At 45.9% G+C, this 72,089-nt stretch overlaps 1 protein-coding gene across 1 annotated transcript; it reads left to right on the top strand.

The window, feature by feature from the left end:
- Positions 1–5,524: 5,524 nt before the first annotated feature.
- On the top strand, positions 5,525–53,063 carry LOC120850088. The gene is made up of 6 exons (XM_042293892.1): positions 5,525–5,719; positions 18,350–18,507; positions 26,995–27,074; positions 39,313–39,414; positions 39,506–39,667; positions 52,747–53,063. The coding sequence occupies exons 1-6, from the start codon at positions 5,525–5,527 to the stop codon at positions 53,061–53,063; spliced, it is 1,014 nt and encodes a 337-aa protein (XP_042149826.1).
- The last annotated feature ends 19,026 nt before the right edge of the window (positions 53,064–72,089 follow it).

The following is a 72,089-nucleotide window of genomic DNA, read 5'->3' on the forward strand; positions in this document are numbered from 1 at the left end:
TTAGAACAAAGATTTTAGGCTCCCGTTTCCAGCTTGAGTGGCGTTGGTGTCGGCGTCGCCATCGGCGTAACCACGCGGTGCATTATGGGAAACGTCCAAGAATGCAACGCGCGGGTTTCACTCGTGACCCGAGTGTTGCATTAGGGGACGTTCCCATAATGACTCAAGACATGACGTCATGATTGACGTAACGAGGGCCACGAGTGACGTCACGAGGGCTCCGCGGGTTACATTTTTCTGTTCCTTTCTATTCTATTATTATGGGAAACGAATCACGATGCAACGCGCGGGTCTCACTCGTGACCCGCGCGTTGCATTATGGGAAACGTCCAGTCGACAGGAGGGGGAGGAAGAGGAGAGATGAAGAGGAGGAGGATGAGGAGGGGAGGAGAAAGGAGGAGGGAGGAGGACAGAGGACGGGAGGAGGACGAATTAATGTGGCGATGCAAGCGAGTTGGTTCATGACTTAGGTAATTGGAAACGGCGCGTAAAAAGACGAAGACAACGAGAGAAGAGTAGAGGATAAGCGCTGACTATCAACTGAATTTTTATTAAAAAACAGCTCAAAACAAGACAACACCATACAGCGAACCAACGCCGAAACAACCAATGGCGTGTCGCTTACCATGCATCTATAAATTCGATCTCTTTTTTGTGCAGATAAACCAAAGGCTGGCTGACGCAGTGCCGCGCGCCAGCTTTTTCGATAGCATGCGCCTCCAGCACCTCTCTTTGCGCTTTTGTGCGCCCCCTGCCAATGATTAAGGTATCTTGGAAGACGGGGTGACACTGGCAGTCTCTGCAATGTACGTATAAGTGACTTCCTGTCATTGACCGCAGGGAATTCGCATGCTCACGCATTCTCTCGTTGACGCAGCGTCCCGATTATATAAACCCGTCCGCATGGCAATGGAATTTTGTAGATGACACCCACAACGCAATCCACGAACTTGTTGACATGCTTAACCATATATGACATCACGCGCGGGCAAAGTTGTGCTAATTACGGCGCGCAAAAATACGTCGTATTTTTTCGCGCTGTTTCTAATTACTTAGGAGGACGAAGGAGGAGGAAATAAGGAGGGAGAAGGAAGGAAGGGGGAAGAGGGGCATACCGCCCTCTCAGTTACAATTGAAAACGAGCATGTTGGTTAATAGACCTTCGGATAGACTGCGCTCGAGGGCAAAGGAACTTTGTTCCTCTTTGAACCTAACCTCTCTTAAGAACGTCATCGGCAGTCCTGCCAAACAGTATTTGCCTGTGTTCTTTACTGCAAAGACTCACAAGTATGCAGTTTCCTTCAAAAGCCTAATTTCAGAAATTGGCTGTTGGCAAAAACCTCTGGGTCGTTATCTACAAAAACATCTGTCTAATATCATCCTCCCTATGTATTACAGCCTAGAACCAAAACTCAGCTTATGTGACTAATGCGATCCATGAACACGGAATTTGCGACTTTCAAAATTCCTTCTGTGTTTCGGTTGAGGGCTCCACCGACCTGATAAATATTTACCTCCTGTCCAACTTACTAGAATACGAAGGAAATATTTACAGGCAGTAGAAGGGAGTTTGTATAGGCTCTTGCCGTGCACCTGTCCCTAGTGAAATATTTCTGTTTGTTGGCAGGGCTAACAACGGTCAGTTGGACAAGTCCTTCCAGGGTTGCCTAGTGTTTAGGTACGTTGATGATTACTTGGTCATTTATCCAGACGCTGTGTCCGCTTACAGCATTTCTGAAATTTTCTGACTGTGCGGCGGGGCTAACTTTTACCCGGGAAAGTCCTTCTACGGAAGGATTACAATTCTTGGATTTACAATTACATCTTCATTCCTCATGTGTTTGTTGGGCCTTGCAGCAGAAGTCGAAAAGCCAGTCTTCTCTTTCACCAATGCTCACTCCAAGTCAGTTAAGCATGCCATAGTGAGGTCACTTTTCAAGCACTCATTCACCAAGTCGTGCACTCATTTCTCTGAAAGTAGCACCAAGATGCAGCAGCAGAGGTTGGAAAAAGCAGGCTTTCCTGCTGACCTACCTTGTCCCCCCCTTGAGAGGTTCCTTCTCAAACCACAACTTCGGCAATCTGTTTCCAAAAAGAAAGGTCGTTCAGCTGTGATTCCCATACGCGCAATTCCGCGCACCGTTTAAGATCTATCGCGTTCAAGTTCGAAACAAGTGTTTTTCTTTCCTGTCGTATGCGCCTAACAGAGATGAGTAAAAACGTTAGTGGTAGCGACAGTCCCAGTGGGTGCAATGTAATGCATGCCAGAAAGTTCGTAAAATCCGAAAAAAAGAAAGGTTTATTCAATTCCACTAAGCTGTGGCAGTCAGTACATTGGACAGACCGTTAGATGCGTCAACCATCGACTGAGAGAACGCAACTTGGAAACATCAGAGGCTTCAAATGAGTCGTATCACCCAACTGTCGTTCACAGCAGGCTCTCCTTATTTTTCTGCTACTAGAATACTATGCGGGCACAACAACAGATTTGGAAGAGAAATCATTGATTCAGTTGCCATGGGGACTGTAAACAACAACATTTCTGCGCCTTCATTATCATTGGCAATGACAAAGGTCGAATTCTAAGTAATCAGAGATAACTAGATTTGTAATAACCCGTCGTGACGCCAGCGCTTTTTGCACTTTTATATTTACCTTAAATTCCCTTTCCTTTAAAAAATTATCTCCCTTTCCTCTTTCAGAACGTTGAAACCATAGGGGGGGGGGGGGGGGGGGGCGGTTTTATTGTTGTGCCATTCTATGTTGTTATTAAATGAAAGATGTCCTGTTCCCGTCCTCGTCCTCGCCTTTTTATACTTTCAAGTTTCGTATCAGTACCGTTCCCTCCTCCTCCTCAAGAGCAGCGCTCTCATTCGGTGTTACAGGAAGTTTTAAATGTCTTTCGTTTTTTGTTGTTGTTTTCACAATTCTTCTGATCCCTCAAGCAGGCTCTGAAAGGTGTTTTACAACAATATAATAAATGTAATCAGAAGGAACGATGAAAGGCCCAAACAACTGAACGGAACCAATAAAGTCAAATATATATTTAATTTAAACGAGAAGCGCAACAAATATCTGTTTTGACTTCGGCTTAACTGTATCATAACTCAGGAAAGTCCATTCCACGCCTCCACTATTTGTGGAATAAAGAAAATTTAAAACCAATATTACGATATGTACCAAAAATATGAAAGAAATCTTTGCCGTGGTCTCGTCGAATACCCTCGTGAAAATGGGACGTAATTATCGAGATTTATTATTAAACGAACACGTATATTTGGCCGCACAAATTTAAGTCTGCAAACTTCATTTCTTTTTGGTCAGTAATAGAATACCAGCTCTGTGGGCTAGATAAGCAACGAATCTCAGCTTTTACGTTCAAAACATAAACGGAAATCCGGGGTCACGCTGCTTGTACACCCCCCCCCCCCCCCCCAAAAAAAAAAAAAGAAAAAAAAACAGACAGCAGAAAAAATTTAAACGCGAGTCACCGCGAGATCCGTGCTTCGAATTCCGAGTGGCACTGAGTTCAGGGAGGAAACTTAAGCTCTCGGCATTCGAACCACGGACATTGCAGTGACTCGTGTTTGCAGACTGTCTTTACATGATGTATGAGCAGTGTGACCCCGGCTTTTCGGATTTCTTGTAGCCTTTTCTAAAATCGTTGGGTGTGATTTATACAAAAGTTCCAAGCTACGTTTTATTATTCTATTATTGACCTAAAAATTGTTTTATAAGTTATGTGTAGAATGTCCCAAGCCACGAGGCTCGATTTAAAATGGACGGTGGAAACCGGTGCCTGCACAAAGCAATCTAAACTTTTCGTCAAAGATGTATTTCAGAGGTCGGATTTTGCTTGTAAAATTACAAAGCGTACCCCCTTTCTGTTAAAAAGTAGGGCCAAGAAAGTTGCCCTGGTCAACGGAGGACGCCGACGCAGACGACCGAATCGAGGGCGTATTCGGCGCGCGTATTGATAGATGGAGTCGGGAGCAGCGTCAGAAAGTGTAGCCAAAGTTACTAGATTACCTCAGTTGAAAAACTTCCGCGAAACAGGCTGCCCCACCCCTCTTTCCCTTCACTCACTTTAGTCCGCCTCCCGTCGTTCGAAGCGCCATCTAAATTTTCTATTACGAACTGTGTGTTCCATAGAGTATGGTGGAACGCCATCTTGGCGCTGCGCTTCGAAACTTACGTATCCCATAGAATACACTGCAGTTACCGAAGCAGCCGTCCGGCGCGTCGAACGACGCGAGGCGAGTCGTGGTGTGAGAGGGTGGTACTGCTCGTGTATGCAGCGTAAATGACCAATTCCGTAGCTAAGCTAATCTAAAAACGTTGGGTGTACCGGACAAGAGAAAAAGAGCAGACGACACGCAGGCGAAGTCCGTTTGCAGCAAAAACGCCGTCGTTATGCAACACGTTTTTTTTTTCTTTTTTTACATTGTTTTGTTTTTATTGTTTGCATTAACTCTTAAATAAAAGGTACTTAAAAAAAACTATGCTCATTTTAATAAATCGCGGTGGTTGCGAGCAGTCTTGCGCCATCTATTAATGCAAGCGCCAAACGCGTCCATCAAATCGAATTCGTCGTCTGCGTCGCAGCCCGCCGTTCACCCTGGCAAGTTTCTTGGCCCTATATTTTACAGAGAGGGAGCTACGCTTTCTAATTTACCAAAATACAAATCTGACCTGTATAATACACCTTTGACGAAAAGTTTAGATTGCTACATGCAGGCGTCGATTTTTACTGTCTATTTTAGCTCGAGCCTGGTGACACGGGACATCCCATGTATATTCACTGACGGCTTAAAGAGCGCCAGACGTGTGACTTACTACAGTCACTATTCTCGCTTTGTGATTCCTTTTTGGGCGTTGTTATAAAAAAAATCCCGAAATCTAATCGGCTTCGGGGCTATAATAAGACTATTGGGTCCGGCCATGCATTGTGTTGCCTAGGACGTCAGTGTCTATAGTTGGCCACATCGTATCTCGTTTTCTTGTTTCTTATCATAAACGCCCCACACCACTGCAAGCCGGGTTATAATAAAAAGTGGGTGATTGTCTTGATCTGGAATACGCCCATCCGCCCACACAGGTACAGTTTTTCTTCTTAATCGCGTCAGTTAAAATTTGGGTTTACTTCCACGACGCGTACAGCGAAATGTGACTTGTCGTTTATGTCGCTTCACTGCTGTGACATGCGTTAGTGTCTGCAGCAACCGCAGAAACCAAAGCGACGAGGGCGTCGGTAAAAACGAAGTTCATAATTGCTTTACGAAGCTACTTCTGGTATATTTTTTTTATATTCTGTTGCGTATGGCGAACATCTGCTCCACTGATTTTGTGGAGCCGCTCATGACTCAACCAACGGTGCTGTCAAAAGAATGCTTTGCTCTTAACAAAGTCATGTCAAACACGTCAGCTATGATCCGGTACAGCTGTATATTAAAAAAGAAACAAAAACAATACAAACTTCTTATATAACTTAGGCAGTGTTCAGTCGATCTCGAAGCAGCAGCGAATGTGGATAGCCTCTTCTGCAATGGGCCCGCAGTACGCTGTGTTGTTGGCGTGCGTCGTCGCGACCATGGTGTGGCATACGACGGAAGGCTGGGGACCCAGCTTTCCCTGGACGAGAAATATGACCATAAAAAACCCAGAAAACCACCCTACATTCAACGACGCAGAACTTGGGCCCTTGCAAGATGCATGGCAGGTACGTGATTAAGAAATAGAGGCTGTTTTTTTTAAGGACTTAGAGATATGTGTTAAAAAAACACATGCAAGCTACACTAATGCGGTCTTTACATGTGAGTTATACGGTCGATGGGAAGTATTATATAGGTCAATAGTTATCACGATAAATCAGTTATTTAACAAAAATAGGTCGATACACGTTTTAATGATGGAAGATAAATATATGATTCCAATCGGAGATCCTCTGAATGTCATCGAACGACGAAAACCGCTAAATGAGTAAATATTAGAAATACTTGGAATGGGTAGGAAGCTCGGTAGTGCGCTAAAGTTTCAATCATTCGGGTCTTCTGGAGGCGACATGACACCACCAGAGGTGAATACGGGAGAAACTTCCGGTTTAGAAAGACGCGCCCCCAACGTTAACCGAAACTTAAAGAAGCTTTTGGGCGTAAAGGAGGACTGATTTGGGGCCAGCAGCGGCCTGGTGTGGCTTTGGTCCCCCTTTGGGGCGTTCCACCGACCGCGTCTTCAACTTCCGGCTTCACTTGGTATTATAGAGTTTTAGCAGATCGTTTTTTCGCCCCAATTAGGATACCTCCTCTCCCCTCCCGCGGCCTTGGGCATGCATCGCATGGTTATCGGGTGTCGTTATCGGGGCGAAAAAGCGATCTGCTAAAACTCTCTATTTTATCGTTTAGTTCAACCTCGATTCCGCCTCCTGTTCTTCCTAGCTCCATGGTTACAATAGACCGATCTCACTAATGGCGCAATCACACTGACGGTTAAGATGCGTTTGCGAAGCGGTTGCGAATAAGGTTCCCAGTGACCGCGTTCAGACACACCGAGACGCGGTTGGTGGTTTCTCGACGATCATACGTGATATTTTGAGACCTGCGTTGGGCAACCTGGTTTTCTAAACCAAAGTCCAAGGAAAATATAAGAAGGGTGCAGGCGAGCTGGTGATTATCAACCATGTTGAATTGACCTGGGGTAAAGAAGAAACATCAAAACGTAGAAGAGATAGAAAATGACGGACTTCAATGAGCTGAGTTGGAGACGTCGTCCTGTCTATTTTTGTCTCTTCTACGTTCTGACGTTTCTTCTCTACCCCAATCTCAGGTTAATTCAGCATGGCCAAAGTCCACTTTAATCCAAGATTCAAGGCCAAGCTAGAGCTATTTTGGCACTCTAAAGATTTTTCTTCGGGTTGTCGTTGTGCGACGCATTACGAGTTCCGGGCAGCGGAAAAAGAGACAGGGACCTCAAAACCCACCGGCGATTCTCCCGACTTCGTACACAAGCAAAGCCCAGCCAGACGTGGGCGCGCCCTGCTGACTCAGAAAAGAACGGCACGACCCTTTCTTCGAAGTGGCCCTTCCCGCATAAATAGCTGACCTTGTTTTTGAAATAGAGGGCCAGTTCTTCCACCGCATTTTTTGCTCTTATCATTTCGGGAGCTGTGAGCGGCACTGGTGAACCGTGCTGCGTGGGAATGTGTTTGGTGCAAGCCGGTCGTGGCGTCGTTGGAGGCGGTCTCTCCTCTCGTCACTCGCACGCCGATCGAGACTTCTTGTTTTACATTAAGCTCGAATAAATGCCGTATGGATTTCTTATACATTGTCATAGAAGCACATTTTATTTCTTGAGTAGGTCCCCTTATTAGTTTTGGTAGTAGTAAACGTTACAGGTCGAGCTTGCGCCGGTACCTTGCCAGGTCGTTTGTAATGCGTTGGCTACGCTAATGGCCTCACGACGTCTTCGCAAATGGGCTGACGACACCTTCGTGGTGGTCATGCACTGTGTCGAAAGCTTTCAGTAATTCACGCGACTGTCTTAGTGGTTACAAAAGCTGACATTTTGATCGATTGGGGGCGGGTTTTGATCTACGGGCAAAGACCTACGAGGCAGAGGGCAACGGGCTCTGACACCTTGAATAAAAAAATAAATAAAAAAAAAACTCTTACCCGAATTTAATTGCCGAAGCGAAGACCGTTAAGATTACGAGTCAATTCCTTTCGCGGCGGATTGAAGTGACGGACGTGAACATCGCGTTTCTTCGTTGGGGGGATCGGTGGCCGAGTGGGCTAAAGCGCACATTCAGCTCGACGCGCGTGGAGCGAATGCTCGCGCTGCTAGAACCCAGGGATCCTGGGTTCGAGCCCCACCCCTGCCCGTTTCGATCTGGATGAGCATCGTACCGGCGTGCGTTCGTGCATCACTACTGCGTGAGCACGTTAAAGACCCCAGGTTAGCAGTCGTACTGCACTGGCAAAATTGCTCATCTACAGTGTAAACCAGTGTCGCTCCTACTGGCAGACCAACCTTACGCTGTATAAATCACTAAAAAACGTCCAATTTGACTTTTGCTTCGCTGCCTGTGAGAACCGGCCTTAAAGATGCCCTTAAGAGGTTTCTGAGATCGCCTAAATATGGCGACAACTTACTCTGCGGTCTAGGCGCATCCAGAAATCCATTATTCGTACCGATTCGCGACCGATTTCCTTTAAAAAAAAAACAATTAAAGATTGAACACAACGAGTGCATCCCTGGCGATGGAGGGAGCATTGCTCCAGCAGCCAGGATGATATGTGACCAATGAAAACACGACGTTTTGTTGAGATTGCAGATGCTGTTACTAAGAAATATGTGTGCTTTTGTAGATGGTAAAAGCAACAATACGTAGATAAAAATCTTCCTTTCTTAGAGGAGAGGGAACATAATACTGAAATAATCATCCCAAAACAATGCGCTATGTTTTTTTCTTTCTTTTTTGCGAGTGATGTGTGTGCTCGCTAGCGCTCGAGCGGGCGCTCGCTGGGTTGAATCGTAGTCCGGGCAGTATGGGCAGCGAGCCGCGCGCATTCGAGATATCCCTCCGCAGTTCCACCGATCGGAGGCGCGAGGATCCTTCGCTTGCGATTGGCTGACAGTGGTCCTCGTTTCAGAGCATGCTCCTCCAATCACCAGAGATGACTTCGGCGTGATGCGATCTTTGCTTACTTTTTAACGCGAAAGTGTTTAGGAACTCTTGTGGCAGAAAATCCGGTGTCGGCGTCGGCGTCGGTGTCGGTGGGACGGAAAAATCCTTATGGTCGACAGGTCATGACATCACAGTCCCGTGAGACGTTACGTGTGACGTCACACGTGATGTCACAAGACGCCAGACAAGATACCAACTAGGCCACGCAGACGCGCTGCACGGTTTGGGAACGAGCGCGACTCTATATGTTCAGCTATCGCGTTCCACTTTTAAAGGCGAAGCTTAAGCTTGCCTCCTGCAATTTTTCTTTTTTAAATCGGGAAATCGGCTGCGCGTCGTCATAATATGGGGATTTTTGGGATGCTTCGAGACAGCAAAGGGAGTTATCACCATATTAAGGCAATCTCAGAGACATCACATTAACTGAAGAGCGTGTTATTAAAATTGACTGACACAGAAAGAATGAAACTAACTAGGGACAAAGGACAACGAGCATTTTTTTTTCTCAACGAGCAACGACATGAATGAGCTTAAAAGCAGTTTATGCAATTCAGGGGCGTCATGGAAAAGGAGAGAAAGGGTGTGGGGTGTATTATGTGCGTGTTCGCCACGTATAGCCAACACGACCTATTCAAGCCTCCTCGGGGCACATTTAAGCACGGAGTCGGCCGCACCATATACCTTCCATCCTCATTATCGAATATGCTAGGCTAAGAGTAAGAAGGAGATACTCTTCAGATGAATGTAATAATGCTCATATCAGACATCCCGCGGATGTCTATGCCTGGCAAAAATGCTTGCCACATGGTCTATTACTGCAGCAACACTAGTCTGTTACCTGAAATATTTCAGGGCAATTGGAGTAGGCGTCGTATATCACAAGGTACGACGATTCCCACCCTTTACTACGGACTTCTGTCATGATGAGTGGTTCAGGTGGTTGCTGGTGTTCAGATGTTCTACAAGCTGCACATTTTGATATGTATGGCTCCATGTCGGCATTCATTCTTCGCCAGAATTGGCTCACGCCTAAGTGTCCTTTGTGCAGTCTTGCCAGTATGTCTGTAAGGCAAGCCTTAGAAACAACTACTCTTGAGCTCATTACCAGGACACCGTGGACCAGAGTCAAATTTGATGTACACCCCTTGAGGTTTCCCTTTTGTTCTTGACCCTGGTAGATGCGTGCGGTTACTTTTTGTAGTTCGTCACCATTCTCCATGACCTCTTGCAGTTTCTGAAGTGTCGTTTGACTCAGTGTTACGGACACTATGCTGACAGCGTGTACTTCAATATCATTTAAATCTTTCACTTTCGTTTTCGCCTCTTTCACTGGTGCTTGAAGCAACGTGTCGACTAGCACCGAGTTCTTTTCAGGTAGATAGCGCAGGTCAAACACGAACTTCATCAGGCGAATAAAGCTGCAGCCGAGGTGGCATGTTTCCAATGCTTTTCTTTGCTATTGACATCAATGGTCGATGCTAGGTTTCCAGTGTAAATTTGCGACCATTAATAAAGTCATAGAACTTCTCACAGGCGGACTTGATGGAGAGCGTCTTTTTTATTTTTATTAGAGCATATCGCACTTCACAGTCGGTCATCACTCATGACGCATAGGCTACTGCATGCCACTCTGTATCATTCAGCTGTAGGAGTGCCGCCCCCAATCCATACTGTGATGCATCACCTGTCACTTTTGTCGTCTTTTTGGGGTCAAAAAATGCTAACACTGGCTTGTTAGCCAGTCTTCTCTTCAGGCTGTCCTATGGTTTTTTGTGCTCTTCCTTGGAGCAACCCCATACGTGTATATCATCAACTCCAGCCTTCAAGTCCATCAAAACCCTCGGTCCTGATTTGTTGAACTGAGACTTCCGGTGAACATGAGATAGCAAATGGCAGTCTCAGAAATCGGTAACGTTCAAATGGCGTACCAAACGTGCACACTGGAGACGATTTCTGATCTAGTAGTATTTCTTGGTACCCACTATTGGCATCCAGCCTTCAGAAGAACTTGACATTTGCCAGTTCTGCTTCAATTTCTTCACGGTGTGGCATTTGGTAGTGTCGCTGGTTGATGCATTCATTCACTTGCCTTGGATGTTAGATCAATGCAGATTCTAAGAGCACCTACTTTCTTCTTGACTATCACAATTGGGCTTACCCAATCAGTAGGTACAATGACACGGGTAACGACTTCAGTCTCTTCCATTATCTGGAGTTCTTTCTTGAGTGGTTCTTTCGGAGTTTGTGGCACTTTTCCCATCGGCTGAACCACTGGCTCTGCTCCTTCTTTAAGGACAATCTTACACTCCCGTCCCACGCACCGTAGTCCTTTAAGCAGCTTAGGAAACATCTCTTCCACTTCTTGGGCCATAGTTTCTTCCACCGTGTGCACTCGCTGAACCAGCCCCAGGAGTTCACTTGCTGCTAATTCCATTACGTCCTGGCGTCCTTTTTACACGATGAAGTACTCAATGCTTCCGCTGTTTCCTTTGAGTTCCACTTTTTTGTTTTCTGAAAGGGCCTTGACCAGCCCCTACACTCTTTTTTGAGTCTTGCATGTGCTGATTTGAAGAACGTCGAAGTTGCTGTCGTCGTGCTCTTTTACATCATCTAACAGAGCCTTGGTTTTGCAACGCACAGCGAAATGATTCATCCTGGCACTTGTTGAACTTTATCTTGTAGGCCGGACAATTCCGTATGTCGCGCTTGCGGTCGCACATAGGACAATTGTTTTCCCGTCGGCTGGACCTTCCGCTCAAGCATGTCCGCTCTCTTCTTTTTGTCTACCGCGTTGACACGTCGGGGACCGCCGAGAATTTCATTTTGTCCCTGAAAAACTTCATAGGCCTTTCCGAGCTGTATGGCCTTTTCCAACGTCAAATCTTTTTCACGCAACAAAAGCGCTCATAGTTTTTGTCCGTTACCCCACATACGATTTAATTTCGTATCATGGAGCCCGACAAAGTAGAGAAGTTGCACGATTTCACTTTCAGTTGTAGCTCTCGCACGAACTGTTCAAACGGCTTAGCGCTTTCTTGTTTTCGTGAACGAAAAACGTACCGTTCGTATGTTTCACTTTTTCCGGGGCATGCAGTTCTCTTCAAACTTCTCCAGTACTGTCTGGTAGTCGTGTGTTTCTTGAAGTGCGAAGGTAAAGGTGTTGTAGACTTTGACGGCATGGGGTCCCGCTACATGAAGCAAAATTGCTGGCCTTTGTTTGTTTCTTTGCTTGGTAATCTCTGTCGCTCTTAGATACAGTTCCACACGTTTTCTGAACCGTTGCCATTTCTCCGGTACGTTTTCTGTCGAGTTCAGGCCCTCGGGAGGCTTGAGCACGTCCATGGTTCGGCTTCCTTCTTAGTTTACCGCTCTCTTCGCGGAACACGTCACTTCTGGCACCATGTATTGAGTTTGTCTTCTAAAAAAACTGGTTTATTGAGGTTTCCAGATTGCTCTTTACATCTGGCTTAAACTGGACAATAACATAAGATGTAACACGCGTACCACGTATGGTCTGGGATGCGTCACAGAAACCACGAAAGTTCGCATCGTTCTCCCGTGTTTTATTATTTGAAATCATAAAATACTTGAGTTTCTTTTCTGTAATAAAGTAAGGATTATGTACGCCTTTCATATTAAAGAGATAGGGTTAAAAGAAATATAACTACAACAAAACAATAAACTTACCCCAGATCAATAAGGTATATCATACCGGTTACAGACGCTAGTCAGTACTGCACCCAGTAGCTGTGTTCATAAGCAGCAGGTTAACGATATGAAGTTTCAGAGCACTCGGTTAAACTGATTCGACGGCTAAGTTCTACAGAAAATAGTAAGGGTGACTAAAACCACAGGACTCAAAGGGGCATTTTCTTTGAACAAGATTTTGTGGCAGTGTTATTGAAAACCGACTTTTCGATTATAAGAATAAACTTGTTTTTCTCTGGTAAACGTCATTCACCAAGCCACGAACTACTTCCTTTTAAGGGATAAGTAAACATTTGACAAAAGCGCGTTTGTAATTTTTATGATTTTTGCGACATAACCACCCCATATGGCATATCGCTCTCCATAGGCTTGTTTCCAGTACACTGAGAACACGAAGCAACCCATCAGGTGATCTTCCCTAAGAAGTAGTGAATGGATTATGCCAGCGTTGCATTCTGTTGTATACCCCCGAACCTGGAATTTATTGCTAACGTCGTCTACAGCCAGACCGTACCAGTCCTGAGTCCTACAAAGGAATCACGTCGTCCCACTTAGTTGAGAGATTGACAGGCAGTTTGATGCCTTTTGTATAGAAAAAATTATCCGTTGGGTTTCTCGGGTTTGTCCAGTCTGTTAATAACAGCTATTTACACTGCTTATGATAGGAACAAAAATAACTACATGCTGCGTCTCACTTCATATTTAGCAATCGAGACCGCTCAAAAGAGGTTTAAGAGTAGCTCTGCGCAGAACGAATGTATTCAAACGTTCCGTTTGTGCAATTATTCATACTTAAACGACAATATTTTTCAAACTTTACGTCAAAAAGGAACAAAAAATTGGGAAGCTTGCTAACTTACGACGGCGTCCAATACGTTATACAAAAGCTACTTCTTTGTAAGATCGATTCATGACTGAATTTATCTACCAGAATACATCGTCAGAGGCACTTTGAATTCGGCGTTACCTACCTTTTTGTTATATTTCTAACTTCTCTAGAGTTATAATATGTCTTCTTATTTACATCTCGTTTGCAACATTTCTGTAAGTATAATATACTTAAAGGGCAACTCCACTCAAAAAGTCGACCCTATCGAAATGATTGATATCGGTTTAGGGGGGCAAAATACGGTCATACCCAAAATATCCCGTCAAACCGACGCCGCATGCCCGATTAAAACCAATATTAAAAATGTTCTCCCGGCCCGGTTAGCGGCCCGCAAGCGGGTGAGCAACGCTGGCACCGGGTGAGCTAGTGAAGCAACACTGGGCAATGACGTAGGTTTAGTCCTCCGCTCTCGTACGAACGCCGCGGACGCTTCGTTTCCCGTGAAATTCTGCGATTCTGCTGACGGCAAGAGGTGTTTACCGCGTTATCCTGCGTTCTCCTATTTTTATTGGCGTCCAGGCAGTTCATTTAACTCCAGCATTGCTTTCGCGACAGCGCGGAAGAGAGCGAAGCGGTGCTGCTCGCTCACGCGCGTGTCGTGGAGCCGGAGAGACTCGACGGACTCCCGTTGGGCAATGTCGAGCACGACTTGTAGTGCTGTGCGTTGCACCAACAATCCAGTGCGCAACCCGGAGCTGCGGTTCCACAAGTTCCCAAGAGACCGGAAGAGGCACAAGGTGTGAGTCGGTGCCGTTCGCCTGATATACTTTCGGGAGACCTTCGACTTCGAGCTCCAACGCGAAGCTCTGCTCCCAGCACTTTACGTCAGACACCTACACACGGTATCTGCGGCTGCTGACTGTTGCGTGTTTCTCCACGAAACACGCGTCTTTGAAGAACGATGCGATGCCGTCGCTGTTCCCGTACCGTCCGCCGGCTGCTCCAGCACGATCGGCCGGACGCAGGAGGTCCCGGCTGATGTAACTACCGTGCAAATAAAGGCACCTTAGCTTAGCAACTTAGACCGCTTGTGGATACATATGTCCCTATATCTCCCATTATTCCTTTTTCTCTCGGTCCGCGAGCAAGAAACAAATACAGTCACGCTGCGCCGGCACTGACCGCGTCATATTTATAGCAGTCGGATTCGCTTTTTGGCCGGAAAATTTATAAATGCAAACTAAAACTTACTACTTTAGATGCATATTAACAAAGTGAAGCGGTAAAAAAGAGAATGCGCACTTACCTTCTGTTTTGAAACTCCACGTGCGACTGAGTCGACATTGTCGGTGCGTCGGCTCGGGAGCGCGGGACCAAAACTAGGTCATGCCGACGACGCGCCACTAGTATCAGTGTTGCCAGGCTGCTTCAGCCGGTAGTTTCGGTTTCGCCGTGCCGCCGTAACGATACTTGGATTCGCGATATCTTCAAAACTATACGCACTACCGGAAAACAAATTATATCTCATGATTCAGGGTCGCCGACTTCGACTAAATAGATTATAACCCAATAATTGTAAAAATGCAGTGGAGTTGCCCTTTAAAGAAACTGTGCTTTGAAAAAATGTTTTCGTCTTTGTGTGAAAAACTGTATTGTTTAACGAACCCCACTGCAATGATGTCTAGGGTGACCACCCGTCCCGCGACTCGCGGGACTGTCCCGCATTGAGGGCTCGTGTCCCGCGACCCGCAAGAAATTCCCAAATCTTCAAAATGTCCCGCATTTCACATTGTCGTAACATTCACTGCGCAAATTATGGCGCTTCCGAACAACGGGCAATGGAGAACCGCGGAAGTCGCTCATAAATGTGTGAATCTCTATGGTATGTCATTTTCTTGCCAAGCACTGCGGGAAACAACCGTCGTTCTTGCGGGAGACTGACGCACATGCGCCGTTGTGCCTCTCCTCTTGGTGGCAAGATATTGCAAGCGAAAATTGCTCGCCAAAAGCTGAAAAATACACTATTGTAATTAGTTGGAAATCATACGTATCGTGCAAAGAAATGTTGTGGAAAACTTTTTTTTTTTAGTGAAGACGGTTACAGAAGGCAAAAAACTTGCAACTCACAACGGTCAAAAAAACAACAACATAAAGTTTCATTTTTGTGTAGGAGCATGTTGATATAAGAGTAAGTATCGACAGGAGACAATAAGCAGAAAAATATTTACTGTTTTTTATTTCCTATTGATGCATTGTCGAAATTTATGTTTTCAACTTGGATACTTTTAATAAAATATTTACCATTACAAATAAACAAAAGTATATCAATGTGAGTGAAATTTATCTTAATTTAATTGCCGCGTACAATTTCCAGGTGTATAACACGCTTTCGGGCAGCACAAAATTTCGGGGTGTGCGCATCGGTGAATTTCCCTTAATCCCCCCCCCCCCCCGTACCCCGGTCAGGGTGTCCCGCATTCCACCGGTAGGAAGGTGGTCACCCTAATGATGTCCCCTAGGCTATTCAAAACAAATAAAGTGTCAAAACTAATGCTTGATTTTACAAGACATTTCAAGTTAAGGAATATAGTGCATCTACTTTCCTGCAAAGCCCTTGGTAGAGGAAGTCTATATAATATGCGGAAAAAGAATGGCGAATGTCAAAGCTTACAATATCTCTTGATAAAAAAAAAAAAAACTGCATTCTAGATTTCGTTTTAAGGGATATTCACACGATGCATCTTGTTGGCGAATCATGTGTCGCGCAACTAGGTTTCGGGAAGCAGATCAACCGTGTTAACGTGACCGAAAAAGTGGCGCACCTCCGAGAAAGATTTGGTGTGCGCCTCGCTTCTGGAGCGATATTTTCCCGGAACCTCACCAAGGCCTGTCCATCACGCGTCAAACTCCCCATGTGAAAAGGCCGATTTCGCGAAATGTTGGATTTCTCTAAACCGTGGCGCGATGAAAAGATGCATCGTGAGATTAAGCCTTTAGTGTCATGGAGCAGACGGTCCTTGTACGCCCAGACATATCTTCCTCGTCATTCCCCGAGCGCCTCTCTAGAATGCAGCAATCGACTTTACCAAGTGCTTTGCGGGAAAGTACACGCATTGGATTTTGTGGAGTGTGTGACAGGGATAGGGTTAATCAGGCTTGTCTATAATGCGGGAGGGTGAAGTTTTCTCCCACCGCTGCTATACTGTCGGCATTCGCGGTAACTAATATAGCTACGTAGGGCGTCCTGCTAGCGCTCTGGGCTAGCATTGAAAGCCGGGAGCTGCTCACACGCTCTTTTAAAACGCCGAAAATGTAGATTGAAAGTAAAAATAAACACAGTCATTACGAGAAAACAAGAATAAATTACCACGAAATCGTTGCTGATTTTCGACAACATGATTTAGCATCCTGCTCAAGGGTTTCGACTGAGAGAAGGATGGGATTTCCAATCTCGCAACAGTCCGGACACTGCTGTGTTCAGAGAGCCAGTCTGCTCTTCCGGGCGTCGGCGGTTTCCGATGCAGCCGCCACAGCTTCTGTCGATCGCCACCTACGGTTCGCACGCTGATGTCTTCGAAGAGCCAATCTTTCCTCCCGGGTGCAGGCAGTTTAAAGTAAACGGCGTCGTCGCTGCCCCTGGCTTTTACGTTGTCGCGTACGTAGTGCCTACCGAGGGAACGATACTATGTGACGATTCGGTGCCATAGTACGATGAATGCACGTCAGCAGCTCCACCCAATTGGAAACCTGCGGGAAGACTTTCCATGGGCGTATCATCCCAGGGGGGGGGGGGCAACGCCGGCACCCCCAGTTCTCTGAAAGAAGGGGGGGGGGGGGCAAGGCATATGTGTTGCTCCACCCTCCCCCCCCCCTTTCTAAAACAGCCGCTAGTAGGCTCGGCAAACACTGGAAGGCGCCGCCCAAGGAATACAAGGAGCACCGCCCCCCCCCCCCCCCGGCCCTGGGGGGGGGGGGGGGGGGGGAGGGGGAGCGAAGGAGAGGGAGGGAGGGAGGGGAAAGGAGGGAAAAGGAGGGGGGGATTGGTTTTCCCCCCACTCAAAAGCAAGTTGGTATGCCACTGACTCTTTCCTTCTTACGTAAGAGGGAAAGTCGGCATAACGAGCGAAAGAGCACGAAGGGAACCGCGCATCGGCCTCAAGAGTCAGTCCAGTCCGGTCCAAACCACTCCGTCGAAACCAAAGACGGCCCCACGCATAAGGTCAATATATGCTGACGCAACTAAGAAAAAGTAAGACCCAGGAAAAAGAAAAAGCGAGTGGTCTTTCGCATCGCGGATGTGCGGACCAGAGCAGGCGCGACACGTGCGGGAAGTTTCCTGCGTTCGGCAGACCGTCCCATGTCGTCCCAGAGACAAGAATATTTGCTGAAAGTGCCACCAGCTTAGCGGTCACCACAGGAAGCCGCACGCCCCCCCCCCCCCCCCCCCCCCGTCACCGTTACATCCAAGACCGATAACCATTTCTGTTACACAAGACCTGCCATATAATTGTCATAGACAGCCGTAATAGACGCAAAATAAAAGAGTACGAAATAAAAAAAAACTTCCATTATCGCCCGAGCATTTTCTGAACTACCCTATTATTTTCTTACCCAAAAAGAACAAACAAACAACAAAAGTCTGAACTAGGAGTTAGCATAATCAACGGAGCGCTAGACACTCAGTAACTGTCATCGCTTAGAAACATGGATGGCTAAACGCCAAATAATTTTTGGGTTATACCTTTTAGTACTACGGAAAAATCGTGCCTTTTTTGTGCGTCCTGGAGATGTTTAAGATTCGCTGTGTCCGTGCAGAATTTATCTTTTTATATCCCATATTTATGTTGTGCGGCCAAACAAATACGCGCTTGTCAGTAATGCAATGACCCGTCCACATTTACGTTGTAATCATGTTGAAACCAATGAAAAATATACAGGTGTTCGATTTGCTCCTTACTTCGTGCATGAGCGTTACTTCGCTGTGATAAAAAGTGGAGAAACACCTGATTTGTACTCTCAACAGTGTACGAATGCTTAAATCTGAGTGGGTGCCTTTTTATTTGGCCCTACCATCCTTCTTGTCGTAATAATCGGAGAAATAATGACATGTTTTGTTTCGATGTTTGCAGGTCCTGGAAGAAACATCGAAAAATGCGTACTTCCTAATGTTTCGCACCCAAATTTATGTTTTTAAGAGATGTGTCTACGCAACAGCAAATATCACAGACAAAACAAACAAAACCGCCAATTACAGAATCACATTGTACGATCTAAACGAACAAAAATAGTAAGTACTTTATTAATCTTAATAATAATTAATCAAGCAATGTTTATTATAGTACTCATGAAGAACATGTCGGTGTTTGTACTGGCATAATAATAAAAAAATAATAATAATATTAATAATCAAGAATCGAGAAACAAAAATCGGCTTTATTTGGTGCCGAGGAACGAACTTTCGTTTTTAGTACTAGCAGACCCAAACACATTCTATACTTAACACACATGAAGTGGTAAATGCATAACCCAATAAAGAATTAGTACAAGACATAAACACTTTTATAATGAGGTAAAGTTGCACATCGGCAATACAATCAGTGAAGAGATATGTGCCTAAAAAAACAGGGACACCTTCATATTCAGCAGAATTAAGGAACACCATCAACGACAAACTTCCACGAAAGTATTATTTGGAGTCATGCAACAGGCACAAGTATTAAAAAAACCTTTACTTCCACAAGAGATATCCAGGTGACTGGCAACACTTTAAAAGAATGGGGCGTAGACATTACACCCCTTGTCACATATACGACACCCAAAAACTTCAGTTGGATGTACAGCGCACTGACGTTGAACGGACGCTACCAAATTTCACGAGCAGCTTGATAGCCTAGTTGTACAAATCTTTAAAATAGTTAATGTAAGTGTGACTGACTGCGAAAAATTTATCGGGGTTTCCTAGGCACAACTGCAAAATATCTGTGTTATTTTCCTGTAGACTATGATACATACTTTAGCTGTTTAATATGTTATATCGCACCGTCATCAACCCTCTCGAAAAGTTGAGGCAGTCAGTGCAACGTCAGCGCGCTGTACGTGGAACTGAAGTTTTGGGGTGTCGTATACGTGACAAGGGGTGTAACGTCTACACCCCCTTTTTTTAGAGTGAAGACCAGGATAGGCCTTTCGCACACGAAACACTGGACTGTGTACACTTGACGCGACTGGAACATAAAAAGGAATAGGCGCACGGGTCGCCGTCTGTGGAACCCTAAGGGGTATTTGAGCCAGCAAGTCAGGACAGTCAGTAAAGCCGTGAATGGCTTGAAGGAAAAATGAAGATCAGGTTTTTCACGGCGTTGGTGTTAGCTAAAAAAATGGAGGGCGCTTATTAAACACCCATTGCATAACAAGCATAAGTTATCGCGAAAGTACAGAAGGCGATACTGTTAGCGCGAACAAGCGATCGCCGGTTTTTCCAGCTTTCCTCGTTGAAACCAAGAGTTGTCATCCAAGTTATTATTGCTACGGAGAGAGATCATTTAGTTCTATAATGTAAGCGATATAATGTTGTGCTCGCTAATACTATTTAGAAGTAAAATGCGAAAATGCGTCGATGTCGTGTTCGTGCTAACAGTGTCGCGATGTGTACCTATGTCTATAGATTGACAGGGATTTATTTTGCACTCGCTCTAGCCTGAAGTAATTAGTGCTGGGACAGATGCTGTTCCAGACCACCGAGGTGTATTCCAGACGTGATCAAGCCAACGCGCAGTAGAGAACAAAGAACGTTTTCGGGTTCGAAAATACTCTATAGACATCCGACCGGCAACACCCAGAGTACGCAAGGCGAACATTTTCATGTGATCTATGTGTGCGTCAAGGCGGAGAGAAGAAACAAATATCACACCAAGGTCTCCAACTTCGCTAACACGACTTAGAACCTCTGAGTGAATACTGTAGGCAAAACATGTGCCGTGCGTTCTTCTCGTGTAGGACATTACTTTAGTTTTAGCCTTATCTAAGATGAGGTTATTAGTCATACACCAATTATAGAATGAACATGCATACTCCTGAAGCATCCTGCAATCACTGGCACTGCGAATTTCACGAAATATCTTAATATCATCTGCATATCGCAAATCTAAACAATTAGAGATAATCTTAGACACGTTATTGACCAAAAAAATAGAGGCCGCAGCACCGACCTCTGAGGGACCCTGGTCGTGATACCATATCTGAAAGAATATTCGCCGCTTATAATTAAAATTATTCTTACGATAAATAGTATTATTACAAACAAAATATTATAATTATATTATGATGATAACAAAAAATTATAATAATATTTATTGCCAGAGCAGTGGTTAAGGAGCGCTGACGGCTCCGGCAAATCCTATACTGGATCGTGGGATCCCACCCGGGAAATCACCAAAAAAACAAGCCAGCCATAAAACGATACAAATCAAATAAAACACGTTAAATTAAGAGCAATAGAAACAAATTCAACATCAGGAAAAACATTGAATTCAAGGCTGATTCAGAACCGGAAATCGAACGAACACTCTGTCCAACATACACCAGCGGAGCCATTTTTTAGTTTTGTCATGGAATCTAAAAGGAAGGCAGAAGCTAGGAGCTGATTGCAAATATCCACAACATAATAAGCTTCAGTTCCCATCCCATACCTCGTGAAACAGTGATGACGCTTAAAACGGGCGGCCTGTCTTAAAGTGCGGGACGGTTCATACGAAACGAGAGTTCTACGTTCAAAAATACTGGAGTAGGACTGCTTTCTGGAATGAGCGATACAAATTTGACATTTCGATATCGCTGAAAATATTCGTGCTGTTAGAGAAAACTGACTTATAGGCCACCCGTTTCAAAATGCATTTGAGAATATTGTTTACCTCGGCATGCCGCAGCCTTGCGCCGTGAGCAAACACTGACACCCCGTACCTGAGTACAGTGTACGCCAAGGCACGAACTAGAATCTTTGGGACGGCAAAGGAAACAAAAATTCATTATTATATAGGAGAAAGGACACGTTCCGCAAGGCACGACAGTTGTGGGCCATGTGCTCATTCCAGTATATGTGTTCATTCATAAGCCCTGCGTACTTTGTGCTAGCGACCCATTGAATACCATCACAAATACGGAGCATATTCTACACCGCGCAAGAGAAAGGGCGTGTCTATGAAACCGAATTTTAGAGGATTACGGAAGAGCGTCAACTTAGCTCTCCCCGAATTGACCTTCAAAAGATTACATGCCTATGCCTATGCTTAACCTTATTGACATTAGTTTCCAAACTATTAAGGGCGCTATCAAAATTTATATGCCAAAAAACTAGCAAAGTGTCATCAGCGTTTTGATTACACATACATCCAGAAGTGAGAGAAACAAGAACGTCGACATAAAAGTTATAGTTCGTTTTACATTATGTGCATACACAGCCGACGTTACCAGCTGATGGCACCATCCAGACAGCGTTAAAAGGATAGCATCCAGATGTTCGTCGTGTTCATGTACGTGTTCTATTGTTTCTGAAGCAATCACAAACAAAAACGGTTTCTTTTGGTCCCCTTAGCTCGTAGCGTCGGCTGCGCCCAAACTGAAGCTGAAACGAAGTATAAATAAAAGGGGCGAAGCGCAGAACACAGTGGAACCCCCGCTCGGAGAAAACAAAGGTTATTCACTTCCCGACGCACTTGTACACGCGGTGACAGTCCAGATAACATATATGACAGTAGTGAATAAAAGGTTCCCTAAACTCAAACTTATGATTCACGCAGTGGAATACAGTGATTAACGTTACCAAAGGATTTTGACACGCCCAAACACAGTAACCTTCGACGTCAACTAAGAACAGCAGCGTACCCTTCGCAGGTACAAAAACGCATTACGATTCTGATATCATGGGGTGGTTGTACACAAATCTTGTCATCACTGAAAATAGGTTGCCCTTCAGAAAGGCGCCCCAAAACAAGCAATATTGATACGGGGCGGCAATTCTCCTTCAAAGTTTGTCTACCGCCCTTAAAAATATGTCACTTTCAACTCGCTCGTATACTCACGTGTCCTTATAAAGCCGTTAAGTATAAAAAAATGGCTTAAAGACACAGTTTTTTTCCGACAAAACCAACGGTAATTTCATCGGCTTCATGTCATGTAGTCCACTTCATACTAAACAGAGCCGAGTGGAAACCTTGATCCCGATCATAAAGTTAGCAGAAGGGCAATTTGCACCTTTCACGGGTACTTTTTTGACTATCGCCACTTTGTAATTTGTCTGGAGAGGTAGCAAAGAAAAAAACAGCTAAAAAACGTTAAGCTTTTTGAGTTTTCTTACTATTGTCGGCAAAATTCTTGTATATGACGTCATCAATTGAGCGCTAACTGTGGTGGCCTGTGAGACCTTTGGCAAATGATAAAATTTGTGAAATAACGAAACGACTTTCTGATAACGTTTTTTTAAAATAAAGCAGTTTAGCGAAGCGTACGAGGACATTGACCTTGTTCCTCGCAGCACCAAGTTCGCCGAGCAATCTTAAGTTTTTAGAAGCTCGCATACAACGCACCCAAAACCTCTTTTTTTTATTTTTTATCAGCGATGGCAGCTAAAATATCTGCAATTGACCAAACACAATTTCACCTTCGTTTTCATATCTTATTTTTATTAAAACGTGGCGCAGTGCTTTTGCGTTCAAAGATTCGTGGACTGCAACAAGTGTTGGGTAAACATCAGAGTGGGATATTCTTTGGAGTGCGCACTTGACGGCAGTTCCAAAGTTGCTCATAAGCAGTGTTGGCGGTAACTCGTTATTTGTAGCGGTGTTACCGGTAAAGCGTTACTTTTATAGGTAACGTCGTAACGTACTCGTTAGTTATTCAAAACAGTACTTACGTTACTTATTCGGACTAACGGGTGACAGTAACCTTACTCGTTAAATATCTTCCCAAGACTTGAGCAAAATTATACTCTAGTATTTTCGTGTTTATAAGCGGCAAAGCGTCTTTATATTTGTTTTTGCGATTTTTTGCGTTTCTTTTTCTGAGTAACTAGGTGCAAATCTAGAAATATATGCGGTAATTATATTGAATTTCTGTATTGACCTCATGTTTTTTGAGAACACACATGCAAAGGCATACCTGTAACGTGAGGAGAGTAAGTCGCGTTAATTCATAATTAAAAAGGTTACGCCAAACTAACGTGCGTCAGTTCTTATCAATAACGGCAACGGTTACGCGTTATTTTTATTTTGACGTAACGTAGGTCGACAACGCGTTCATTTCATTCCAAGTAACGTATTTCGTTACTTGTTTTTTGGTAACGCCTACAACACTGCTCATAAGCCCGCTCTGCGGCCCCGGTGACTGCATATGGAGTGCCTCCGCATGGTGGTCCCCAGCGCTCCCGCGCAATAGCTTCAGGTTTCGGACGCCACAGTGCGGTGAAGGCAGGCCTGCGACTGATAGAGGGACGGTGTGGAGCGCGCTGTGAAGCTGTTCAAATGGGTGTCACACGGCTGCCGATGACTGCGATGCGACCCTCTTGAAAGTCCGCCTGCGCGCTCACAGGCGACGACCGTCACTGTCTTTGGCTCGCTCCTCGGTGGCTGGTCCGTCGTCCGGAATGTCAGCAAAACGAGCCTCTCTGAAGGCGCCAACAGACGGCGGCACCCTCGTAGAGTATATTTGGGGAAGCGGTGCGCTCTGACAGGCGACGAATCGTATTTGAAACGGCAAAAAGTTCTCGAATTTTAAGGCTTTTTCTTTATGATCGCTAAAGCGGCTGGTCCCTGGGTTCTGCAGAGCGATCTTTCGTGCAGAATTCACTCACAAGCAGCTTGTAAGCACACATCATAACTAGCACAAAGGACGAGGAAGCCGGCTGTGCTTCCGTCATACATGCACTCAAAGGAGCAAAATACCGTGACCAGATTTAGTGAACAGAGTGTGTCGTATGAGCTGCACATGTGCCTGCCATTGCTCTTTTTTATAGCATAGACAGAGTAAAATCTGGCAAGAGTGTGACTGTTACGAGAGCTGCTCTCTTGATCCTGCCGCGTCTAAAATGATATAAGCGTGGTTTCACTGCGGGAGCGCACGCTTCACGTGAGTATTCCTGCAAACGACACGCGGGCCCACGTGGAACGCCACTTGATATACAACATGAAAATAATCCAAATTAATAAGCAGCACACCCTATTTGGCTCGTGGAATTCGGAAGCACTCGAAGAAGACCCGGCCGTCGGGGTCTTTGTAGATATGTCTCAGGATGGTGGCATACTCGCCGAGCGTTTTTCGAGACTTCAGGAGCTCGCGGTCGGCGTTTCGCTTTTCTTTTTCCTCACGCTCCGCAGGTACTGCTCACACACAGCCGCGAATGTAGTCAGCCGACGTTAGTTGATAGTTCTTGCATTTGTGACGTACCTCATTACACAAAGCTCCATACGTGAGGCAATTCGAGCTTCGTAGCCGGGATCCTGCCGAGACGACGCCATCACGAACGAAAGCGACGCGCCAATGCCGATCTAAACGGAGCGCGCCCGCGCAAGCCGTGACGACCCCGTTTGACGACAGCCGTTGATTGGTTGCCTGGGGAGCCGCCGTGACGGCAGTTCCCGTATACGGGGGCCAGTGCCGCGCGCCGTTCAAATCAAACCGTAAAGTCAGCTCGGTCAGCTGCCGTAAACGGGGGCCGGAAGGGATTACGTCAGCACGGGTTCCGGCCCCCGGATTCCGTATTCCGAGTCTGTTTGAACCGCGCTTTATGGTACGTTTACACCTGAAAAGAAATCCGCTGCCGCGGGAGCGGATCCGCTCCCGGCGGCGGCGGCGACGAGCGGGTTGTGTTTACATCTATTTCCTTCGAGCAGTGGCGGCAGCGCCGGCTGCGGCAGCGGTTCCCGTAACGTCCCGTCAAATATGACGAGAAGGCGCGAGAGTTTCCGCCTCGGCTCTCTCTCTCCCGGGCGTTGCTGCTCCCGGAAGAACGCGTACTCGTGACGTAGGCAGCGTCGCGCTGCGCAAGAAAGTCACATCCGGTCAGCGAAACGCCTCGTTCGGCGGCAGAAATAGATCCCGGACCTATACGGCTCGCCGCCGCGTTTTCCGCCCAGCGTTTCGCCCCAGCGGCAAAAGTTGGGCGGATCCGCTGGCGGATCCGCAAGTGTAAACGTATCATTAAGCGGCGTCGCGTCGCCGTCGCCGTCGGCGTAACCGTGAGGTCACGTGACGTACACCCCCCCCCCCCCCCGAGGTCACGTCATATCACATGACCTCACGGGGGCCACGTGGCCTCAGGGGGGTCACGTGTCCTCAGGGGGGTCACGTAACCTCACGGTGGCCACGTGGCCTCAAGGGGTGTCACCTAACCTCAGAGGGGGTCACGTGACCATACGGGGGCCACGTGAGGCCACATGTCCCCCCTGGCGGAGTAGCAGGCAGGATGACGAGGTGAGGAGGAGGGGTATACCCTCCCCTCAGTTCCCTTCCATCCTCCTCCTCAAGTGCTGCGCTCCAATTCGGCGTTACAGGGAGTTGTGAACGGCTTCATTTTTTCTAGATAACCTAATGGCGAATTCCACTGGGCGTTTTGGAGCGCGCCGGGATCAGTTGACCAGATCCGGACTGGAGCACACAATCCGAACGTGGGTCGCGCCGCCTACGGATCCTCAGTTGAACATGACCACTGCTCCGGGATCGGCGGATGCCTTCCCGTCATTCAACTGCCCGGGAATCCCCTTTCCAAGGCCGCCGCGGTTGTTTCGAAGTCGTTTTCGCAATCGCGGCGCTAACACGTGTTCGCCGCACGAGCGGCAGGAATGACTCAGGCGCTTCTAGCAAAAGATTTCCGGAATCCCCGTAGCGCGGCAAATAACTTCTCTTCTCCTTCTTGGAAAACGAACTGGCTGTCGAGCCAAAGCGTAAGCAAGCGGCCATTATGAATTCTTCTGGTGTCGAGACAATCTAGGAGCCCAGCCCGCGACGTGCTTCTTCCTCTGAGGCGAGATGGGTGAGATCAGGCGAGATGCACCACGAGGAGGGAAATCACGGGTGCGGCAAGGGCTGGCCCGTCTGGCTTCCGGTTGAATCCGCCGAAATTGTGGGAGCGACTTTTCTCGGATCCAGATCGAGATCTGGAGCGGGAGCTAATCCAAAACGACCTGTGAAACACGTCGGTTTCGATCCCGATCGCCCAGATAAATGGCTCGCTCCAGAAAAGTCGATCCCGGCGAGCTCCAAAACGACCAGTGGAATTCGCCATAAGAGAAGCGGCGATGCGCTGAGTATATGCAAGCGCGTGCTCGACGTGCCGAAAGAGCAATGCCGCCTAGAACAAGAAGACAACACCGGCGCGTTACGCCATTACGGATCGCCGAACCGCCCTAGGCGGCAAATACGCTGACGCTCGACGTGAGTCGCCGCAGGGCGCCAGATGAATCCATCTTAGACCGTCGTCGCGTGCTAGGGTCACGCTGGTTGTGAGATACTGCAAGAGGCGCAGGCGGTGATGCTGACTCGAGGCAAGCGGCACTGCATGTAGCCACTAGTGATGACGTATGAGGGGAAAGATACAGGCCTTGTCATCTAGCTCGTATTGCAAAGAAACACTGGCTGAGAAAGAGAGAGGGGCGTTAGAACAGGCAGAAAACCAAGGTGGTCCTCGTCCTGCTGCGACCGTAATTCGTGCGATAAAACGAGGCGCCGACAATATATACATTTTAAAATTTAATTTGCTGGTAATTAATTTTTCTTTATATTTCAGCGTGAATCCCACAGTACAAGTGAGAGCTCTAAGTCAAACTGACTACCCGCTAGAAAACGTTATACGGGCAAGCTTGAACGGTAAGTAACACTCGGAGGGGAGGGGGGATACGCCTTGGAAGGGTCAACTTTTTAACCCTTGTTCCAAATTGATTCCAATTTCTAGGGCGATTTAAGCCCCCCATTAGAAATGATCAAATCCAAAGACTTAGCCTTCTACAATCATTCTACAGTATCCTGCGTTTCCTAAGTTAAAAAAAAAAGTGACTTCATTAGGAAATGTTTTAAAGAAAAATAATAATTGGATTCCACAAATGTTGTGTTTTAATGTGAAGTCGAAAGCCCATAGGGCAAGTTAAGCTAGATATAGAAGAGGCAATTCTATAGAAAATACAATTACAACATAAGCATTTCACAATTTTGTTTTTCTGTTTTAGACTTAAGTTTTAATCATAAAGGCGTGAGTTTTTTTTTATTTTTTATGATGAGTAATTTAACTGTTTTTTAAAGATATTCCAGTTCCGGTCACCCCTGATTGAAGGTTTTACGATACCAGAACGTTAAACGATACATTTTCTTATACAAAATTTCCTGCCAAAAAGAAAATGCATTCGATGCTTGAATCTTAGGTGTTTCTATTTTCTATGAGTGCCAAGCCTGCTAAATTCACCTGGAGCATAGGTAACAGCTTCCTCTTTAAGAATTCATTATCTCTTTAGCATTAAATACCAGCTTGCGTCGTTTGTGAGCACACTATCTCTGGTACCCCGCAATCCTCAACAGATAAACTGCCGAGAACTAAGACGCAAACGATACTAAAGGAGGGCAGCAGAGTAGCAGCCTGATTTGAAGTGTAAGATTCTGTCAAAAGGGCACTGCTGTAAATAACACAATACCACGTCACCGGGTAGGACCAATCGAAAGCCCAGTTTTGGGTCTCAACCAGTAACATTGCCCTTTGCCTGTGAAGCAGTTTATAAAGTCCATTTCAGTTGTGGTAGGCTGTATATGGCTCAAACCGAATGCTATCCTGATGACAGATTGCGAGAGCACGCGGCCTCACTTATCAATGGCTTAGGTTCACAGCTGCCAATTCATAACAAAGTTTGCGGATGTTCACCTCTTTTCAACGGCGTGCATGTGACGGGATGTAGTAAAGGAAGGTTGGAAAAGGGGATGGTAGAAGAGCCTCTATACCACTGTGAACAACGCTGGTGTATTAAATCGCATCTTTTCGTTTGATAAAAAATTAGTACGATATTATCGGTTGGGTGTAGGCCCTGTGTGTCTTTTGGTTGCGTAGGGAAACCAAAAATGTTTCCGTATTGCGGTTTGTTTTTCATACAATTTATGCGCCCTTCCCGTTACATCATGATGCTGTTTATTCTGTAGTGCGCGTGCATAAATCATGACATTATTTATATTGCCGCCTTTAATTATGAAGGTAACTTCGTCAGTTTTTTGTATGGACGCTGGGTAGTTTTACTCTTCAAGACAACTGTGACTTGTGTGCGATACGTTTGCTCGTTGCAATTTTTCAATAAACCTTTTAGTGGCAAGTTAGCGCTCGTTGTTGCCACTACCTTCTTGGCTCCGTCCTGGAGTTGGCCTTCACCTGTCGTCAACGGCAGCGAAGCTTCTAATCGCGTTCGACTTGGCACGGGCCAACGACGCTAGGCAGAATCACGCTCAGATCCCCGAGACCAGCCCTTGAGACACCGGGCCGGTGGTGGTCCTCGCTGAGGGCTCTTAAACACAAAAGGAAAGGCTTACGGAAGCCACGAGATGATCTGGGAACGCCAGCCCTCGCAAGGAGAAGCGCCGGTGTGCGTGTGTATGTCTGTGCGTTGGATGTGTGGGTCTTTCGGTGTTGTGTTTTAGTTCAAACGGCAAACGCGTCGACACCTTGGATCAGACACCGGAGCATGGCAAGAGCGGCTACGGTATACTTCATCTGTCCCTCGCTGAAAGAACTGAGCGCAATCGCAACAGCCGCGCCCGCAATTCGAACACCGCGTGAACACTCGAACTCCAGGGAAGGGTCCTCTCGCTCAGCGGGCCTTCCCGCCCTCGGAGGGCTATATCATATTGCCTCTGGAAGCCCGAAGACGTCGATTAACCAGCCGACCACGCTATCTGTATATTGAGTCGGTACATAAAAGTTATACTTGCAAATCCCACTCCAGGCCTGTTTCTTCGGGGCTATGCGGTCAGCGAGCCACAACTCCGACTCCTGGTTCCGCACCTGAGATAGTCACCTCCCAAACGGAACATCGTCTTGTTTTTGCTTCTTCTGTGTCTCGGCTTTTTTGTGCTACTCCTTTACCATTTAGGTCAACAGCCAATTAACCGCAAATTCACTATTATTAAACAAACAACATCGCAGTTATTTACACAACAAGCGTACTTGTGTTCGAAGCTAATACGAAGGTAAAATGGAGCCTCCGGTAAGCCTCAGCAGAGCGGCAGTAACCGTTTCACTTGGAAATTCAGTAGAACAACGGTGTCTGGGACATGTCTCAGAATGGTGTGTTTAAACCGCGCAAAAAAGTGGTCCCTCGATTTCCGCCTGATAACCTCATACAAGTGTCGTGCTGTTGTAGGCCGCGATCCTGGTAATGTCCCAGCAGCGGTGGCGGATGTGCCAGTCGCCTGTTCTACTGGAGATCGCTCTCCAGTGTGGCAGTCCATTTAAACTTCGGTAGCCAGAAGTTGGGAGGCCGCGACACAGCGGTGCTCGCGTTGGCTCGTGCTTTTTGCCAGCATTTCTACGATCAACCGCCAGGATCGCGACATCTGAGAGCAGGACACTCTGGCTTCTGTGACGTCATTTGTTTACCACTTCGATACCACTTCGTATGTATGTGCGAGATAAGACGCTAAATACACCAGTGGGAGGCGCCTTCCAGGTACCATATGTGAAATTAAAAGACCCTGAACGATCTAGGCCCCCAATAAAACGTCGGTTACCGCTCTGCTTAGGCTTACGGGAGAGTCTTTTTTACGTTGCGGCTCCTTGTAAGCAATCCCGTGACGTATGGCCAAAAGTGTTGTGATTGCCTACGCGTCGCTTTCTTCTCAAAAACATATATGTTCAGAGGTGACATTTTTAATCCTGCAGAGTGAGGAAATAAAAGGGGAGCCATTGCACTTTAGATTAAGTTGTCATTCAGTAAGGCGGGGAGTTGTCCCAGTCTGTGCTAACAAACTGACTCAAGTTTTCCTGTTCTCACCGCTTGGGCGCCGGTTTGAAAGAGCAGCTTCGCATATTGCCGCGCGAGCAGCTGACCAAGTAGGCAGCGCGCTCGTGGCCCTAGGATGCCCGACCCGTACGTATGTATTCCACAGAATCTATCTGAACACTAAAATCTGTATACGCCACTTTGGTTTGTGCGCCTGATTGGCTGCCAATTCTAGACGTACTTAAGACCTTGAAGGATTTTTGAATTTTACGATTGCGCATAAGTGATCTTCATGAAGTGAATTTAACAGTCTGATTCTTTTGTAATGTACATATCTACACCGACAAATAAAAAAAGCGCTTTCGGCCTAGCGGTTATCGCGCTTGCCTTCTACGCAAAAAGCCAGGGTTCGGTGCCTGGCCACGGGGTCACATTTGTGTTGACACCGTAATGTCGTGTTCCGGTGAGTTTGGAAGCTTAATTAATGATTCGAGGTTAGAATGTTCTGCGCGCCGAACCTTTTACACCGATTGTTCTAGAATCCCAAGCGCGTACAAAAGGGGCTCCGCGTGGCAAGCCGCAGTCAGTCTCCCACCATGCGTTTGATCCTGTTCTTACGCCAACTTCGACGCCCGCGACGCTCTGATGTTTTCTTCTGTTTCTTTTTTGTTTTGGGCAGAAGTTCGCCCCATTAAACAATTCAGTTTCCTCAGTTATCCTTTGTTTCGTCACCTCATCATTCGTCACAGTATTTTTCTTCGCAGACTACAGGAGGGAGTTCGTGTCTTCGGTCATCCATAGTTTGCTGACGAACACTGACTTACTGAAATACGTCCAGAGAAAAGTAGGGTTGTTTGTCCTATTTCCATGTCTCTCATAACCTAACCCAGGTAGCACCGAGTTATGGGCCAAAACTTGGCTTTTGTCTGGGAGTTTAGGGCATTGAAATGCCCGAAGAAGCCAAAGTAGAGCCAAACCTGACCTCCCTTGGCAACAGTCTGGGTATTTTGGCCCTAACTCGCCAAACAAGTGCCAAACTTAAGCTTCACTTTTTTATAGTTCGGCTGTCATTCGGCACCTTCGGGCCAAAATCACCACAGATGTGCCAGAGTTAGGCTTACTACCTTGTAGTTCGGTTGACATCTGGCATCTTTGGGCCCAAAGTCGCCAAACGAGTGCCAAAGTTAGGCTTAGCTTCCCTATAGTTCGGTTGTCATCTGGCAGCTACGGGCCAAAGTGCCAAACAAGTGCCAGAACTAGGCTTACTGCCTTGAAGTTCGGCTGATGAGGTATTTGATGTACGCGGGGGGTCTTCATCTTAATTAAATAGACATCAAGTTTTATTCGGCTGGCCAGTTTATCTTATTTTGGGTGTCTCTTGATTTCCCCAGTACAAAGGTTGGCTGAATGTTTGGACGCGGCTGGACCAGGCTTTGCAAACGCAAATTGTGCCGGATGTTGTACTCGCGCGTAAGTACACACGTCAATATGGGGACGCGCCGTGAGACTGGTTCAACATTAAGGCGCGTTCCCACCGGCGATGCGGTCTAGTCGCACGATAACTTTCATCGCAAAAGCGACCATCGCGGGCAAAGAGCGACGCGATTGGAGCAGTCGCTTGCTGAGCCGACTTTTTGCGATGCGCTCTAGTCGCGGAGAGGTTGAGCCAATCAATGGCGTTCGGAGCAAGAGTTTTTTGAGAAGCGACTCGCCAACGAAGGCGTTGGACTAGATCGTCGCGCACGCCAGAGTGACGATCTAATTACTTTTTCTTGCGATGCGATTTAGTCGCATCGCGCGATTGAAAGCAACCCCAGTGTGACTGCGCCTTTACAGAAAGTGCTGCCATCGTGCTAGCGGTGCATTGCAAAAGCGAGCGTTGCTCTGTGTGTGTCTTGCATTGTGATTGAGCACTGTCAAATCCTAGCAATAACAAAGAGCGGAAACGACCGGGGCTCCGTGTCGCGGCTTCCGCATCACACTTGGGGAATTAAAATGAAATCCCGGAACTTGTACTATTTTAGCGTGTTGGTACTTTTTAAAAATTTAGGAAGTGGAGGGAAAAAACGGAGGATACAAACGGGACAATCTTTCAATTTCAACAATATTTATTTTCGGCTTCAAGCTCAAAGCCCGCCCGCTCCGTTCAAGTACGGGAAAGAAAAATTTTCGGGGAAGGAGAGAAAGCGGAGGAAGTGTACGCGATCCCCCTGTCCTGCGGGGTTAGGTACATCGGGCAAACCTCAACGACCGACTCCGAGAACATCAAATGGACGCCGAAAGAGCTGCTTCGGATTCCCAGCACCCGATCGTCATTCACGGGAGAAAATGTCCCGGCTGCGCTCCTAATTTCGCCGGCACGACAGCCATGGGAGGCCACTGCGAGCGAGACGGGAGCGGATGGCGACAAGCCCGCAAGGCATAAGCACCCCTTCCATTTCGCTCGCAAGAAAGAAGATGATCTTTCTGAGGCCCACAATGGAAGCCGAACGCTGACAGACTAGGAGAGGCGGCAAAGTCACCGGCAGAAGCGGCCTTTCCTCTCATCCGTTGTTGATGCCCCTTCGACCTCGTCTTTTGCCATTTCTCCCCACTTACCTTTGTGTCTTCGTGTGGCTGTCAGCGAGCGCGACAGCTGCTTTAAGCAAATCAAAATGTTGGAACGAAACGCGTGACCCGGCGTGACCTCTCTACGTAGGGCGCGTAAGACAGAAACGTTTGGACGAAAATTTGTCACGTGACTCTCCGTGTCACGTTGATGGGATCTCTGGGGATGCCGTTTTCGCCGTTTGCCTAGTCATAGAAATAGGTGGGCCACGTAGGTCCGGTTTTCGAAATGCGCTCTTCTGTATTCTGTTGCTTTCGTGCGTTGCAGACGCGGCCGTGTCTTTTTCGTCGTAAACGGCCGGAATACGTCAATGCCAATTTTTCGGTAACAGCCATTTTTTTCACCCGAGTTCGTGGAATTCTTGTGATGTGTTTGTTCGACACGCTTTGACAAAAACTGCTCTTCGCCGACGACGAGACGTCAGTTGAATGTGCTCAACCTTCTTTCTCGAGTGTGTTGGTGGGGTGTACTGAGTTGGATCATACATCTATTAAGGATTACATGATATCGCTCTTTTATTAGTAAGCACACTGCAAGCATGCTTCTGATAGTAGTCCTGCTTTCCTCTCAATCTCCGCGGTTTTTTGTGTGATGAGTTTTGCTTGGCATGAGGACAACATGTTAATTCTATTTTATAATTTGCTTTTCGTTTTACAGAGAAGTGTGACCATTGTAAATATGTCGAGAATACACTGTGTGTAATGATAGTGGTTTAATAAACTCCTGGGAGCGATCGAAAAAAATGTGTTTGTCCGTATATGTGATTGGATATGCAACAAATTATATGCAACATACACATACTTGCATGACGTTCAGCCAATACGGAGCAGACGCATCGTAGAGTATTCACACAATATTGCGCGAACGCTACACTGCTAGCAAAAATAACACGCCCAGACGTGTAAACCGTTGTCCCATAGCGGACACGTCGAAACGTGTTCGTTTTACACGAGGCCATCTGTGTTTTTCGTCTACACATGAGGTGCTGTGTAAACTTAACACGCTACACCGTGTCTGCCTTCCGCAAAAACGTTTCGAGCGTGTTCCTTATGAAACATGGCGGCCAGCGGCCGAGAACAGGCGAGAGACGAGTCCAGCGAGCCGCGCGCGTTTCAGCCGAATCGAAAGCACACAGGGCGCGTTAGTTCTCGTTCGATGTCTTTTATACACAGTAAAGTCTCCAAGCGGCGGACGCAGCTACTTGCAAAGGTACGTACGTGCGTTGTCGGCGGTCGGCGGCGTCGGTAGCTTCAACATGCCTCCAAAAAAAAAAAAAAAAAAAAACCGAATGCCGAACTCACATGAATAAATAACTTGAGCAAACTATTTAGAATCGGGCGGTAACTTGCGCCACCTATCGAGATTTCTAGCAGCCTGTATTTCAAAAAATAGACGAGTCTGTTAACATTGCGAACGACCACGACTACACCGCAACCCTACATACAACGCAGGCAACACCAGTACCACGTACTACACAGCACCGACATGTACACAAACACGACAACGACACTATGCCCGACACTTCCTACTCGATAACCATTTCTCCCCGCGGCGCATATAAGCTTGAAATGTGTCTGTGAGCTCTTTGGTCGCTGACCTTTACAGATTTATAGAAGAATACACAAAAGACGGCGCAATGGACAGCCGTGTGTTAGAACTGTTTGCATTTAAAAAGTATGGAGGAAAAATCTATAATGTTAGTCCGTTGCAATAAATAACGATATGTTAACAATAAATCTTAAACCGGTCATGAAAAAGTTCAAATTTTTGTTATTTTCTTGCTTGACCAGTGTTATGAGCACTCCGACAGCTTGAATCAGATAGGAAAACAAATTATTGGGATTTTGTCATTACGTATACAATAATAAATGAAAATGATCCTTGCGCAAAACATTTTTCACATATTTCTGTGAAGGACATCCGGACATCCGCCCAACACTTCACTTCCGCTTGTTGCAGTACGGGAGCAGACGCCTTCACTTTTGGGGCGTTTTGATGCAGTTTGTTGTCGTATGTCGTGTCGGTGTCGAGTGGAGCGGTGGGGCTTGGGAATTCGTGACCGGTGTTATTCGTGAACACTGGTGTGGGGCGCTGATGCGTCTTTTTTTATACTGCCACCACCCCGAACTTTGAAGATACACGGGCCCGTAGCAGTGCATTACGCTGAATCGCGAGCTCCTTCTCTGTTGACGTCGCTTTCCTGGTACCACTCGTGGATACTGCAAGCGTTTAAACAGTGTGCACGGTCTCGCCTACATCCCCGGTGACGTACTCGACCTGTTGAAACTTATTGCTTCCGTGATTTTATAGTACGCAAGGCAGTTATCTCGTTGGTCTGGTTTCGGTTATAACAGCAAGGTAAAACGCTCGCAGTTCCCGCCCTCAGTAGACGTTGGACATCTTCCACACTTTAACACCGGATAACTGAATGAACTAGGATTTACATTCACTTCCGAGGTTACTCTCGCCGCTTTCTCACCGTTGAGCAGCAGGATGAGCTGGCGACAAGCCGCGGATGAAAGGCTTGAGCATCAACAGCCCAAGCGCACTCGGTGCCGATGCGGGCGACGCAGGTTTCTGTCAACCGGGAGGCCAGCACAAACCGTGACCGTTCCAGCTCTTTGTCATGACACGGTGTTGCAAAGAGCAGGGTAAAATACAGCTACACGGATCACCGAAGCAAACGCACTGCTATCTTAAATCTTGGCTTGTGATTGCGTCTTTGTAGTAGATCATCTTATTCGTTTTGCTGGAGAGACGCAAACGACGGGCATAAGAAAATCGCTTGCATATTCGGCATATCTCACAAAAGCATTTACCCTGTCACCTTGCGAAAAGCACGAAACACGGAGTCCGCACCGTCTTAAGCTTCCCGTTTTTTACCAGCTTTAGAGCAGTTTGTACCTGCTAGTAGATATGCCTACTGAAACTGAAACAGGGCAGTGCCAGAGAGAAAGAGACAAAGTTGGGAAAGCTTGCTCGCTCTCCAATTTCTTCACTCTCAAGTGATTGTATACCATAATAAATGCACCAACGCCTCTTCCGAAATAAAGAAAGAGCACCTTCACAACGTAAAAAATTGTCTCAGTACATGCATCTGTGGGCAGGTAGGAAACCTTGCCCTAATTTATTCACGCCGCATGATTGGCGCAACTAACTCGTTGCAGGACCGAATCATTCACTCGAGCGGTATGCGTCGCTGTGCAAACGCAGTCCAACACGAAGCATAAAAAACGACAGATTTAAGACAACAATCCGAAGTCCATTATTCAATTAAAACGACGTAATTTTGTTGAAAACGCCCGCTGCTTCTTACTGACGGTATGTGTCGGGATACTTCCACAGTTTGAAACGGAACGAAGGAAGATTTACTTTAAAAAACGCTCGCTGCGTTCTCCCGGCTGGACCGGATCAGCTGACGACGACGGGACTGTACCCGTTGAACCTCCACCCCGCAACAAACAATTTGCGCTCTGTGTTAAAAGCGTGGTTCAAACAGACCCGGAATACAAAGCACCGCACCACACACGACGAACGTTTCAGCTCTTTTTCGCATCGCCGGGTTGCACCAAACAAAACGAGATCGCCGAAGTCAACGCCGCGCTGTCGTGAACCTTGGCTTGTGGTTGCGAACTCGTCGACCCTGTGACTCCCTTCGCTTTCAAAGCACACACGACGATTACGAATGGTACTTTCCGTCTTCCAGGAACATCACAGGGGCACTTCTCCGGTCACGTCTTCACTATGTGCTCGCAAACTCCGAAGCTCTATGCGAAGCTTCTCGCGTCCCGTCAAACCAAAACAGTAGCGGCGCCAGGCGTACTTGACAGATTTTCTCCGGTCAAACAAAAACAGCGAAAGCCAACAGGCTCTTGCTTCCAGCGTACATCGGCGCTTGCGCCTTGGCCAGATCGTTTGCAGTTCAAGGTTGAAGCAAAAACGAAACCAACTGCAATGTCACGTGTTCACATCGAGGACACGCTTTTTATATCCATTTTAACTGTTTGGAACGAATAATTAGACCCATGACTTTATTTGTGGTGTGTAAGAAACTATTATCAAGACCCCTAACATGGGCGACATGAGGGAAGCCGCATTGCCATCGACCAGAAAATGGCGGTGAGCACGGTAAGCGCGGGTTTCGCCAACGTCCTGCGACATGGCGCAATTGCTTTTGGTGCATATCTGCCTCCGAGACATGTTTCTTTCCGCGGCATTTGTCTGGACGGTCCTTTCTAAGTGTGTCCCCAAGCATTCCGGTGCTTCGATAGCCGGCAATGCCGCGGTCGTCGCCGGGGGCGGTGCGTGTTATCGAGGTCGGCTACACGGTTATGCGTGTATGACCGAACCAAAACACGTTTTTTACAACCTCGCATGATTTCTGAACGAATTATCCGTTACTCATCGTGTAAATGTATGGTAATTTGTGTAAATAACGTGTTTTTCACCCCAAATATTCGCCAAATACACGGGACTTGCTAACAGTGTAGGCTGGGGCAAAACGGCTGTACGGCAATACCTGCCGGATATCAAACGGTGGTGCAAAACTGAACATTTCAGCGATATTGGAACCGACTTTCGGCCGGTACTGGCACGATACCGCAAAGTATTGTCGTGCTGCTTGGGAACGGAAGTGATGACATCTGACAATCGTGTTCCCAGCGCTTATTTAGTTTAATTCTCTTCTGGGGCGCGTGAAAGAGCACTTCTGGACACACCAGAGATATTCCAAACTTGGGCACGCCTCTCGGCTTTCTTTGCTACTTTTGGCACTTATTTTGCACTTCAGTGGGTGGCCAGAGAAAAGCCAAACTTCGGCATGGCCCGAATCGCCAAATTAAGATTTATTGCGGCAGTTATGGCTCAGGTCTGGCACTTACTTTGGCACACCTGTGGCGGGCTAGAGAAAAGCCAAACTTTGGCATGCCCTAGGATCGCCCAACTACGACTATAGTTAGGCACCGTACTTTGGCACTGACGATTGCCATGTTGTAAAATCATAACTGCGCCAAAGTTGGGCCCTTATGTTTGCCATACCTTTGCCCAAGTTGGGCATTCCTCTGGTGCGGGCACCAGCGCGGAAGGTTTGTGCCACAGCTGTTTTAAATGAGATTTTTGGCTCGACCGGCTTGCACCTGTATTGTCACTGAAGGCAGGTTGTAACAAAAATCAGGGACCCTATGGTGGATTGCGATCTGGGTGTAATTTGCAATATTCCTGTGAAGTGTGGTTGTTGCTATGTGGGGGCCAGAAGGCTAAGTGTCTTAATCACAACTTAATTTAACAGGAACGAACGGTGAAAAAAACAAATCCGAATGTTCCGAATTCGCGAATCCTATCTTTTCTGAAGCAATTGTGTCGTTGTTTGGAAAAAATAGTGAAGTGCTCCACAGGGAAAGGGACTGTTTCAAACGTTCATTGAAATAGTCGGTTTGGATTGATGGGTACGCTTATTGTGTTAGCGACATGTTGGTTTCTCTATACAACTGCGTGAAAGCGTCTCTTAAAACAGCCATTTCATTCTGGTTTTATTGGTAGTTGGTTTATCTCATTCCTTTTCTTGCTTGGTAATCATTAGGTTATTCACTTTTACTATGTCCTCAGTTTCTGTCTGTCGCACGGTGCAATCTATCATCTCTATGATGCGGAATCTGGTTTGGAGGTTGATGTGTACCCTCTTTGGATACGTGTATTCTGGTTAGTTACCCGTGACGTCATCGTTGTCCTCCGTGTCTCATTTTGGTCTCTTTGGTTTTCTTTCTCTTGGTTGTGAATTTATGGATGTGTTTCGTAAAATAAACTTCAGCTGTGTTTGCAGATTCGTGTTGTCCTGTCTTTCTGTATCCCAACTCTCTGGGGTTAAACATAGCAGCTCCTAAGCAGCTCGCTGGCACCTTTGCATTAAAACTTGTCATTTTGTTCTGCACTGTCGAACAGCTGCAGCGAAGAAGCTTGAGCGGGTTTCGTTCAACATCATAGTACTTGCTGTATTTACTACACTACGGTTACATTTTAGCCTATTTCAGACAATCGTCTCATGAGTCAACTTTCTGAAAGTGGCAACCGTTTGCTTCAATTGGAAGAATGCTTGACCAGCAGACTCCCCGATAATAATTTATTGTCATTTTGAGTCAAGCCAGGCTTTATATTTGTCACTAAAGATTAACAGAATTCGAGGGTCATATAATATGAATCTAGTAATATGTCAAGCATTCTCACCAACAGGTGCTTCTGCAGATATAAAGTGTTCGGTGATGATGCTCAAAAGTGAAAATTCGGAAGTTAAATGTAACTCTGCCAAGTTACAAGTTATAACCAAGTTACAGTTATAGTTACGAGCATTTTATTCTAGCGTACTTAGTTTCAAAAATGTTACTAATTACAGTAACATACATAGTTGTACTTAGTTACTTTGCCGCTTTGCTTCACTGCTAGGTCAGTATAAGTGTGCAGACAGGGAACATTTAGCTGCGTAATCGTCTAAACTCGTTTGAAAGTCCAATACATTATTTTTGTACCCCAAAACTAGGAACACTCCCAAGTGCTACTCCAGTTCCCCCGGGAAGCTACACGTACGCTCAGTATGATAACTCCACCTGCTATTCCAGAGGTACTCCCTTTCCCGATAGAGGTAAGTTAAGGTTTCATGCTCGACAAAAGTGGAGCATTTTTGTTTTTCTGGTATTTATCAGTTTCATTGTAAAAAGAATTTTCCCACGCAGGTGTTGCTGCGAAGCCTCAGTCGAGTGCACCAGAATCTGGTTTAACCGAACATATCCTGGACGACTTGTTCAACTTTTCGGAAATTCCTCAGTATATGGACATGTATGTGGTATACAGCGAGCCGCAATGTTACATTCTTAGGAGTGCCGCAGCCGATGGAGGTAAGGGCTTTACAAGTTCAGCAAGGTTAATGTCACACTGTCTTGGTTTCCGCTAATTTAAGTGGTAAGGAAAGCAGTACAGTTCGATTTATAGCGGAAGAAGAAACAGACAAATCAAAGTTGCCTATTAGAGGAATTTAGAATTTAAAAAGCTGTGTAATAGGCATTTTTCGACAGATTTATTTTGCGTTGCTTCTTGCGCGTAGACACGTACTATATGTGTAAGATAAACTATACATTATGAGGCATGTTCAGTTTACGGAGGTCGTGCTCTAAACTCGCTGGTAATCGTCGGTGCCTCGAAGGCTTACATCAATTGGTACGTCCATGGAAACAGGGGCGCTCTTGGCATCAAAGTTTTGTTCCAACTTAAAAGGAGTGTTCCATGCAGTGCCCAGTGTCGTGCACAATCAACATTTGTTCAATTCTGAACAAAAAAGGTAACTTCACAGGACGGAAATGAAATGTCTTATGTTGACAGTATCGTGTGTGATTTTTAATACATTAAGAATTTTAGTGCAACGCAATCTGAACGTAAGTTAATGCTAAGTTGGAGACTTGCAAGTACAAAAGGCCCCTCCGAATGACCTAACCCTTACGAAAATGGCAGATCTGGACTTATATAAAAAAAAAAATATGTATATATAAAAAATTGGGCAGATCTGGCCATATCAAGCACATCAGTTTATATAAGCCCTATATAACCAGATCTGCCCAATGTTCTTTGTATATCCATATCTGTGTCTGCCAAATAGGGGTATATCTGCCTGCCATATCAGGTTGATTTTTTTTTTTTTTTTTACTTTATTCTTCTAGATTTGTTCTTAAAAAAAGTCATGAAAGTCACACTTATGCGGTTTCTGCGAGTGAGTTATACGCCCAGGGGGACCTTACGTGGGCGCTAAGCTTTGCGATTATTCGGCTAATTAATTAAAATTCACTAATGAACTTTTCAATTAGTGAAAATAGACATACGGTTCCAATAAGCAGCTAGCGGGGCGTCGTCCAAAATTCCTAAATCAGTCATTTTCAGAAAGTCTTTCAGCGCGTGAGATGCGCACTAAAGCCACCACTCGTGGAGCAGGTACAAGGCTAGCGGCTTCGGTAAGGCGCCCGCGCAATTTTTCTGTCTCTTATCTAGCCCCAGCCTTGTACCTGGCCCACGAGCGGTAACTTCAGTGCACTGCTGCGCTTCATACGCGCTCAGTCTTTCTAAAAATTACTGGTTTAGGGGTTTCGGACGACGCTCAGCAAGTTTCTAATTGAAACCATGTCTATTTTCACTAATTAAAAGTTAATTAATGAATTTCATTTAATTAGCCGGCTTATAGTAAAGATTAGCAAACTACATAACGTCCCTCTGGGCGTATCACTCTCGCACAAACCGCATAAGTGTAGCGTTCACTGCTTCTTTTAAAACAAATCTGCAAGAATAAAAAAAAAAAAGGAAACGGTATCCACCGTGCTGGTAGCTGACTCTTCGACCCTCCACAGCGGGAGCAATGGTAGCTGTGCCGCGCTCGGCTGTAGCAATTACCCGGTATCCCGACGATCGTTTCGTCAGCATGAACCGCGAGACAGAATGTCCGTCAAGTTAGAGAAAGTACAAGCGGGCGGAGAGGGATACGCCCGCAGATGACCTAGTATTGTTTACCAGTATTTCGCAAAATCGTAACAATCTTTCTACAAGCGACTCGTAAAGCCGCTCGTCAAATTTTTGAACGCGTTGTTGTTGTTTTTCGGCGACCCGTCAAAACTTTGTCGGCGGGATATCGAAACTTTCTGCTTGTAGCGCAATCGCACCAATGCCGAAACATTCTGCACAATGACTCTCCAAGCTGCCAGGAGATATACATGGCCTAAATCTAGATGTAATCTGGAAGAATACATTTAGGAAAAACGATCAATTGTCACGAAGTAGGTTGCAGCGCACTTACGTTGACGAGACGCGACTTGAAATGTGTTGTAGGAGGGAGATCTCGACACGGCCACGGCAAAACCACCACTCGAACACAGAAACGAGAAGGTGCCCGTGAAGATTCAACACGATGTAGCACAAGCTGTCGTTTGTAGAACCGAACACTAAACGCATCACAAAAAATTCATGGGCTTCTTTGAAGAAATCGCTCGCAGAAACAGACATACGCATCTGCCACAGAGGGAGAATTCACACGCCAAACTAGGTCCGGCTAAGTGCATTCCGAGATCGGCAACGGCTAATGCGTCAATCGTCAAACCACGTGACCACTCACTATTTACAACGCTTTCAGCTTAGGGAGAGAGAAAAGGATCGAAGAGGCCAAAACGGTTTCACGAACAAAAGGCTTATTTTTAGGGCCACAACCAGGAGATGTGTTACGTGTAACGAAGGTTGACAGTGCTGTGAATGCTATGTGTGGCCTTGGGCGCCAGGCAGGTGCAATGTCCTGCTTTGTCACCAGATTCTAGACTGTAGTCACGTGACCCTAACCGGAGACACGATTGGCCTAAATCACCAGTAGGGTATACCTTGCTGTCAATACCGAGTGAACATACAGCTCTATGAAGTCTAGCTTTTGAACTCAAAACGATGCGAGCTTCAGGATACTGTTTTACGCTGTATAAACCACACTATAATTTTAAATGAAAAAAATTAACGCGACTATTTTTTTGTGCATGATGTCGACAAATAATTAGATAAATAATAATGTATATAAATGTATTTTTACCAATAAATTTAAAATCATGTGTACACTGTTTCAAATTTTTTTACGAACGAGTTATACATAAAAGACACCACGGACAGCACATTTTCCGACTTTCAACGCACGATGAATCGCCGTCGCTCGCAAACGAACGGATGCGATGCTGCGCGAACGGTTTTGAAAGAGCTGCGTATTGTACTCCGGGCGCAACGGCTTCCGTTCGAAGGGAAAAGGATTCGGGACGGCGAAGTAGCGTCTTGCATCTTGAGTAAGCTAATGGTTTGTGTTTACCCGCTCAATTTAGCGGGGAAACATGAAAAAAAAAATTAGTTTCACTGCCAGATTTCCCGGGAAAATTGACGTCACGTGACGTACGTACCAATTCAATTTCTCGCTAAATTTAGCGGGGCGGTTACACCGATGGCGACGCCAACACAGCTTAACTCGGAAACGGGTGCCTACGAGCTGCGACTAAAATAAATTATTTGATTAACTCGCATTCCGATCGCACTTCGTCATATTGTCACACAACAAACAGACAACCAAATTTCATTTGTCTTTCAATCTTCAAATTGCGCAATTGATTAATTGGTCCAAATACCTGGAACAACTTCACTTTAAGGATGTTGACAATAGTTCACCAATTACATGAGACTCATGCAATATAGATCAATCAACTAGTGTCTTAGCGGTACATATAACTTGTTGCTTGCACGACTGAAACGGGCCCATATATCATTATCAGGGGCGTTATATTTGCACGCGTATATGGTGATATATGGACGTATTTACGCACTTATACAGCCAGATCTGGTAGTATTTGCCCACCTATATGGCGAAATACGGCCGTATTAGCTCCCATATCTGGCGAAATACAGCCCTATTTGACTGCTTATATTATCATATCTGAACCTATATAAAATATATCAGGGCCATATCTGACAATATCGTACGGGAAATTTGATCATGAAAGGTAGGCACTAGTGCAGAAAAACTTATTAGATGTTTAATTCATCGCCCCTGCCAATGAACACCTAAAACTAAAAATCCCGCGTAGGCTATAACATGGAGATTCATTCTATGAAGAAACACCATCGGCTATCGTAGCCTCCCGGCGATCGAAAACTCTCACCATATCTTGGTAAACGGCGAAGGCTACGGTCCGAGTGAACCAATCAGCGCGTCGAAGCTAGACACGTGACTACACAAGTTGCCGGTCTCTAGTTGCGCGCAGTGCTGTCAGTTTCATGAGCAGGAGAGAAAAAAACCGCTTTTGTACCAATTTTGAGTGACGGGCTAATTTCCCAGGGCGACAACACTGACGTCTGGGACACACAGGAGGGTTCGACTTGAGAAGGCAGTTCCTCGTTCCCCTCTTCTCCATCTGCTTGGGTTACACTCCCGCCCCCGTGTCTTTGTTAAAGGCCGATGTGCACTTCGCGCTTTCCACTTTTTTTCGCTGCCTTCTTCCACGTATCAAGTCCACCTTTGCAACATGCCCCAACATGGCACCCCTCGCAGTTTTCGAAAGTATGACGCTAAGAGGATCAATTTTCTTGCACGGAACTAAGGGTGTACATCGGCCTTTAAGGGCTGTCAATCTTCACAGCCGTCACTCTGATTGGCTCGACGGTGCCGTAGTTTTCACTCTGCGACAAGCCAAGGTCAAACAATGTATACGCTCCGTGCGAGAACTATAGGGGGCGCTTTGAAAGACGCACGTAGCGCCGCTAGCGGAGGAGCTGGTGTTCGACAGTGAGGCGCGCTCAGCAGCCTGCGGCGCCTTTTCGCGTGCGAGCTGTGGCGGCGGAAGCGCGCACGGACGAAACTTTTGCTTTTTGAGCCTATAAGTTGAGGGTGACGTTGCATGAGTGCTGGGGCAGATTTAAGAAGGGTATTTAGTTAAACAATCGGAAAGAATGAACACAAATTCGGGACAAAAACAGACGCATACAACTCTTTCATGGAAGAATTTGTTAGGGTCAAACGCGGTTTGGCCGACGTTCGGACGAGAACAACACATGTAGCTCAGAAAACTTGATTAACATTAAAAATGAGCGTGTTGGTAAATATACTTTCTCCGCTTCTTATATATTGAGTTTGAGTCGTTATTAGGGGTAATTTCTTTAGTTGCACTCGAAAAAGGGGTTTGAGCAATTTTCCGAAAAGCAAACGGTTGCCACCATAAATGCTCTCAGCGGGAAATTTGGTTTGGGCGGCATAACTGAATGGGAAACGGTTTTGACCGTGAAAGGGCTGTCAGGAGAATACCACTCATCGTGGGAGATGGAGGCTTTACAGGTAGGAAGGGACTAGTGCACTATACTTCCAATTGAAACAACCTTACGAAAGGTGGCTTCAAAGCAGAGAAAACCAAGTCACTGGCCAACACACGGTTTGGCCGTCAAGGGCTTTTGCGGTCAGCTGTTTTGCAGTAATCTGGTTGTGCGAGGGGTTGATTTTCGGCGCACAGGTACTTGGACAAGCGTAACTCGACAAAACACTTATTATACCCAAAAAAAGGTGGCATAGTTTAACCAGGTGGAAATATTTTTGGGCGGCGTAACTAAATGGGAATCGGTTTTGACCGTAAAAGGCTGTCAAGAAAATAAATTCATCATGGCCGGAAGGTGCACACTTTACAGGTAGTAAGGGACTAGTGGACGGTGCTTCCAGTTTGAAAAACTTTGAGATAGGTGGCTCTGAAGCCGAGAAAAAAAACTTGTCTGCAAGACTCGGGGTGTCAGCGTTCCAACATCCAAAAGGAGGCTGATCTTAAAGAGAGCACACCCCTAACTTCGATACTCAAACATCGATTGTCCAGTGATTCCAAGTTTCATTGCAGTCTTCCTTAGATTTATATTTCTCACTTTTTGTACCGTCCGAATCTTTCTTCATGAAGTACAGACTGCGTGTCACACTGGTCCGAAAATATCATCGACACATAGGATGGGGTCGCACCTTCTTTGGAGGGCATTCCTTCAACGAAATTCGCACTGCATACCCGCGAGTGTGCGATGGCATTTCAGTTCGAACTGAGATATGTAGGCGTTACTGGTACAAAAGCAAACGCAGAGCGCAAAGCGGCAGTGTTATGCCAGCCGTACCGACAAAGTGGCAGACATGATCGGGAGACCAAATTTCTCGCGTCGTATACGGCACGGGCCCATCGTTGTCGCTGTCCCACAAAACATCGGCGAGGTGAAAAACTGTGAAACTTCGTCCCCACGAGATACGACGCATAACTATCGGAGCACTTAACGACGCAGCAGTTCATACTGTCGACCCAGCGCAACTGCACCGCTCCGACTTCAATGCGTACCAATGTGCGCGGCGTGGTTTCGTTTCGCTGGGGCTCTCACTGCCTACCTTCGGTAACGACCGCGCGGCGGCGCGCCGGACGCGTCGCACGGAGTGTATACTGCAGTTGGTTGCTGGGCTTCGCGGATGATAATCACCCACGTTTCGCACCGCCCGCATTACACCTGTTGTAGAGGTGGTGACTTTAGTGCACACCCGCACTTTAATTGTGCAATACGTCCATCTAAAATTTTATAACTTAGTAGTTTCCGATGACGCTCTGCAGGTTTCTAATTTTAAACATACTTTCATTATCACTAACGAAAAAGCTACCTAACAAGTCTTAGTTGATTGTCTGACTTGTCGTGACGTTTAGCCCAGTATAATATGAGCCCCTTAGTTTTAGAACTCATCTCCTCAGACAGCATTAGGGCACTTTTCACGTTTGTTTGGTTTACATATGACTGTTCGAGTTAAAATCAAGCAGCATGTGTTCTGACCACATTCTCAAACCTGTTTGAGAGCGTGGTAGAAGCGAACCTTTCTGGTTATTTGAAATAAATATTAAGTGAATCGCAACACTTTTTTCTAGACAGTAAAAATCTTCAAACTAAAAATATTTTAAATACGTTGGCCTCATTGTTGCAACCATGGGCAGGTCGACGCAATTTCTTTTGATTTGATTAATGCATTTGATCTTGTGCCCCATGACATTTTAGTGCACCAGCTATCGGAAAGTCGCGTTGACTGGTAGATTTGTGGTTTCAGTCATATCTTTAAGGATTATCGACATCAGATATATCATCTGGCGCTCCTCGGGGTTCTATTATCGAACCCTTACTTGTTAAAATTTTTACCATTAATTACTCTCTTTGAGTAAAACATTCAAGGTTGGTTCAGTTCGCTTGTGATATTAATATATTATAGCGGATTCAATCATTATAATGAAATTCTATGCAAAGGTGCAAGCGAGTTGGACAAGAATGACGAAAATAATCCCTGGAGAAGGAGAACAGAGGGACAAAAGACAAACACAAATGTCCAAACACAGCTAGGTGACTGGTGCGCGACCGAAAAAATCAGCATAGTCCTGGTATCGAACCCGGTACCACTCCATTACAAGTGGAGCGCTCTACCAACTGAGCTGACCAGGGGTTAGACGTCAGTAGAGCAAACGGCTTTTATCATCTGCCACCAGTCTAACATTAACAAGGGTGAAGCTTGCAATTTCAGGTTATGAGTATAATGCAATTAAATGCAAAGGTGCAAGCGAGCTGGACAAGAATGACGAAAATAATCCCTGGAGAAGGGGAACAAGAGGGACAAAGGACAAACAGAAATCTCCAAGCACAGCTAGGTGACTGGTGCGCGACCGAAAAAATCAGCCTGGTCCGGGTATCGAACCCGGTACCACTCCATTACAAGTGGAGCGCTCTACCAACTGAGCTGACCAGGGGTTAGATGGCAGTAAAACAAACGGCTTTTATAAGCTGCCACAGCCCAACACCTACAAGGGTGAAGCTTGCAATTTAAGGTTATGAATATGATGCAATCAAATGCAAAGGTGCAAGCGAATGTTTGTCCTTTCTTCCTCTTGTTCTCCTTCTCCGGAGATTATTTTCGTCATTCTTGTCCAGCTCGCTTGCATCTTTGCATTTAATTGCATTATATTCATAACCTTAACTTGCAAGCTTCACCCTTGTTGGTGTTAGACTGGTGGCGGCTGATAAAACCCGTTTGCTCTACTGACGTCTAACCCTTGGTTAGCTCAGTTGGTAGAGCGCTCCACCTGTGATGGAGAGGTCCCAAGTTCGATAACCGGACAAGGCGGATTTTTTCGGTCGCGCACCAGTCACCTAGCTGTGCTTGGAGATTTCTGTTTGTCCTTTGTCTCTCTTGTTCCCCTTCTCCAGGGATTATTTTTGTCATTCCTCGGATTCAATCACATGTTGATCGCGAGCTGCTGCAGGAGGACATATCTGCTATCTCATTATGCGGGGTTCAATCGAAATTACGTCTAAACAGTAAAAAAGAAAACACTTTTTTATTCCTTCATAACAATAGAATCGTGCGCCTTTTTATTTTTTTTTTATAAACTAGGCAATGAACCACTGTGACGGGAATATTTACCTGACTTCCGGATTTATATTGAATAATCACTTTATTAATCATGTGTTAAATTTAGTTAGTTCTTGCTTGCGACTTTCGCGGTTTTTTTCGCGTGCGCTGTCCAAACAGGACACTTCCAGGACGCACGAAACGACACTTCTCCGCCATATGAAATGCGTCAATCTGCATCCGTCTGTTTTTTTGTTGTTGCTGTTTTTTTTTTGTTTTTTTTTTGCCGAGAGGAAAGTTTGTTTTTTGCTACTGTCTGCTTCTCCCCTTGACGGAGGCATAATGCATGCTCATCATGTGGGTTCGGACAGTCTCTCAGACGCTCTGTTGACTGTTAGTCAATCGCTCAAGGCTTCCGCTGCTGTTAAGCCTTATCCCGAAAACAGGAAAGGGTAGCTTACGAGGGCGAGGCAAACACAGATGGACAGGCGCCGACGTCACAGGAAAGTGGATGAGGCGAGGAGGAAAGCCGTGATGTTTGCCTGGTGTATGTACAAAGCAACTCATGTTTACAAACAACCCGGAGCGCCCCTACCGGACGCCACCGACGCCGCGCATGCGCGATGGGGGTGTGGGCAGGAAGCTCGCCGTCACCTATAAACAAACGATTGGAATGTGATGTTGCCGGCATTGGTGTGAGTCGCCGTGCTCTTTTTCGCGTTGAAATTGTTGATTCTGCGTCTTCCTGGCAATGTCTAACAACTTGGGCGGCCTCAGCGAAATTAACCAGGCTCGTTACGCCGCAAAACTTGGCGTAACATGCAACGATCCATTCCGCGTGGACGCCGCAGAATGGACGCTAAAACCTGATTAACATGGTGAGTTGCGCTCACCATTTTCAGTCATGGCGTCGCTCGGGCTGCAAAAGCTTGAACCGTAGCTGAGATGTCAACGTCGATACTGAAAATCGCAAGCAGGATCAGACCGAGAGAATCAGGCACAACAAGTCGGTGATGGCCACTGGTAACAATTGTCAACATCTCCTTATATCTACTGTTTACACCGAGCCAGCTTACCTGAGTGAACCTTCAAACTTAAACATATCGTGAGGTCTGCACTTCTTATTGCAATTACCGGGCCAACGTTTGGTTTACGGGCCGCTGTCGTTTGAACGAGCAGACGACAAGCAGAAACGTTTGAGGGAGCAGGCGACAACTCGAACGATGAGGCGGCCGTACGAAATCAAAGACGCACTGAACGTAGTCCGCAGGTGGTCCGTGCAAGAAGGCGGTTCTCCAGCATTCATGTTGGAACAAAATGAATAAATCTGACTACCAGAAGTATCCTTGAATTCAATCCCAAGTGCTTCCCGCCCAAGCAATCGTGGTCCGACGGCGTCTGTGTTTCCTTTTTCGCGGCCCCCCTTCACGTTCTCGGACGAACCAAGCAGGCAGGAAACGCACGAAAACTGACCTTCAAACATTTCCCGACTTTTTTGGTACAGCCCCAGTCGCGGTAATTAGACGAGGAGCCAGGCTTTTGTCCGGTTTCTTCCGAAGTAACACAGGAATGCACGTCCCCCATGGTAACTTTCGCCCACAGCCCCAGACCGGAAGTGCGCCCGACGCAACACCACCGCGGCGTGACGTAACAGAGATGTGTTGGTGTACAAACAAAAGACGGACGGCCGGACTTCAACCTTCACTTCATATGGCGGAGAAGTGGTGCTTCACTATTTCTGACGTATCCTGTTTGGACAACCCTTGACCCGTCATTTTAAAGAGCTTTCATATATCGTGAGGCTTTACACCTCTATTATGCGTTCGTAACTATAGTTTGGCACTCTAGTTTGGAATGGTCTGCAGGAGAAGCTCCTCCCAACTCTTTTCCCTTCAGCGAACGCTGGAGAGGAGGTCACCTCCTTGCCATCACTCAGCTTAAGTGTGAAGAGGTGGGGGGCGTTTTTTCCTGAACTCTTTAGCGCCGTTCACAGACTTGCGACCGAGTAGGACGGAGAGAGAGAAAACCGGGTTTCAATCCTCTTACGACGTCTTAAAGGGACACTGACTGGGTATTTATGCTCGCCGAGGTTTTTAGTTGTACGTGACATATGAGAGCCCAACTATACCCAAAACAAAAATTTGCCGCTCGAAATTTTGTTTCGGCCCAAAATCCGCCGATCGAGAACTGGCCGGTTTGAGTCGCGCTCACTCTCTTCTTCGTGGTCACGGGCCGTGTTCTAAAGACTCGTCGCGACCGCCAAATTTAATCAAAGTCGTGGGTCATTGAAGGCGCACAGTCAATATTAGAAATGCAAAAAAATATGAAACCCATTTTTGGTGGCTTCCAAAAAGCTGCAAATACGCTGATTGAAAAAAAAGGTAGCATGGACAACCGGAGCATTCTGTGCGATCACTTGGTTCACTGCACAATTCTCACCATGGCGTCATTTCGCGTATCGTGGGACTAGCAGATGACAGCGGACGACGGGCGTTGGACACCTGCTTCAGAATCGTCGTTCACGGTACCGGCGAATTCTGTCTTCCTCCGAAAGAGAAATTTTAGAGCGGTTAAAAGAACTGATACTCATCCCGCACGACACGCCCGACCAGCAAGCCGATTGCACGATGGCGTCGCCTAGCCGTCGTCCCTTCTCCTGGCTGAAGAAATCTCTCGCTCAAACGTCGAGTACGAAGTGCGTACTTCAAGTTGAATACGCTCGCGTATGGTTTCTTTACGATGTGCGTGTGTGGCCTATGCGTGGTGCTGCCCGACTTTGAGCGGGGAGCATGTACTGAAAGGAAATCCGCAGCAAACTTCCGACATACAGTCGACTGGCTGCATTATTACGCATGAAAGACATCCTTCAATTGCTCAGGCAATAAAGAGAAAAACAAATCCTTCAGTAGCTCAGTGGAAAGTCGTCCGCATCACACGCAGAGGACACGGGTTCAATCCCAAATGTGGGAGCACCATTTTTTTTTTTGTGTCAAGCATTTTGCCATGTTTACAATTTTGTTTTTTACAATTATCACTAAAAAAAATCTTGTGGTCCATACGTCGCAGAACTAAATGGTATGGGATTTCATTTTTGACACCTGCGAACGCAATGTAGTCACTTTCCACAAAATGCAAGGAGCATATGAATCGGGTAGCGTCCGCTTTCCGAGCTTCGCTTTCCTTGCTTCGCTTTAACTCTTCTCCCGGAATTGCAGCCAGCCATAGATCCCGACCCGTTGATCTTTCGGAAACTTGTGCACCCTGCAACACAATGCCACTTTCAGATGCAGGACATGTGAGGCAGACATTCACGCAACATCTTGGGAGTATTCTTCTCGGAGCCGATCACAGGAATTCACCACGGCACTCGTGCACTCACTACTAATTGCCAACACTTAAATGTGCATCTTGAAGTACATAACAGCGAGCGAAACAAACATAACTGCAAAGGAATCGCACGGCTAATGGATCCTGCATCGCAAAGCATTTGGTCTGCTAAGTGCAAAAAGAAAAAGAAGAAAAGTGAAAAAAAACCCGCATGGTTGGTTGCCACGTGGCTTGTGCCACTCACTCCTTCCTCTCCACTTCTCTGTGCAGTGCGGGAGTTTCGGTTTCGGTTTCGATCAGTTGCGTTTTTTTTTTTTTTTCTTTTGACTTTATTAAAAAAAAATAAGTGACTCTGTAGCAAAATATTAATTCGGTACTATTTCGATACCATAATAAATCGCGTGGCAAAAAAGGAAAAAACAATTTTTTTTTTTTGGGGGGGGGGGGGGGGGGGGGGGGGTGTCAGTGTGCCTTTAAGCGCCGTTCACACATTTATAACCGAGCACGACCGAGAGAGACAAGACTGGTTTTTAAGCCTCTTACTACGTCTTAGGACCAGCTCCAAAGCAGCGCATCCGTTCCTAAGACGTCGCAAGAGGCTTAAAAACCGATCTGGTCTCTCTCGGTAGTACTCGGTTACGAGCGTTTGAACGAGCCTTTAGCACCAACTCCGCAGCAACGAATCCGGTCCTAAGACGTCGCAAGAGGCTTAAAAACCGGGCTCGTCTCTCTTGGTCGTACTCGGTTACAAGTCTGTGAACGAGCCTTGAATGATACTTCGGCTAAACTTGCAAATACTGGCGCCGGAATTACGCGAGATTATGCATTTTTGTATAAAACTATGAGTAGCAGAATACGTTGCCCTATACCTGTTTCACTGTTGTTTATATATGTCCCGCGTGTTAATTGCCGTCTCGACAACACGCTCTATACATGCAAGACATGTGTTCATTTCCCCCATTTTACGAATTCAGAGCAATTATACTGCAGTGAGTGCGGTGGTTGACATTTTCGGGAATGAGATGGATTTTAAAAGTGTACTAACCTTCCACATTTACTAGCACCAATGTTGGGATTTTATGTGTTCTGTTATTTGTATGTTTCTTCAGGGAAGTGTATGTATCTGTATGGGTGTGTATTACTAGTATATGGCTTCGGTTATGTCTAGACGCGATTCAAACAAATTTCGAAAGAAACAAACTAAAACATACTGTTTTGAAAAACTATACATATAGAAATACGAAACCCTGTTTCAGAAGAGTCACCTGAGCTCTAATTATAAAATAAAATTACTTAATGCCGATTCTTGCCTCTCACCTTCAAAAGAAAATGGATGCCCATTCAAGAATATATTCATGTTTTCTCTTGTGGTGTGGTGAAACAACAAGGTTCTGGAGTTTAAAAACATAAAAAACGCTTTATCTAAAGCTTGTTCATCTTTGTAACAATTAGAGCTACGACGCGATTAGGGAAAGCAAAAACAACGCGCCAAAAACAGAGCCAAGTAGACGGAGTAGTACGCAGCACACGAGTTGACTGACAGCTGAAATTTTTATTTTACATTATTTACTTTTACCAGCTCCTCTGTGCTTTCACTGACTTTCGTTTTCGTTTGGAGTTACTTGATTTCGCACTTTTGAGTTCTTTCCCAGTCCCCCAAAACTGTCTGTAGGATCTTCACAATTAATTGTTGTCTCTTTGTTTTCATAGGATGCGATTTGTGGCTGAGAAAAACCGAGTTAAAACGTATAGTGGATGACCTGAAAGATGATATTATAAAAACAGAAGAGGAACTAATGAAGAAGAATAAGAAATGGCTTGGAATCCCTGAAAACTGTACTCCGAGAGATGATCAAAAACAAAGGCTATGGATATTCATAAGAGAGGACTTTGAAGAATGGTTTCAACATGTCGTATGGAAACGGATTTCTCCCGATTGCGCTCTCGCCTTCATGATAACTTGTGGAAAACCTGTGTTTCGAGCTTACAATCCGGTTATCTGTAATACCACACTAAGAGGGCAATAGGAGTCATTTTCCTAGAATTGTCATTCGTGATCCTCAACTGCACGTCGGGTGGTGAGGGAGCAGCCACATGTATGCAAACTTGAGATTAAAAAATATATTCCACTGTGTCGTGTCTTGCATCTCAAGAAATATAATGAGTTGGGGAAACCACCAATTTCATTTAGTTCTGAGAGCAAACGAAACAAAAAGGCACACTGGGTATTTCAGCTAACTTGCGCCGAGACTTCAAAAAAACACGGTGCGCGCTACTCGTTTCAAACAGGCCCAGTGTTGTTCAATTGGCCAAGTCTAGTTATTTTTATACAATGTGCAACCTGGCTAATTAACGTAGATTAGCTAGATAACTTTTTAAATGTAATTTTGTGCGCCTCCCTCCAATACAAACATCGTGTTGAAAAACATCTCATCCTGTCGTTTTCAGGAAGGTAGTCTTCGTGTCTAATGTTTTAAAACGTTAAAAGACAGATAGGTTTGTCTCCGCCATCTTTGCGTCCCGACTCGTAAGCGCTGAGGCCTTCCTACACTAGGAGGTGTTGGGTCAGGGGTCTCCAAACGCGACCCGCGGCCCAAATCCATCTTGCGGAGGAGTTACGTCTGCCCGCCTGCAGGTGGCCGCAGTCTTTACAGTGACGCCCGGCCCGCTGTCTACTACTATTAACGTAAAAATACGCAAGTGTAAAAAAAGATATGAAAGAAACAGTGCCGTGACACCCACCAAAGACGCAAGAGAGGATATAAAAAATTAGTGTATTCTGCATCAAAATGGGTTCGCCATATCGTTTATGGTACATTGTGATCACCAGCAATGCTTCTTTGTCGTCCCCTGATTCATGTCTGTGAAGCTTTGTCAGAATTACTTTGCGTTCTTATGTGTATCGTTCTTATTGTCCTCTATTGTGTATTGTTATTATCATATTTACCAGTTTCCTTCACCCTTTACCTTGTGGGAATATGCAAAAGTTCTTATGCGTTTTCATTGCCTGGCGATTTTCTGTTTCACAATTATTTTGAAATGTCATAACTAACAACATATCGAATATAAAGTTATGTATATATACGTACTCGGAGTTATCATCTTTTTTTTTCTTCTAATTTATGTGTTGGTATTTAAATAGTTATTTAGATTTATTTAATTGTTTTAGTTACTTATTTATATCCCCTTCCCCCCTTCTCTCGATCCCCCCCCCCCCCCTCCCCCCGAGATTCCAGCATCTTCCAAATGTGACCCCTGAGCCGAAACATTTGGAGGCCCCTACAGAAGACCTAGATTTAAGAGAGGGAGCAACTCAAACCACAAGGAACTTGCTGACATAAGGCTAGAGCTCGGTCGGAATGGCTGCTAAAATAACATCACTGCACTTAACTGGTTGCTGATGGTTCAATTGTTTAAACTGCTCATGCCCCTTCGAGGATTAAAATGACGCTCCCCATCATGCAACTGAACCTGAACAGTTGTAGACGGAGAAGAGGTCGTTCCAGGCGCCCGAGAGGCGACAAAGCAACTGTTGCGACCATGGTCAATTACAGGCACGGGTCATAAGCCACAAGGCAGGGACAAAGACAAGCCGCCCGCCGTTCTTGAAAGCAGGTATTTACGCCGCAGAGGCGAGCACGTTCATGTTCCTGTCGCACATAGGGCCGCAAGCGGATTATTACCTTAAAGCCGGAATTACATGTTTATACACATACAAAAGACAGTAATGCAGACATTGGTCACCGCCATATCTGTAATTCGAATGCCACTTGTTTAATTTCTCCTTGACCTCGTCGCCATGCTGCGTTCGAAGTACTGATCTCGTGGTGACTTGCGTTGGAATCTATATATGATCTATAATCACTGTGACCCCGGTTTAAGAGTCTCGTTCGTAAGTGCCTGATCTGCGTTTCTCCTTACGATGGGCCGTAGCGGACGCTACAGCTATTCCGCCAACATATCGCTGTGAATTCACCACGTGATACATAAACAAAGTTAGTGGAACAGAATGAAGCAGTTCAGCCATTCCAGGAGTGGGAATATGCCCAGCGTATCTGTTCCCAGGTGCTGAAAGTATTTGAAGTAGCGGAAACTAATATTCCGGAATAAAGTTGGAATGGAATGGGAGTGCTCACTGCACAACACTGCTTCCTTGAACCCCCTCTCCTCCCCTTACTGAGCAAGACTCGAAGCCGGCGGAATCGCAAACCATTACTTTAATAAAGACGTTTCATGCCACAACATTTGTTGTCCAGATCTGTGCCCTCATTTCGTTTTATTTATTGTACCTTTATATCGCTCTCAGCGGGCTTTATATCGGGGGGAAAAACAGCAATATATATTAAAACTCGCAAAGAAAACACACACACACACACACACAGAAAAAAAAAAACAGTTTAGGTTAATTACCTACAAGGAGCGCCAAGTGCAGTTCAAAACGTGCTGCGTTTTTTTTTGTTACAACATTGAAAAGTCGTAAAAGCGCAGAAAAAAAAAAAAAGAAAAAAGAAACGAATACGAAGACGGAGAGGCAAACAGGACGAGCGCTGACTATCAGCTGAATTATAGGGGCAAAGCTCCTAAGGGTCTAGCCTTGTCCGTCCGTCCGTCCGTTCGTCCGTCCGGCCGGCGTCCGTGCTCACGTAATAAAGAAAAAAAATGTTCGCGCAGTCGACAGGATTCGAACCTGTGCGGGGAGACCCCAATGGATTTCTAGTCCATCGGCTTAACCACTCGGCCACGACTGCGGGACAAGTAGGGGGCTCCGAGAATCGGTAGTAACTCAAGACCTGGGGTTTCTTTCATGGTTGAAACGTTGCATGTAGCCGCTCAACGTCTATACAGGAGAGGGCGCTGCGGTCAAATGCGTTTATAATCGCGTTAAACTTTGCATGCATTGGCTCAACGTTTATGGACGAGAGGGCGCTACGGTCAAATGCTCAAATGCGTATATAACCACGTTCCATACCCTTTTTGATATGGACCGTTGAGGTGCGTTCCCACGACTTCTAGCGAATCCAAGATGTTTCACTAGAAGAACCGCTGGCTTTGCATTTCACCGACCATTAAGTAGTAATAATGAGGTCGAAACACAAACCGGAACTCAGCACTACCTACGAGCAATAAAAATAATCAGCACTACCTAAGAAAAATGAAATCAGTATCATCAGCACCACCAGGAGCTTCGCCCCAATCAACATCATTCACCACGTAGAGATGCGGTCATTTTCATTGTAAAATGAAAACGGGAAAATAGAAACAGCAAAAGCCACAAATATTGCACAAATATGAATAGTCAGCAATGACTCGGCCACTACACCTGTCAAGAAAATCTACTGCTGACTAATACACTTATTAGGACATTCCTTCTTTATCATCTAGGCTTCCGGTACCTCTCTCCCCAACTTTTCTTTACCCCTCCCAACGATTGTAGTGCCTTGAAAGTTGGGAAAGCAACGACAATCTATGTAATGAATATTTAAATGTGCTTTCATTGTTGAACGCAGTGATAAATCATGTCCACGCAACCGTTCGTTCAAACACCTTCCGGTCTGGCCTATCTAAACCTTGCCGCAGCCCTATGGAATTTTATGCATCACGCCAATTGTTTGCTATCTCTCTTTCCCTTTCCCGATCCTCAATGCAATAAAAATCATTGCCTCTCCTCTTCGTTCGCAATATTACTACGGCTGCACTTGTCAATGTTCACTCATTTCCATTTCATATACGGTGCAGCCTGCCCATATGTTGAGGACTGGTTCCCAAGGTATCTTGGAAGATGGGACCTTTCCGGCATTTTCAAGCTGAAATGACGTGCCACGTCAGTGCCGCAACTCGGAACTATCATGGGCGTTAAATCAGCAGCGGCTGTCGTCTACGCAGCTGAGCGGATTCAAAGCTAAAAGTGCACAGAGAGCTGGTGAAACAATGAGTCCGCCGAAACCAGTGGCCGGTATAGTCTAATCACTAAGCCGTCGACCCGGATAGGGGAAGGCTGCGGGTTAAATCTCCGCTTTTGGCCCAATCCGCTTATCTAGATATCTATATATATATATATATATATATAAATAAACAAATGGCGGTGTCAGGATCCTGTCTCCGCTGTTTATTCTGGCTTTGGAAATAAAACGCGCTTGCGACGACATTCTTGAAACGTTGACGCACTTTATTCGTAAAGTGCGTCAGCGTTTCGGAGTGACAGACCTTTTTGAAGACGAGTTACATTTTAGCAAATATTTACACACCTTGGCTACATCAAGTGGCCCATGACGTCAAGGGAATGTGTTAATTCAAAACACCTGGCTCCTTCAAGAGCCCCACGATAAACTCGACACAGTTAACGCCACAAAAGCCGCTGATTTGGGGCCTAGCCAGAATGGTAATCGCCGGCGTAAACCTGGCCAGGAAAAAAAAAATTTCTACAACACTGCAAAGTTTGACTGAAAGAAAACCGAGAGGCAGCCACAAAACAGCAGGCGCCAATTGCTTAGAAGACGACGCCGGCGGACGCCCTGCCGGACAGAGGAGCCAGATCGCCGAGCCTGCCCCTCAAGCGGGCTACAATCTGCGCAAGCCTTACAGCGCGGCTTTCTGCTTGTCACAGGATTGACGGTCTCACCCTAGCACATCACAATCTCCGTCTGTTTTGATTGAGATACCTGTTAACTTTTTACCACATGTTTTTTTATGAAATTAGGAAGTTAGCGGACAAAAGGATACGCCACGAGTCACATGCCGCATACATTCAGACCTGCCTCGACGCGCGCATTGCTCTCAGAAGTTTACAAAAAAAAAATCCATTTAGTTTGACAAACCTCTCCAAGAGCAATTTAAGAAATTGGTACGCGGTGCTTTCTAGTGCTTCTCTTGATTTAGTAAAAATAGTTAAAAATCGCTGCCAGACAACTTCGGGGAATGTTCAAAGGGTTGAAAGTAATTTGCTTTGCTCCAACGAACTGTCACCGCATGAAACCGAAGCGCTAAAATCATTTGAAGAAAAGTGACGTGGGATCATCAGGGAGGTAAAGAATTGTAATCTAGCTAGGGATAATGCAAAATATCCCCCGACGACGGTGAGTGGACCTGACATGCAGAATATCTCTCTTGATCGTAGGAAAATAGTTAATTCTTCCACTGTAGAGCTAACACACAACGAAGAGTCGCTCCTCTCAAGGGGTCTTAACTTCTGCCCGTCCCCGAAGATTTCACGCTCCCCCATGATCTCGATAATTTCGCACGAAGCCTTCGGCTTCTGGAATTCTTCTTGGAAAAGTCCCACCAAGGCGCATCTCCTCTGCCTTCGACATTGTCCGGCTGGACTCTCGGTCCCAACAGAAATAAGCATCAGGACCTTTATATACACGCGCTTCAAAAGGGCATTGTGTCAGCTTATAGAGAACAGTAGCCGCATCACTATAACCTCTCGCTTCCCGAACGCAAGGCGATTAAGGATCTAGTTAACAGAAAATGTATTATAAACAAACCAGCTGACAAAGGGGGTGCCATAGTTATACTCAACATCTCGGATTACATAAAAGAAGGCTATCGACAGCTAATTGATGCCTAATTTAACCGTCATCTAAACCACGATCCAACTAGTCAGCATGCCGAATTTATACATCAGCGACTTATCCAGCTAGAGAAACAAGATGAAATTACCGACAAACCTCTACGGGGGCTAACTGCTAAACACGCCGTACCTGGACGCTTCTATATGTTACCTAAAATTCATAAAGAAGGGAATTTCAGCCGCCCCATTATATCGGGCTCAGGAACGCTCAGCGAGTCAATTTCTAGTTTTGTTGATAACCTCATGAGACACATCCCGCCTATTTTCCCGTCGTATATTCGTGGCAGGACTCACTTTGTCAAAGCAATTTCTAAAATTGAAATACCCAGAGACGCTTCTGTAGTGACAATGGATGTAACTGCTCTGTACATCAATATTCCTCATAAAAACGGCATAGAGGCGCGCATGTAAGAGCACATGAAGCCCACGGGAGGGATGACTTCTCGGAGGGCCACGTTCTGGCTGCCCTTTCGAGCTCGGTCCTTGAGCTAAATAGTTGTGAATTTTTAGACATTAACTCCTACCGTCCGATAGTATGAACAAGTTGCATAGGCAAAGTGATGGAGTGAATGCTGCTTACCTGTATCGAATGGGATCTAGAAAGTAGAGATCTATATCCTTTGTCCATGAATGGATTTCGACGCGGAAGGAGCAGCATTGACAACGTTAATGTCTTAGTAACTAGCATTGAACAAATGAAGGTAGTAAATAGAAAAAAAACAGCCGTATTTGCGGACGTAAAATCGGCATTTAATTGTCCAAAACACAACGCTGTTGTTTAAGATATCAAGGACATTGGACTTGGAGGACGTGTATACAAATGGGTAGCCAATTACCTAAAGGAAAGAAAAGTCTACATATCGACACATTACGGCAACACCGGTCATCTTCATATTAATAGGGGAGTACCACAAGGAGGCGTTCCTCATCATATGCTTTTTAGCATTTCTCGGATGAGAACTGCGTATCGGATGATATCTGCTTCTGGACTTGCAGTAGATCACTGTACATCAACAAAGCAAGACTACAGAAAGTCATTAACATTACCGGACCGTACCTACACCTGCGAGGTATGCACATATCGCCGGACAAGTCAGCGGCGATGGTATTGACAAAAAAAAAAACACACACACGGACAAATACCCAATTGAAATAGACGGAAAGGAAATTCCATATGTCACAAACATGCTTTTCTGGGAGCCACTATCGATAGGCAGCTGACCTGGAGCCCCCATGTAAAACGCCGTAAAAAGAAGCTCTCGTCTTTCATCAATATAATTAGGATGATTAGTGGAGCCAAATGGGTATGCTCTCTCTCCGCACTCCTTGCCCTTTATAATGCCTTATTTCTCGGACTTCTGCGCTACAGCCTGCCTGTTATGCATGAAGTCTAAAAGTTTCTTCTAAAAGAACTCGAGAGCATTCAAGCGCAAGATCTTCGCACATGCTTAGGGCTGCCGAAAGACACTTCTAATTTGGGATCACTTGCGGAAGCACGAGCGATTTCACCAGCCGTTTTAAGAACGCAAGAAATGGTAAGAGCTCATCTTCGTCATAAATCTTGTACGTATAAGCATCAGCTCACAAATATTCTAACAGAGAGACCATCATCTGGATTTGCACAAGTTATCTTGCTCTTAGGGATTACATCCCCACTTCTTTTGAAGCTGCGGTAATTCCGAGCTATCGACCATGGAACTACCCTGACTTATAAATCAGAACGAGTATTCCGGGAATCGCTCGAAGAAAACAATGCCCGCCGCCGTGATTAAGCGACAGTATTGGAATAGATAAACCGAACTTATGCCTCATTTAGACATGTCTTCACCGACGGATCTTCAATGTCCGCATCATCAACCCTGGGAGCCTACATTCCGGCTCTGGACGCATGCATACTAGCAAGGTTGAGCCACGTTCCCAGCAATTCGAGCAGCTGTTGCACACGTGGGAGACAAGAATCCTAGTTTTGGGGCTATCTTTGCGGACTCTAAATCTGCTGTACACACCCTCTCTGCGATGAAGAAATGTAGCCCGAACTTGCAACTCGCACAGGATATTCTGGAAGCAGCTCACCAAGCTTCATGCAAAGGGCACCACTTTATGATACAGGGTCACTGTGGTATAACCGGAAATATTATCGCTGACAGAGCCGCTCGAAACGCTCATGAGAGCGCTATTACTGTGTCAATTCTGTTATCAAGGTCAAATGAAAATAACTTGATTAGAGATATTGGCCAAGAATAGCGTCTTCGTTTCAGAAAAATCCTCGATATCATTACTCCTATCTTTACAATATTGATCCCAAACTTGTATTTCGGGCACCACAAGGACTACCAAAGGCAGCCGAGACGGTCCTGCATCGCTCGAGACTGAATGTGGCATACACCAACAGCTAGCTACCTTTAGAAAATCGGTACAGCTGAGTCGTCTGAATGTGATTCGTGCGGAGTCACCCATAACATCGAACATGCATTGTGTGAATGCAAGGACTACAGCCGTGAAAGGGAGCTTGTGAAGAGAGACCTGACGCTACAAAATGAACAAGACGTAAGCATTTGACTCTGCTTGGTCCATGGATTTCTGCTGCTGAGGGGTATAAAGCTACAAAAGCTCTGCTGAATTTTGTAACTGCTACTCGCTTACAGAAGAAACTGTAGGGGAGTAGAAAAACAGCAATGGCCAATTAAAATTCCCATTGAAATATTTTCGTTAGTCGTTTCTTTTAATTAATTCTTTAATTAATACTTTGGTTTTGTGTGTTTTCTCCCTCTATCTTTTTCTGTTTGCCTTTCTCTCTTCCATTTTTATGATTTTCGCTTCCGTTAATTTCACAATGTAGCAAACCAGCACCAGGCGCTGGTTAATATGATTGTTTGATAAACGTCTACCTCTTTCTCCACTTCTGAATTCGACTGAAATTTTTTCCTTCAGTCTAGAGGTACCGCAATTGGCACGAAAATGGCCCCGAACTTTGAAAATATATTTATGGGTGGCCTAGAATCGACGTTTCTCGCATCCTGCCCGCTCCTACCTGTGTTCTATAGAAATACCTTCTGTAGAACATTGATGACGTATTTTGCATCTGGTCACACGCAGAAAACGAGCTTCTCAAGTTTATCGCAGATTTTAACTCCGGGCACCATTCCATTCGCTTCACACAGTTACTCGAAAGCTGACGTTGATTTCTTAGGCGTTAGAGTAGTAATTAAGGACACAACTATGGCCACTTAACTGTATCGAATGCCCACGGACAGTCAGACATATTTTCTCTTCGACAGTTGTCATCCTCGACTTTGCCGAAACCAATATCCCGTACACCCAGGCTCACAAGTTTAAACGTGTATGTTTTAGTAACGATGATTTTGACTCCAACACTAATCAACTACACGAGGTTCTAAAAAAACAGAAGTACCCGGAAGTATCCTAAATGACGCAATTAGCATGGCGTGCGCACACGATCGCGACCTCTTGTTAGGTGACAGCGGTGTCCAAGCGGAAACAAGCCGACAGGCCAGCCTCGTGCTGACCTTCAGCAATAAGTCTCCGAATGTCACCGCCATATTAAGGAAACATTCGAATATTTTACAACAATGTGAACGCCTCGCAAAAGTTATTACTATCGTCCCCCGTGTGGGGCGATAGTAATAAGTTTTGAATTCCTTAGTTAGGTCCAAGACAACTGCCACTGAGAGCATTGGGTGTCGGCCATGAGGAAAGTCGGGAAATGGAGTCTGCCCACACGTAACACCGCGAACCTCCATAGAAAGTACAAACTCCAACTTCACCTACAAAATCTATGGCGGCTTAAATTGCGACACCAGTATTTTAGTATACCTTTTACAATGCAGCCCTCGCGGCGCACAGTACATGTGCCAGAGAGGGACACCTTTCCGATTGCGGTTTAATAATCACAAGTCGCATGCAAAATCAAGGCCCACACTCTCGTTTGAAAACATGAAAACATGTTAGCGATTCAGAAAATTCATTCGATAAGCTTCAAGTCACATTTTTACAGTCCGAATTCAAAAGCAACCCAGATCGCGAACAAAAAGAATCGTACCTTATTCACAAGTTTAACACTATCAAAACAGGGACCAACAAACATCCCGGCAATATGTCTTCCATTCAAGGGGTGACCATACACGCTCCTTCTGTATTTGCGTGAGCGTAAACGATTTATGTTATATAGGGGTCATTCTAATATTTTTTAATGGAAAATGCAGCTTCTCTAAACGAAACGCGACCGGCCTCCTGGCCCCGCTGTGACTGGCAGCGCCACCTGAGGCCCCTGCGGCAGAAATGGGTCACAAGACACCCAGCTCCTTTGGAGAGGCCAAGGCGGTCGGCCCAGCTCCCAGTTCCAGTACAACTTACCAGAGATCCTGGGTACAATCCTCACGACTGCGCGTCTTATTCCGGATTATTTTCGTATCGAGGTGCGGTCCTCTGTCACTACAGTTTTATTCACGGTAAAGACTCTAGGCTAGAAGTCGTACAGCACTGCCTAAATTTAAAACCTACTTTAGCTACCAATGTCGCCATGTTCTTTCAATATTAAACACATGTTGTCTATACGATTTATTCGCTTGGTTCTTGCCTGGTTCCAAATATTATTTAATGTTTTTCCGCATTTAAATGTATTCACATGTTGAACTTGAATTTTTTAACTATTTTTTTAATTGAGAGTGCTAGTTCTTGTGCAAGACTGTTGTCTACGCGATTTCAAAAAGGACAATGCACAACAAGTTGTAGTAACAAGAAAATAAACGATCCCAATTACAGTAATATAACATGTAATTAAGTTCTAACAAAACAGATAAATAAAATATAAAGAAGTTTAATCTTGAGCCCACCTTAAAAGTTCGCGTTTGTGATAAGAATACCATACACAAACTAAGAAAAAAAGGACAACGACGAACAAGATACAATATTTTAACAGGCAACAAACTTGTAAAGAAGGGGCGCTGGAATGCGCAATAGGCATTTAAATGCCTGCCGGTTCGAAATTTGTATTTTTTTTCCGTCATAGCCTTTTGTTTATGTCTGCACTAATTGAAATAACGAACTGGTGACGTAACCTAGACAGGCGACACGATAAAATCTGCATATTTTTCGTTTCACTTTTGGTTCTGCAACATTTGATTCTTTCTTAAAGCTCACCTGAATGAAAAGCTTATTTGCGCCATGTGCTGCCGAAATGTCATTTATGCTGGAAGCCTGTTACGCCTGAAAAAACTGCTGGACGATCCTTAAGATTAACAGAAGTATAGATAGAGGTCAGCATCTATTTTTTGAGATAATCTAAGCTTCAATGTTTGTCAATTAACTGCCCGCACTGAAACATTGATGGCCTATAAGGTCGGAACCTGAGAATAGGACAATAAATAATCAAAGTACGCACTGCACAAACACGTTTTTTTCTTCTTCTCCGCTGTCGTCCCTCATAACGCTCTTCTTCCTCTTGCTTTCAATTTCTCCGCATTCAAGTTTGCATACGTACTATAAGCAATGCCAACCCTTTCGGGTGTTTACAGATTTTTCGTTGGATGTTCGTTATCTTTTTAACATTTTTTTTTTTTTTCATAAGGCATCTGTAAACACAATGGCTTTTACAAAATCCGTCTCGCGTGATTACACTTCTGGGTGCAGTGAATTCTGATATTAAACTAACTCCTCAACTTTCTGAAAACAAAGCGAGCAAAAATATCGTAGGCACGTCGCACCCTCCGGGAGTTCGAGAGTGGGGAAGCGAAACGCTATGCTTCAGATAAATTAACCGCACGATCGTACAACAATGGTAGTCCATGTGTAGGCACGCATCCTGGGGTTTTTGTTACGAATTTTGTGAAAAACGTATTAAGTAGAAAAACTAACACATTGTGTGGGATTGTCGCTGTTGAATATCATCTTACGCGCGGACATGTGCTGCCTTTTCAGAAAAGTGTAGTGAGTTCGTTTGTTTTATTAAACAATGTTACTTTTTTGTGCACAGAGCTTGATTGCGAAATGTATTCCAGAAATCACAGTACTGGACAATTGCTATCTATAAAAAGTGAGTTCAAGAATAAAAAAAAAAACGAAAAATATAGGAAGGTATATGTTAATTTCGCACTTTTTTTTTTCTTTTTGAGGCCACCTGATTTTGAAAACAAATAGGCGGTACTCTACTCGCGTCGTGGTCTACCATGCTGAAAAATGGTGTCATCTACACAACTGTACAACACTAGAACTCACGACACAAGAGCGCCGACATTAGAGCGCCACGACGTTAGCGCGCTTGTCATTAGAGCGCCCCTCACAAGAGCGCACAACCCGTTCAGTGCGAGTGGCCCGACCTGACCGACCACTTCTTTGGACATCACGCGTTTTTTTGTGAAACTAACGGGAATATACACCGCAACATTCGAAAAAAAAGAAAAAGAAAAGCTGACTTACGAATTCTACAATCAATCCTTTAAATTTACTGCCCGCGGCACTATCCTCGTGTAGATTTTCGGCGTCTATTTATGTCTGAAGATTTTACCTTCGAACTTTTATTTCCGTTTGTGCTGCGATTTTTTTTTTTTTTTTTTGCTGGCATTTCTATATTTTTGAATCGAAGCACCCTTGATTGACCCTAGAAGATTGAACTACTTTCTAAAAACAACTCCACTTTTTTTTTCTTACTTATAGTTTTTTCAGTTTTTTTTTTAGCGGTGAGCCTTCCTCGTTAAGGTCATGGACGTCACAAAAATTACATGAGGAACATCTAAATAGCCAGCAGATAGTTCGAAGCCCAAATTCCTGTTAAGAATAGACCCAACATAGCAAGAAGTGACCTATTTATAGTATATCCGAGAGGCGCATGGCGGGATCGGTGGCCGACTGGTCTAGCGCACACAAGCTCGGAGCACGTGGAGCGCAAGCTCGCGCTGCAGAGCCCAGGATCCTGGGTTCAATCAAGCCCCGACCCGTTTCAATCTGGATGAGCATCGTACCGGCGTGCGGTAGTGTATCACTACTGCGCGTTGTACGTTAGAGACCCCAGGTTTGCGGTTGTACCGCACTGGCTAAATTGCTCATCTACAGCTGAGACACCAGACGCCCACCGAGGCAGGCTAACTTCCGGCTGTATAAACATACACACAACAATTTGATTTGAGAGGCGACCGGCAGCACTGTGAAGATATCTCCAGTCAACTGGAGACATACCCGGTACCTATATGCCACGCTCCTATGCCCCCTTTTCTCTACGGTGTCAGTAAACACATGATTAGAAAGAGGCGTACCCGTTTTATTTTTATTTTTTATTATATGCATATTCAAGCAATTAGAAATCACCAATCCTCCGATCAGATGAGCCGCCCACTTTTGTTCTGTCTGTGGAGCCGCGGGTACATCACATATTTTGCGGTGCTCGCTCAAATGGGGTGCGCTCTCGTGACATGCGCTTTCGTGACAGGCGCTCTAGTGTCTAGCGCGCTACTGTCGCAGCACCCTCGCGTCACGCGCTCTAATGTAGGCGCTCTAGTGTCGCGCGCTCTAAAGGCGCTCTCCCCGTCTACACATCTCACGTGCGAGGTAACGCAAACAGACGCATATCTTGCGTCTTTTGCATGCGTATTTTCACGGCCTGCATCTGTGCCCTTTATGGAAACTGTAGTGGTCAATAAACGTTCGGAATGGATCTAAGACTGCGAAGTCGGCGGTACTTGAATTGACCATGTTCTCTCGAGGTCGAGTAATCCTATAACCTCCGTTACAAGTAACGCTATTTTCTCGTAATACCTACTTTTATTAACATTTTAGTAACAAAATGATTACATATTTGTTTGAGTAGTTTTAAAATAGTTTTCTTACATATTTGGGGATTCGTTGTGAACCACGTCGTGAGGGGTCACGTCACGCCGGTTCTGTGTGAAAGGCTGCCACGGAGGAGTGTCAACCGAAATTACGGTACACAGATATCAGACCAAACCCAGTTGCTTTGACCGTTTGGCAATTTTCCTTTTGAAGTCTGAGAGGGCGTCGGGCACCTAGAAGGAGACCTTCGTCCGATATCCCGAATCGCCGATCACCCTCAGAGCTGCATGTGCCGAGCACCGCCAGCGCCGCCATGTTTTCCGTGTGAGGATAAAAAGCCAGGAGTCGACATCACTCCGGACTCCGATTTTCGGTATTTCAACAAGATGATCCATAGTGCGTTCGCCATTACGTTAAAGAGATGTTTTGCGAATTCTGTTTTTAAATATTATGGAAATGTCACTTCGTTTCTACTAAATTTCATAATCTCATAATCATCTCTGTGTCTTAATACCACTTTTATTAACAGTATTATTGATTGAGAAACAAAAAATCTAGAGTCACTATATATTTTTCATAATTATCCCAGAACCGCCTTTTCCGCATTGGTGTGAAATGATAGGAACCATGGCTCCTGGCGTCTGCCGAGTTCTCAACGAGACAGCTGTTCAAGCTCGTCTATTTTCAATAGTGCTAGTCGTTTTGCATTCACCGAGGCGTTTAGAGGAAGATCTCCTCAACCTTCCCGAGCTCGGAGACACTCAAAATTCTAGGCCTCCAACTACAGGCAGACGCCACATCATCGTTTAGCGTCCGAGTGCTGCGCAAACAGTGCCACAGGTTGCCCACTTGATCGAAGGGTCACTAGCAAGCGTAGAGGACTCAAGGAGGGAGACACAATTAGTGTAGTTCAGGCTCTGCTGGTCAGTCGCATAGTCTACTAGCGCCCTTCCCAAATTTTCGCCGAAAAGAAATCGATGCTTTTAACGCCACTCTTCGCATGGCGGTCAAGACGGCCATTGGCCTTCCGCAACACACTTTGACCGAGCGCCTACTCCAACTAGGATTTCACAACACGATAGAGGCGCGAACTGAGGCACAGTCGATTGGACAGAAAACCCGTCTAGGCCGAACTAACGCCGGGAGGGCCCTACTTCCTAGATGGGGTATCGGACTCCGGCCTCGCTTGAGGAGTCCGGAGTCCGATAGCCCAGTCTACGAAGTAGGGCCCTCCCGGCTTTAGTTCGGCCTAGGATTTGCGCCCACCCTCAAGGGTGGGCTGATTTCAGCCCTCCCTTGAGGAGGGAGGGCGGAAATCCGCGCCTCCGGCAATCGCCGCGAGGGCCCGGGTAATGCCCATCCCCAAGAATATGCACTCGCAAGTTAACGCGGGCAGGAGACTCGCAAGGGTCCGGTACCTACGTAGAGGATATCATGGTGACCATGACGTACACTATACGGACGCTACTTCCTATTCTTTGCCCTCTGGTGGCAAATGCGACGCGGTGTGCGACTCGGGCGGCAGGAATGGCAATTCGGCATGCCTGAGGAGCTCCCCCTCCTGCGCTCAGGCCGAGGAAACGTCGATAGCTTTAGCCATATCGACCACCCACTATAGAGCAGACATTGATTCCAGTACTACGGTTACCCTCATAACCGATTCTCAAGCCGCGTGCAGGGCCTGGGATGGAAACTGCCTTTCTACCTGGAGCAACCTAATTCTATGCAACTTCGATCACACAAGACTGTCTCTGGTCCGGATAATGTGGACACCCAGCCATGCCTCCCTCCCGGGCAACGCGAGCGTAGACGCCCTAGCCCAAGGATTAACTATCCGGGCTTTGCATAGGGAAGAGACAACACTCGGGGACAACACTAGCCGCGAGGACGAGCAGGAACGCGAACCCCAGACACCGCACCTAGAAACCTTCAATCACTTGACGGACTGCCACTGCTCGAGGCGAAAAAAGTACCGCCCCCCCCCCCCCCTCCCCTCACAAGGACCTTAACAGGCAGGAGGCCTCCGAATGGAGGAAACTCCAGACTCACTAATTCCCGAACCTCCTTCACATTCATTGATTCTTTCCTGACAGGTACCGGAGCGTATGCCGGGGATGTCAATCACCTGAACCCTCCATCTACCACTGTACCTGGGCATGTCCCCCTCCTGTCGGGATAGGAGTCATGCCCGTACCTAACCTCACTACAACCTCCTGCGAGGCCGCTCTACTAAGCTCACGGCCCGAGGGGCAGCTAGCGCCGCTTGAACGGGCTCGACGGTTAGCGGTGGCCTGCGGGGCCTTGGACTCAAGGACCTGACCCGGGAGGCTTCATTACTGAACAGACTCAATTGAAGTATTTACCACCACCACCACCTCTCCTAAACAAACGTAGTTTGCCACAAACAACTGCCGCAAGTACCCGCCTTCGGAAGCCATTTTCACGAACCGCCTGAGACTGTGTGGAGAACTTGAGACTGGGGGGAGGAGTCATTTTCTAGAACCACCTCAGAATGGGAAGCGCTGTGCGGGTGCTTGTTTTCGTAGCTCGGTATACTGGCCTAAAACTAGCCTCTCACGTCAACTATGCTGCTTGATCTGGATTGATTTCTTAATTTCCACGTGTTGATGCTCTATAAAAATGTTGGTTCGCGTAAAAGCCGCCCGCTCCTTTGTGAATTCGGAAACCGTCGTGATTGCAACCATGGTGTCAATACCGAAAAGATGCCCACACAAGTAAGAACTTGTGAGCCCTTTGGCTGGAGGGAATCGGGGAATCCGCAAGCATAAAGTATATCTAGCTATGTTCCCGTCATTTCACTTCAAAAGTTAGGTAGCTAACATTTTTCAGTGCACCTAGACTTCAGTGCACCATCAGAAAGGCTTAGAGCAATAACCTGGTATCCCGTTCACCATGCAAGAAACCCACTCCCCCCTCCCTCCCTGCCGCCGCCGCGTTGAACAATTTTGACCACTATGCGCGTGAGCGCACCAAATCCTGGTGCTTTTTCACAAAACCGAGCCGAGATTTGTATTTTGATTGCTGTAAAACAACATGGTAAACTATTTTTCAATACTGTTAGCCCCAGAGATGATGTCTAGCTCTGATAAAAACCCAAAATACAGAACCGCAGCTGACGGCATCTAGCGGAGTCCTTGCCAAGCTGCACGAGTTAGTGTCGTAAAAAATCATTCGGACATAAAACAAAGAAAACATAACTTATCTCGTCGGTACTGTTATTAAAGATCAATAAGCAATTATATGCACGCGGGTCTTTGTTAAAATCTAAACATAGAACTATAACGTCACGTGTCTAGTGGTGAAAATTATGCAACATGGCGGCGGCTGGTTAGGGGTCACTTTCAGCTGTCAGTTTAGCGCTCTGAGTACCTCCTTGGTCATGACGCTCAATCACCTTTCTCGCGCGTGCCAACGGAAACGCTGAAATGACTGCGTATTTATTATGCTGCTTTTTTTTCCTTCTCCGGGTCACTCTTTACGGGAAATCGACAGAAGCTGACAGACGCATATATTAGGCCGTAGCTCATGCATGATGAAACGCTAAATGCCACTTTCAAGGTCACGTCTTGGGAGCGTTGCAGAAGTTTTTAACAGGGCAGAATAGCAGATTTCGTGTCCGCGTCTCACTGGCGTTGCAGACAACGATAGACTGTGATGAGGCAGCAGACGATGCCGGAGACTGCCGCGTGTCTGCTCGCACGACTCGCAGGCTCTGTTGGATGCCAGAGGTGACACACCGGATTTCGCGAAAGGGAGACACTAGGCTTGTTAACGCGTTAAACCGAGCAGCCGAGCCAATCCAGTAGTATTAGGCGGGGTCACTTGGTGGGATCCCGTACTTAAGCGCCATCTATGTCCGCGTGAGTGAAGCGCGCTCGGTGTGCCGAACATATTGTGGCAGCCGCATCGGACAGAGTCATCACCTAAATCTGTTTCTTCCACCCTGGTCTGGACTTAAGCTGAAACGCAGTATCAGAAGCCGACAACCAGGTGTCCACGCCGCAGATGAAAAAACTAGGCAGTGCGGTAACTGTGCTAGTCATGTTCCTAACATGGGTCGCGCAGTAGTGGTACGCGACGGCACGCCGATACGCCGGCACGTGTGGGGATTGAACCTAGGCAGCCGTGCCCAACCTTCCCTTCCGCACGGCAGCTGGAGATTGAAGGCACAGCGGTTGGTATATGCGAACTCTTCTGCTGTTTACGACCTTCCGTGCGTATACAAACACGTCAACTGATTCTTCGGAGATCCAAAATCCTGAAGTATTTTAGCAGTGTTGGGTCTGACGTGATTTAGGTGCCGCGGCGGAATGCGGACGATGGCGTCGTCTGATTGACGCGTCTATAGGCACAACTCCCACTAACTCGATTGTTTGAGTCGTCGTCCATCGTTCGTTATAAAAGAGATTGAAGTATCATCTTATAGCACGAAATGCTTTTTAACGAAAACCCCCATTTCCAAATGTTTTGGCTGTCCCCAAGTCAGCCTCTCTAAACGCAACCCGACCGGACTCCTGGCCCCGTTGTGACTGGCAGCGCCACCTCAGGCCCCTGCGGGAGAATTGGGTCGCACGACACCCAACTCCTTGGGAGAGGCCAACGCGGTCGGCCCACCTCCCAGTTCCAGTACACCTTAGCAGGGATACTTGGTACAATACCCACCACTGCGCGTTTTATTCCGGATCAGTTTTGTATCGAGGTGCGGTCCTGTATCCCTACGGCTTTATGCACGTTAAAGACCCTAGGCTAGAGGTCGTTCTGCACTGACTAAATTTATCGCCTATATTGGCTACCAATGTCACCATATTCTTTCAAAATTATACACATGCTGTCTAAACGTTAAATTCGCTTTAATGTTTTACAAATTTAAATGTGTTCATACGCTGCAGTTGTAATATCTAACTATTTATTTATTTATTTTTATTTAGAGTACTGGCTTTTGTACAAGACTGTTGTTTACGTAGTTTCAAAAATGACGATACACAACAGGTTGTAGTAATAACAAAACAAACGATTCCAATTACAAAAGTTTAACATATCATTAAGTTCTAACAAAACAGATAAATAACATATAAAGAAGTTTAATCTTGAGCCCACCTTAAAAGTTCGCGTTTGTGATAAGAATACCATACACAAACTAAGAAAAAAAGGACAACGACGAACAAGATACAATATTTTAACAGGCAACAAACTTGTAAAGAAGGGGCGCTGGAATGCGCAATAGACATTTAAATGCCTGCCGGTTCGAAATTTGTATTTTTTTCCGTCATAGCCTTTTGTTTATGTCCGCACTAATTGAAATAACGAACTGGTGACGTAACCTAGACAGGCGACACCATAAAATCTGCATATTTTTCGTTTCACTTTTGGTTCTGCAACATTTGATTCTTTCTTAAAGCTCACCTGATTGAAAAGCTTATTTGCGCCATGTGCTGCCGAAATGTCACTTATGCTGGAAGTCTGTTACGCCTGAAAGAATTGCTGAACGATCCTTAAGATTAACAGAAGTATAGATAGAGGTCAGCATCTAATTTTTGAGATAATCTAAGCTTCAATGTTTGTCAATTAACTGCCCGCACTGAAACATTGATGGCCTATAAGGTCGGAACCTGAGAATAGGACAATAAATAATCAAAGTACGCAGTGCACAAACACGTTTCTTCTTCTTCTCCGCTGTCTT

Source organism: Ixodes scapularis, unplaced genomic scaffold, assembly GCF_016920785.2.
Source record: "Ixodes scapularis isolate PalLabHiFi unplaced genomic scaffold, ASM1692078v2 PGA_scaffold5__190_contigs__length_132052651, whole genome shotgun sequence".
Taxonomy (NCBI): domain Eukaryota; kingdom Metazoa; phylum Arthropoda; class Arachnida; order Ixodida; family Ixodidae; genus Ixodes; species Ixodes scapularis.

Coding starts and splice junctions, on each gene's coding strand:
- LOC120850088 (XM_042293892.1), top strand. CDS start 5,525: ATGTGGATAGCCTCTTCTGCAATGGGCCCGCAGTACGCTGTGTTGTTG. Junction 27,075..39,312: donor TATACGGGCAAGCTTGAACG/GTAAGTAACACT, acceptor CCCCAAAACTAG/GAACACTCCCAAGTGCTACT. Junction 39,668..52,746: donor GAGTGCCGCAGCCGATGGAG/GTAAGGGCTTTA, acceptor TTGTTTTCATAG/GATGCGATTTGTGGCTGAGA.